This window comes from Phoca vitulina, unplaced genomic scaffold (assembly GCF_004348235.1).
Source record: "Phoca vitulina isolate PV1807 unplaced genomic scaffold, GSC_HSeal_1.0 scaffold28, whole genome shotgun sequence".
Lineage (NCBI taxonomy): Eukaryota > Metazoa > Chordata > Mammalia > Carnivora > Phocidae > Phoca > Phoca vitulina.
This window is the reverse complement of record NW_022589731.1, coordinates 16,225,583-16,297,671: the sequence shown is the minus strand read 5'-3', so window position 1 is coordinate 16,297,671 and position 72,089 is coordinate 16,225,583. Positions and strand designations below refer to the sequence as shown.

The 72,089-nt window shown below is 41.0% G+C and overlaps 1 protein-coding gene across 3 annotated transcripts; it reads right to left on the bottom strand.

The window, feature by feature from the left end:
* Positions 1–29,822: 29,822 nt before the first annotated feature.
* Positions 29,823–71,553, bottom strand: SEC23IP (SEC23 interacting protein). 3 transcript variants are annotated; one of them, XM_032423303.1, is made up of 19 exons: positions 71,320–71,553; positions 67,562–68,094; positions 65,000–65,222; positions 63,562–63,755; positions 58,831–58,920; positions 57,191–57,311; positions 56,193–56,282; positions 55,175–55,316; positions 53,860–54,068; positions 53,174–53,292; positions 52,484–52,636; positions 50,239–50,334; positions 45,613–45,810; positions 41,232–41,387; positions 40,553–40,655; positions 38,721–38,906; positions 37,883–38,042; positions 37,315–37,416; positions 29,823–30,951 (listed from the first exon to the last, which is right to left on the bottom strand). In XM_032423303.1, exons 1-18 carry the CDS (start codon positions 71,480–71,482, stop codon positions 37,335–37,337), a joined length of 3,018 nt encoding a protein of 1,005 aa, XP_032279194.1. In that variant the 5' UTR covers positions 71,483–71,553; the 3' UTR covers positions 29,823–30,951; positions 37,315–37,334. The 3 variants fall into 3 exon arrangements, with proteins under 3 accessions (XP_032279194.1, XP_032279192.1, XP_032279193.1); XM_032423301.1 differs by having other exon boundaries at positions 29,824–30,951; positions 37,883–38,045; XM_032423302.1 differs by lacking the exon at positions 29,823–30,951 and adding an exon at positions 35,090–35,462 and having other exon boundaries at positions 37,883–38,045.
* Between the last annotated feature and the right edge of the window lie 536 nt (positions 71,554–72,089).

The window sequence follows — 72,089 nt, the reverse complement described above, 5'->3', positions numbered from 1 at the left end:
AGGAAAACTCCCACTGTTCAATGGAAGGCAGGGTTTTAAAGTCTCCACTGGTCTGGGAACAAAGTTACTGACACTTGGAGCCTCCAGATTCCTGTGAAAAGCAATTCCCATCACAGAAATGGCTTTTACCGTACTGTGTCATCCCAGCGACAAGAACATGAAACACTGAAAGCAGCAACTATGGCCAAATTCCATTCACTCATTTTTCTTATCACCATTTTTTTTATTTAAAAGATTTTATTTATTTATTTGTCAGAGAAAGAGAGAGAGCACAAGCAGGGGAAGTGGCAGAGGGAGAAGCAGGCTCCCTGTAGAGCAAGGAGCCCGATGCAGGGCTCCATCCCAGGACCCTGGGATCATGACCTGAGCCAAAGGCAGACACTTAACCGACCGAGCCACCTAGGCGTCCCTTTAGCATCCTTATAGAATCAGACTTATTCATAGTTCCTAGAGTCCTGAGAGCTGGTTAATCCCTGGAAAGAAAAAGGTGGTGAGCCAGAAAATGGATGAATCACTAGTTAGGGCTGATAGCCATGAGGCCACATTTCCTGTTGACCTGGTAGGCAATTTTAGAATGTACTGAAGAAGCAGGAGAAAGCTATGTGTCGGGGAGGATAGGGCAAGCATCTGATATTTTTCACTATAATTGTCATCTTTATTTCACATTTTAAAAAGGAATTTTGGACTCTAATAATGGAAAAAGGAGCTGCACAACCTTTTAGTTTTATAATTTATGCTACCATTTTACTCTGTTTCAGAGATAAATGACATCATAACTTTCTTAAATCAATTTAGGCTTAAATTTATGTTAGGAAGGTAAACGTGATCACTGATTATTCCATAGTAAGTTTAATTTCCACTCAGCCTCTCTTTACAAGACCACAGAACTCATTCCTTAAATTGAAATCCCATTAGCATCCGTTAAAATTACATCCAGAAGAACAGTCACCTTTTGCTTTAAGTGTTTTAAGTCAGCCTGTCAGTACAGTTGGGGGGTAAGCTCAAGGGAGTTTAATATAACTACTCGGCAGATTGGCCCATAAATCACATGATGTAGGCAAAATAACGACTTTGGGATTTCAGAGATAAATTGTAAAAACCTAAGGAAAGGGGCGCCTGGGTGGCTCATTCGTTAAGCATCTGCCTTCAGCTCAGGTCATGATCCCAGGGTCCTGGGATCGAGCCCCACATCGGGCTCCCCGCTCTACGGGAAGCCTGCTTCTCCCTCTCCCTCTCCCCCTGCTTGTGTTCCCTCTCCCTCTCCCCCTGCTTGTGTTCCCTCGCTCACTGTGTCTCTGTCAAATAAATAAATAAAATCTTTAAAAAAAACAAAAAACCTAAGGAAAGACAATGTAACCTGATGGATAGACAGAATTTTGCCCCCACCTACAGTGCCAGAGATGCCAAATGTAGCCCACAGAGTGGTTTTTTCCCACCTGCATGGAGTTTGGGAAAATTGAGTTCATTGCTTGCATTTAAAAATTGGGAGAGTTCACAGAAAATGTGGGTTTCCACCTACACTTTGTTGTTGTTGTTGTTGTTGTTGTTTGGGCTTTTTTGTTTTTTAAATTTTTTTTTTTTTGAGAGAGAGAGAGGGAGAAGCAGACTCCCCACATAGCATGGAGCCCAACTTGGGCTCGATCCCAGGACCCCAAGATCATGACCCAAGCCAAAGGCAGACTCTTAACCGACTGAGCCACCCAGGTGCCCCTCCAGGTACCTACACTTTGAAAACACATTTCTGGGGGCACCTGGGTGGCTTAGTAGGTTAAGCATCTGCTTTCAGCTCAGGTCATGGTCCCGGAGTCCTAGGATGGAGCCTGAGGCCAGCTCCCTGCTAAGCAGGGAGCCTGCTTCTCCCTCTCCCTCTGCCCCTCCCCCCATTCATGCTCACTCGCTCTCTCTCTCAAATAAACAAACAAAATCTTTTAAAAAGAAACACACACACATTTCTGTCAACACTGAGCCCACCTCCCACAATGTCAAGGACAGAGGGAGCCAGAGAAAGACGGCAAGTCCAGCTGGTGACAGAATTAAGAGAGCCCCTGGGAAGTCACCAATTCTGTCAGTGGTCAGACCAGTGCTCATACTGGCCACCATCCTTCTTAGGAGATGGGTAATGTTTGCAAACAACATGTTGCCAGATTAGATTGTCCAACTCTCCCGCACTTGCAGACACCACCAAAACTTTTCAAACAAGTTAGAAGCCAACTCAGAAGCTATCTTCCAGAGTTCCTGAGAGGCTGTTCAAGGGCAAGTTGGGGACACGTACGAATGGGCAACTACAAATGCTGAGATTCGAGACACACCATATCTTTCACTTCTTTAAATCAACTCAAACGCATGTAGCACCTGCTAAGTAAGCACCATCACCACACGGAGTATCTCTGTGACAGAGTAGGAATTTTCAAGCATGATGACAGTGCACGGGGTGGCGGGGGGACCAACCTTGCCTAGAGGTCCTCTACAGATATCACCATGAGAAGTCCTCTCTCCCAGGAAAGAAAGTGGACTTTTGCTCCCATCTGATGTCCTGGAAGCCATCCCACCCACATTCAGGGGCCACCCAGGGGGACTGCCATCATGGACTGTGATTCAAAAGGGCATTAGGTGGGTATTGAGCCAGTGGCCTCGGCCTGTGTAGCATAGTGAACTCATCAACTAATCAGGCAGCAGCACAGGGAACAGGAAGGAGATATTGGAAATCTATGGCCAAGGGCTGTGGGAAGGAGAACCGAAGTGAAAAAAGCAACTTGCAGAGAGTACACGTGTGAAGAAAGTATCCGGAAGGAGGCACACCAAATGTGAACACTGACCCTCTGGGAGGGGTCAGGGAACACAGAGGCATGAAGACAGCAACTCTGGCTCACTATGTGAGCTTACCCAGTCTGTTCGGCTTCAGTTTCCTACAGCAAGCATGCATTGCTTTCATAATTATAAAAGCTTTGGGGCACCTGGGCAGCTCAGTAGGTTAAGTGGCTGACTCTTGATTTCAGCTCAGGTCATGATCTCATGGTCCTGGGATCGAGCCCCGCCTCAGGCTCTGCACTCAGCGGGGAGTCTGCTTGAAGATTCTCTCTCCTTCTCCCTCTGCCCCTCCCCCTCTCTCTAAAAAAAAAATACATCTTTTTTTAAAAAACATTATTTAAAAGCTTTTTGAATAAAATATTTATAAAATATCAAGTATAAGATATTCTTATATAATACATGCTGTAGGTAGGAATATAGGCATTTAAAAAAGCTTATCTCTGGGTGGTGGAATGATGAGTAATTGTTTTCTTCTTTATAATTATCTATATCCTCCAAATGCTCTACTTTTATTATCCATAAAAAATAATAAACATTAACAGTAAATTTGAAGATAAATTTTGTATCTTAAATCATCCCTCACCTTCATCCACTCACCCCTAAAAATTGTAAATAAAACAGAAAGCTCCCATTGGCCTCCCTACCCCACCCTGCTGATTTCCCATATGTTGTTCCCCCCCAACACAACATTTTGTCACTCATAGCTGTCCATCTCATGACAACATCTGTTGACATGGTCAGTAAGTGACATTTCAAACAATCTCAGCGTTAAGACTGGCTCAGAAGAAAACCTGTAGAGGGAGCAGGCTCCAGTGGGCCTCATGTCCCAATGTCTACGAGCAGGTCAAGTTCACTGTGCTCCCTCATTGCCCCAAATGTCCACATCCACTGTGTTGAGACGAGCTTCCACTCAAAGCACATGTCTTTGACTCAAAGCATCGACCATAAGCATATGAAGATGAATACAGACCATCCGGTAAATAGCAATTCCCACCCAAGAAAAGTTCTATTTTTCTATATTCCCAGACTGGGGCTGTTGGAGCTTCCAATAGCTTTATGTAGAATAAATTCTGGGTAAAGATTGTACAGCAAATCTGCACGAGACAATGAGGCCGAATAATGCACCACCCCAACTCATGAAACTTATTACTGGGACTTGTCCTAAATCCTATAAACCTCTGATGAATGTTCTTGATATGAGTGGCCTACAGGTGCTTGGGAAATTTTCTCAAAAACTCTTAAACTCAGAAAAAATCACATGTGCTAAGTCCAAATGGTTACCAAGTAACAGAAACATGGAGTCACAATACAGTTTCTGTACAAAGTTGTGCAACTTGGTGGAATCTGTCTCATCACTTTAAAGATACATGAGGCAAAGGAAGGATGCAAACACACACACACACACACAAGCTCGTGCAAACAGGTCCCCAGCAAAGAAATGCAGCAGAGTGACATTGTGAGATAGAAATCATTGGAGCCCCTGGGTGGCACGTGTCAGTTAAGCATCCAACTCTTGATTTCAGGTCATGATCTCAGGGTCATGCGATCAAACCCCTCACTGGGCTCCATGCTGGGCGTGGAGCCTGCTTAAGATTATCTCTCTCCCTCTCCCTCTGCCTCTCCACCACCAACAACTACCTCCCTCCCCACACACTCATCCTCTCTCTTAAAAAAAAACAAAGAAAAGAAAAAAATCGTGCACTCTGGCCCCATCCTCCCTCCACCGACAGTCCCTTTGGATCATGAAAAGTGGGTCTCATGTCCCAAGGTCTGTGACCAGGTCAAGTCCAGAGAAGAGAGTCAACAAATTATTTGTTTCTAAGCTCAAAAGGCACAGTTCAAGTAAAAGACAGAAAATATCTAAAAAGAGGTGCCATCTGGCAGAAGCAGCTCCCCATCCTGTGCCCTCCCCAGCCCGCACCCATTCCCTTACCCCAGAGCTAGAAGAGGAAGGAGGCAGAGAGCAGAAGGGGAAGGGAAGGGGCTGAAGCAGTCTGTCTTTGGGCCCTGCTCCCAGAAGAGAAGGTGTGAAGGCTGGTGGCAGAGACCCAGATGCATCGGAAATCCCAGAGTGGAAAGGATCAAGCATCATCTGCCCCACATGGAACCCTATGTTGTCTCTTGTGCCACAAAGACCAGGAAGTAACAGCACAGGGAGGACAGCAAGGATGGTTTGGAACGAAGAGGGTCCTCATGTCCCAACCATCCCAAAGCCCCAGAAAGTCAAGAGAAAGAGAACCATGCTTTCAAGGAACTCCTGAAATGTGGGGTCAACTCAGAGCCCTCTTCCCGACAACTTCAATGCCCGCCCCCCGGTATCACAAGACTGGGTGTACCCCACCCCGGCAGACACCGCAGTAAGAGTTCTACTCTAGCTGAGGAGGGAAAGGGAGTGTTTGTCCTTAAAGCATTGAGAAATGACCAGGACCTGGAAGATCCAGCGGGAAGAGCCCCCGAGGGACCACCACAGGGTCTAGGGTTTTCTGCTTGGGGAACATCCGGGATGATCAGAGGCTGTTGGAGGGGCACGGGGCTTGCCAACAACTACAGGTGGGAGGGATCTCTGGGGAGGATATGCCAAGCTCCCATCCACCCCTTGTTTGGCTCCTTGGCCTTCCTGCTGGCACATAAGCCAGAATGGGATTGCCAGGGAGTAGGTACGGTAAGTTCTGGATCTGCCACAGACCGGCTAGGGGATGCTGGACAGGTAAATTACCTTCTCTGAATCACACTTTCCTGATGGTCAGAAAGGACACAGTCACCTCCCAAGGCCTTGGTAAAGCACATAAAAGACCTCAGTAAGTGGTAGATACTCCTATTGCCCTCTCCCTGACACCAGCTAGAACTCTCCTTCTCTTCGCAGCAGCATCCTCACGAAGACAGCTAACACAGCGGGGCGGAAGGGCCTGACACTTACTATTTGACTCATGCCCACGGCTTCTTCCCTCCTCAAGTCTGCATTTAACAACACGGCACATAACTCTTTATTGGCCTTAAAAGTACATAGGCCATGTGTGGGGAAATACTTTTTAGGGACTTACATCAAAAAGCCCTTAATTATTTATTGACCCTACTGTTTACCAGGCATTTTTGCAAGTGCTTTATAAATATAACCTTATGGCCCTAAGGGGTCCTCATTTTATAAACAAGGACAAGGAGATAGGATTAGGTCTGTTTTATGCATAAGTAAATTCAAGCCATTAAGTTACAAGAAGTTAGGTCCTTACAAACAACAATAATGGGTAATATTTATTAAATATTTACTATACACCAGGCACTATTCTCTTTACAGACATTAAATAGACATATAAATATGTATGTGTACATGGCACATACTAAGCATGAAATGTGTGTTGATGGCTTCATGTATCAGGAGTTCTCACCTGATTTCGCCAACAATCCTAACAAGTGGGTAATATCCCCATGAGGGAAGCAGGTCACAGACAGGTGAAACCTGGTCACCTGGTTCCTTAGTGGTAGAATGAGGAGTTGAACCCAAAGAGCCAGATCTCAGCTACTACTTCTGCTGGGTCTCACAGCTGGCAAGAGGTAGAGGGAGAATTCAAACCCCACATCTGTCTGACTCAAAAGCTCTCTACCACCTGATCATTTGCAAGAGCCATGTATCATGTACAGAGAGAAAATTCAGTCTGGTGGGGGCTGAGCCCACATGACCCCCCCACACACACTCCCAGGCCCTCTGGAATATCCATCTGCTTATTCCCAAGTCTGAAGGTGGCAACTCTGTGTCAGACAGACAGACAAACAAGGTAAGCCAGGCAGTTAGGATATAATATCCATGACCATCAGGCTCTAGGCTAATGCTGCTCTCAAAATTCAGACCTCCTAGTTTCTAAAGCAAACCTAGTTCACTGTCCTAATGGATGTGAATGCTCCCTCCTCCAAACCCGCGGAGCATTTACTGCCGTCTCTCATGGAATTGCTCATATTGTGACTGGCATTATGGTTATTTGTAGAGTCTAGTGCCTCGAGAGCTGTATGGTTAAAGATGGACTGGCTGCTGTGTAGGAGCCATCTCCAAATAACAGTGGCTTAGAGGAGGTGGGAGTTAGTTTCTCGCTCACACGATGGGACAGGGGCAGAGTGCAAGGGTGGAGGGTGGCTCTCCTCCACTCCGCTGCTCAGGGATCCAGGCACCTTCCATCTGTGACTCTGCCATCCTCAGAGGGCTGCCTCTAACAGTCTACAATGTGCCAACACCTTGTCTACATTCCAACCCATAAGAAAAGGAAGGAAAGGGGTCAAGGAGAGAGCAAACCCCTGCCTACTAAAGGCAGAACCAAGTTAAAAGTTCTTTTACTATCGAAGAAAGGGGAAGCATACAGTGAAAGAAAATTAGCCATCTCAGGTGACCATTTCGTAGGAAATACATTCAAAACAATGCTGTATGCATGCAGACAATATTTCTGCATCCAACAAAAATGTAGAACATGCCACCATATGTCAAACACTGTCCTAATCGTTGGGAATCCAGTGTGAGGCCTCTTACGAGCATTGGGATGAATAAATGAATGAGCCCTTTTATGGAATAGCAATCGGGAGGTAAGGCCATGAAAATTTCATGAAGGTAAATAATTTAAAATATGGACAAAAGTAAATTCTTCCCATAGAAGGTATTAGATAAAAACAGACATATTTAAAGCTGAATTCTTTGTGGCTTGCTAAAAAAAATATGGAAAATCAATTACAGAGAAAATAAACAAACAGACCTGATTTATTAGGCTATACTGCCACCAGCGAAATATATGACACAGTCCCAATCCTGAATTTTTGCTTTAATGACTTTTTTTTGTATTTTACTCAAAGACACATTTTTACTTTTTCCCTATACAAAAGAAAACAAAAAAATTGTCATTTACAGGATAGATAAATATACAGGTCTAAAATTGAATTCTTTCCTTGTCTTCTATAAGATAAACATTCAAGGGATTTAATCTGGGAGAGGATCCAAAAGTCCAACTCCAATTTATTATTATTTCTAAATTATATATAAAGCACCACATAAAGCCTTTAATAATAATGTCAGTGGCACTGAGACTGGAATGCATTATTGTTTTCAGACATACACGTCACCAACTAGGCTTTTCTCATTTCCCAAATCCCATTAAGATGGAATTTCCCAAATGGTGCCATCACCCCCCTCCACCTCTCATCACCATAAAAAAGTCCAACGAATGACCCACACTTCGCATTTTAACTGAAGTGCCACTGTAATATGAATAGTAATATTAAAAAGTGAAACGTTTCAATTCAAATTAAGAGAGGCATGAAATTTTTGCACTGAATTAAAATGACCTTGTATTTAATTAGTATAAAGTTTTCTGAACCTCGGCTTTAGGTTTCAAAGAGGTAGAGGTATTTGCATTTTCTTCCCTCGTGTTGTTAACTTGTGATGTTTTTCTCTGCACGCACTGCTTCGGAGAACCTGACAGTTTTTCCTTCCTCTCCCTGGCACCTGGACACTGTCCTTACACAGCGTTCCGTTTCTGACAGCAACAGCTGGGTCCATTCTGATAGCTTTCTTCCCTCAAACTGCTTTAGACTTGACTCGAGTAATAATAATTCCTATGCACTAAATAAGAGTGTCTCATCAAGAGGAGGCAAAGCATTGTCTCTTAGAACTTTGTAATTCTCACTTTACGTAACTGAATTGTGTGCATATTTATTGAGCTAGTGTAGGGAAACTATTTGGCGGCGTATCTGGCACATAGTTACCGTCTGTTTAGGGCTTACTAAATTAAGGCACAGTTCTAAGTCCTGTGAGGAATACTGAGACTCATTCATTCATTAAAAATACTAATGGATCATTAACCATATATGTGTACTTACATATATGGACGAATATATTCATTCAACATATATTTATGGAGCAACTACTATGTGCCAGGCATCAGTCTAGGTTTGCAAAAATAAACATAGTCCCTACCTTTCATGGATTTTACAGGCTAGTGGGGAAGGCAGACAGCCAAGAACATGCACAATGTGCACAGATAAATGTAAAACTAATTATCGAATGGGATAAGTGTTGCAACCCTTCTATTATAAAGGGTGGGTTCCTGTGGTTCAATTTTGTGGTGGTGTCACAGTCAGACAAACACACCCCAACAGACAGAAGTCATTTCAATATAGCTAAGATCTCTGTCAAGGTAATGAAGACAAGGAAAGACGGAGAAATGATCCAACCAGGAGGCTGCAGAGGTATGATAATTAAATGCAATGTGGTGCCCTGGTTGGGATCCTGGAACAGAAAGAAGACATCAGTGGAAAAACTAGCAAATCCAAATAAAGTCTAGAGTTGGATTAATGGCAACGTACCAAGGTCAGTACTATGGTGATGGAAGGTGTTAACAACAACAGAAACTGGGTGAGGTACAGGGAAACTTTTTCTGCTGTCTTTGCAACATTTCTGTAAATCTAAAAGTATCCCAAAATAAAAAGCCTATTTTAAAAAATCGTTCACATCTTTACTTGAATTCTCAAGAACTTGAAATGATATCTAAATACAGTGATAGTTAACACTTCTAAAAATCTCCATTTGTGATTTACTTCTTATATTAGCTATCTGTTGCTGCATAACAAGTCAACCCAAAACTTAGGAACTTAAAACAGCAAATATTTATTAACTCACACAGGTTCTGAGGATCAGGGATCTGAGAGTGGCTTAGCCAAGGGAATCTTTCTCAGGGTCTCTGATGGGGCAGCAGTCCAGCTGCAGGCTGAGGCTACTGTCACCTCAAGGCTCAGCTGGGACTGGAGAATCAGATTTCAAGGTCACTCATGTGGTTGTTTGAATGCTTTAGTGTCTTGCTTGGCTATTGGCTGAAGGAGTAAGTTCTTCACCACACCAGCCTGTAAATCTAACTGTTCCAAAAAGAAAGTATATTTAAAAAGAAGAAGTAGCTAGATTCCCTAGATGCTCTCCTCAACTTCATAGTCAATCATGCAGGCCACCTAGGGGCGCGTTTTATCCCCTAAATAGGGAAACTCCCCTTCACACAGGAAAGTGATGCTATCTGATGGAGTCAGTGTCTTATTTTTACTTAAATTTGTGTTTTTCTGATTGAGGTTGAGTACCTCTTCATACACTTATCATTCATTCAGTTTTCTCTTTTGTAATTTGCCTATTCATATAATTTTCCTTTTTTTCCTAATTTGTTTTCTAATTTTTTTCCATACTGATTTTTAGATATTTGTCTCTGCATCCTAGAAAGTGCTTTTTGTTTTTCAGTCATAGATGTTGCAAATAGATAACCAGCAAATAGATTACCACTTTTAACAGTGGTCCCTAAAGTCCATTTTTAATGCATTCAAGTCTATCTCTTCCTTTATTGTATATAGTTTAAGGGTCCTGTTAAGAAATACTCCCCCACTCAAGATCACAAAGAATAATCTACATGTTTTTCTATAGTGGGGCAATTTTATCTTTAACTTTAGGTCTTTAATCCACCAGCATATGGTATGAGATGAGGATCCAATTTTGTTTTTCCTCCCGATAACAACCCAATTTTCCCAAGATTATTTACCAAATCCTCCATCTTTTCCCTATCTATATAAAATATCAGGTTGCCATATATATAAGGTCTATTTCTGGATGCTCTTCTGTTCCATCGGGCCTGGGGTTTTTTGCCTCATTCTGTAATACATGTTACTATCTGGTATTATAAGTCTCCCTTCTTTGCTCCTTTTTTTCCTAAAAATGTCTTAGCCATTTGTGAAGCTTTATTCATTTATCAAATCTGTAGACTCAGTTTACTAAGCCCCCTTAAAATACTCTTGGAATTTTAATTGGAGTTGATTGCATTTATAGACTACGTGAAAATCAACAGTTTTATAATGTTGTCATCTCCTCCCTAGCTCTTCATTTATTTACATCTTATTTTATAGCCCTTAATAGAGTTTCAGATTTTTCTTCATAAGGGTCTTGAGACTTTTTATTATGTTAATTCCTAGAAACTGTATAGGATTGTGGGGCTTGGGGTTTTTTTTCTATTTTAATTGGTATCATTTTTAATATTTTATAATGAGTTATTTATAGAATATGTGTTAAAATCTCCAACTATAATTCTTGATTTGTGCCTTTTATCAGCATGTAACACCTTGCTTTGTCTTTGAGATATATTTTTTCCCCTACATTTGTTTTGTCTGATACTAAAATTGCTACTTGAGCTTTATTTGCCTGGTGCATCTCTTTTCATCTCTTTATTTTCAATTTGCCTGTGTCCTTTTGTTTCAATTGTGACTTGGTAGATAACAGCAAATGAATATGTCTCTGGATCTCAGGATTCTCTCACTAGCCCATCCCAGAGTCCTTGACCTTTGGCAGCCACCCTTCACAGAGTTCCTGCCCCTCAGATGTCTCCTAACTGTTCTGAGTTCACCTTACTCCCTTAAGTCTGACTGTTCCTTGGCTGGTGATAGCTCTCCAGTAGAAAGAAGAGGCCCTACCTGTGCCGCTTCGGGTGAATTGGGGTATGGAGACAAAAGTCCCTACCTAGACTTTCCAGGTTCAAGCAATTCCTGCCCAGATACCCTCTGGGGTGGGCAGTGATAGCAGCTCTGGTCTCATGGAGGTGGGCACTCAGATCTATCAGTGTGTCTATTTGTCTGCTTATTGATGAGCTGCCCCAGATTGTAAGCTTTTGAGCAACCCAAGTTCTGGTCCAGCCATACAAGCTAAGCTTTGCTATTGCACCGGGGAATGCCTCCCAGCTACCCACCTGGTTCACCCAGGGCAGTGTGAGGAAGGGAGAAACCCCCCTATAAATCTCAGTCCTAGTCCATCCTGGCTTTGGTTTCTTGCCCTGCACAACTGCAAACCCCATGCCCTGCACCCAATGTTCCCCTTTCTCCAAAGAGTTTAGGGCCCGTTGCTGAGTGAGGCTCTGAGTACTACCCTCTGCCCATCTCCTCTTGGTCATCTCCAGGGGTAGGATCAGAAATTGTTGGTTTCCTTGACCAGAAGACAAACTGAAAAGCCTGTAAGAGATGTATTTTTTTCTTGCAAGAAATGGTGCAACTGTTTGTTGCCTATAAATCAACTTAATTTAGGTTTCAAGCCTATGGTCAGGCTAGTGGGAAAATACAAGCCCTTTCTCTCTTTATTTTCAATAGGTGATATATTTATATGGCTCAGAAACAAAATATATATAAAGTAATGCCGTGAAAATCTACTTCCTACCCTGATACATAACCACCGATACTGGTTTCTTACGCATCTTTCCAGGATTTCATTATATATATATATATACACACACACACAAGCGAGCATAAGAATGCACTCAAATGCGTCCGCGCATGTACACACACACACACACAAATTCTGATTTGCTCCCTTTTTCCACAAAATATGGCATACTGCACAATCTACTCATCATTTTACCTTTGTTATCTCCCTTAAAATATCTGTAGATATTTTATATTTGTAGATCTTTCTCTACAGAGAGGTTGGCCATTCTTTTCTGCTATCCAGTATCCCATGGCACGGAGGACTGGGGTTTAACTAAACCATCTCCCACTGACAACCACTGAGGCTGTTCACGAACTTTTGCCATGACAACAATGCTGTACTGAGTAATACACAGAGTTTAAACAATGAGGGGAAATGTAAAAACCAGCCTAGGCATTTCATTATGTGTTTCCCAGTGATTTCTTTCTCCCGCTGATGTTTCTTCCTGCTGCATTTTTCTCTTCCTGGAAGCCAAATGTTGATGCTTTATTGCAGTTTGCACATGGCTCAGGGTCATTTTAGCAGTTGGAATTACACAATAAAATAGAAAAATGTATATTTGTGGAAGTCCTAAAAGTAGCGACAACAGCAGCAAATGTCCCACTTGTCCAGCATCTTCTGCAGCCCTGAGTGCTGAGGGGGCAGGCCGGGGAGGACAGGGAGGCTCAGCACACAGGCACACAGTCAGATGCAGATCCCTCCATTCTGTCCCAGCAGCCTAAGAAGCCCAGGGTGTACCAGTCCGGCTGCTCTTCCCACAGCCGAGGACCACCCAGAAGGCACCCAGGAATTTTTTCCTCCACCCACTGATGCAGAGACTGAAAAGAATGAAAAGCAGGGACTCCAACTGATACCTGCGGCCAGTGTTCAACGCAGCATCATCCACAATATTCAAGGGGTGGAAGCAAGCCCCGTGTTCCCTGACCAGTGAATAAATAAGAAAATATAGCATATGCATACAAGGGCATGTCATCAGCCTTTTTAGGAAGGACATTCTGGCAAATACTACAATAGGGATGAACCTTGAGGGCATTACAGTACATGAAATAAGCCGGTACAGAAAGACAAATACTGTGTGAGTCCACTGATGGGAGGTACCCAGAGGAGTCACACTCATAGAAGGTCAGGTGGCATGGCGGGCAGCTGGTGGGAGGGAGCAGGGAGTTACTGTTTGATGGGTACAGAGTTTCAGTTTTACGTAAAAAGAGTTCTAGAGATGGATGATGGTGATGGTTGTAGAATAATGTGGATGTACTTCATGAGACTGAATTGTACACTTAAAAAATGGTTAGGATGGTGAGTTTTATGTGTATTTTACCACCATTTAAAAAAAATGTACTTACTTTAAGAAGTAAGGAAAAAAAAAAAAACATTGGCAACCCCTTGATTGAGGTCAGTCTTTGTGGAAGCAGCTGTAAAAGGGAGCCTTTTCCAATCAAATCCTGATTATTGAATATAATTGAAAGGAAATTCCTTTTTACTTTTTTTTAACTTGAGCCCTTCTAAAGCTATGTGGATCCTCTGGCCATATTTCTTGTCTCCACAATTCTCTGGAACCACTCAGGAGGCACCTTCTCCCCAGGTCCCCCCTCTGCTTCCAGCCCCTGGAGCCTCCTCCTTTATATAATACACCGACTTACCCCTTCTGATAACAGCTTCCCCTTCTCTCCAGTCTGGCCGTTCTCTGCCTAGACTCAGAGTTAGCCTTACACCTCTTCTCTCCCACCCAAACCCAATCTCACTGAAAATCCTCTGACCTCTACCTTCAAACTCGGTCCTCAGGCTAAAAGTCAAAATCCTAATCATGGCTGCAAGGCCCCAAACAATCTGCCGGTGACCTCTCTCTCCCTTTGCTCCCTCCCTACAGTCTCCCCAGCCTCCCTGCTGGGCTGGATATGCCCCACCTCGGAGCCCTTGGAGCCTTCCTTCATACTCATGTGCTATCTGCCCGCCCGGCTGTGGCCCAGCTCCCAGCGAGGCTCATGCCCTCACCTCCCTCTGGTCTCTGCTCAGCCATGGCCTGTGTGTGAAGCCAAGTCTGACCACCCTTTCAAGGTAGAACACTCCTCCCAGACTGTTCATCTCCCCTAGCCTGCGGTTTTTTCCACTGTAGTTACCATATTCTAGAATACTCTATATCTACCTATCACTTATTTATTATGTTTATTGTTTATTATCTACCACTCCTCCCACCAGAATGTAGTTCTCAAGAGAAACAATCTCTGTTTTGTTCCAGGCTGCATCTCGTGTGCCTAGAATAGAGCCTGGCTCAGACTAGGCTTGAAGCAAATCTTTGCAGAATGAACAAGTGAATGAATCCAAACCTGCATCACAGGAGCCTAGATTCTCCCCAAAAGGCAACAGCAGGGCTCTTATGTCAGTCTGGGAAAGAGGAGTAAATCTCTCCCAATGACTTTTATCCCAGCATATGAATGCACTCTGGGGCATCTACCTTATAACACAAGTCTACCTAATAAGTGAAGATTATACCTTGTAAGTGAAGGAGTATCACCAATTTCAGTACCCAATTGATATCTCTATTAAAATCATATTTTTGCCTAGTGAAGAAACAGAGAATAAAAGATGCACTTGGCCCAAGGGAATGGCTTCCCCAGGTTGTTGCAAGGATGAGGTGAGAGCTTGCATGGCGATGGCTTCTTCTGGTGCCTGAAAGATATTTAGTGCTCTCTGAAAGGCAGATTTAGTTAATTCTTTCAGTTCTCCTGAATGCTCCTCAGTGCTAATCCAGGGAGCACCAAAATATCAGACAGGTTGATGCTAATGGTAGATGGGTTTAGTCTTTGATATTAAACAAAATTTATTTTCCGATGTTCTGCGATGTAGCTAAAGTTACAATATAAATTGTATAAATATGCATTTACCTAAGGAGAAGGAGGAATACATTGTGAGTAAAATAAATTGGAGTAAGACACTAGTGTGTGCATGGGTAAATAATTACATGAATATATATTTTTTTCAATGCATTAACCAAGAAGTCAACAGTAGTCAGGTTAACAGACAGTTGAATCAGGAATACAAGATTCAACTAATGGAAATTGTTATTAAAGAATTTTCTGATAGAGAGAATGGTGCATTCAATGCATCAATTTTTCTTAAAAGGTAGAACTAGGAAGCAAATTTAAATGGGTGAGGGTAGTAAGAGCAGTAACCTTTACTATAAGAAGAAAAAAATCCTTCAGCCAATCCAGGTGGTTTATTTGATCCTATCCAGGTGGTTTATTTGATCCTATCAGGGTCTGATTTCTCTGGCTTTTTGGAAACTTTTCAAACTTTAATGTTCACTTCTTCCTTTGAAGGATGAAGTTCACCAACTCTTGTACATACTTAAAGAGATTAATTTTTAAGCTCTCTCCTCTGATCTAAAATGTACACCACCTCCTCTCCTTTCATGTACAGTTCCCACAGGGGCACAAAAGGTTTGAAGAAGCCTCAGCTATTATTAAGGAAGAAATATATGGCTGCTGATCAGGCTAAAGAAATAAATGGGTCAAGAAGATTTAAAAATAAGCCCATCCGTTAACTGTCTTCTATATGTCAGACACTTTACATCCACGAGCTCATTTAGATCTCTTAACAACCCTTAAAAGTGTAACTGTTATCATCCTTACTGTGCATTTTGGGACACGAAAGCTCCAAAAGGTAAGATTATATGATGACTAAGTGGTGGAAGGAAGGAGGTGAATGAGCATAGCAATCTGTTCCCAGAGCCTGTGCTCTCAGCCATGACCCTGCGTACCTTCCAACCCCTCAGGGAAAGGCCTGCCCGGGCAGATGAGGCACTGAGCATTTCTCCCCTGGGATCAGGGAGAGGAGGAGCACACCAGCCCTGGGTGCACAGGGACCTCACTCAGGGTAAATGCTGGTGCTTGGAAAATGTTCCCCCCAAAGAGAGATGTGTCTGGTAAGACTTCTAAAGGCAAAGGTGTGGAAGCAGTTGTGGAAATGCATAGCAGTGGGCTTGCCCATGTAGGCGAAGGTCTCTTCAGTAGAAGACATTCTTGCCAAGTAGTGACTTGAGTGATTTAAAGCCACTCAGCATTTTCCATGATGTGCCTTGTGTGTGGTTTTCTCTGGATTTCCCCAGCTAAGGGTTTATGATGCTTCTTGAAACCATTGTCAGTTTTGGCAAGTCCTCCTTATCTCTTCAAATACTGCTCCTGCCCTAGTCTCTGTCCTCCTTGCCTTCAAGGACTTCAAATACACGTGTTAGATCTTTCATGATATACCCTATGTGTCTCAGACTCTTTCCTGTGTTTTCTATCCTTTTCCTCCATGTGCTTCAGTCTATTTCTTTCTAACCTAACCTTCTAATTCACTATTCCTCTCTTCAGCTACATCTTATCTGTTATGAAACCAACTATTCAATTCTATATCTCCAATTCTCTACTCCAAATTGTCATCTAATTTCTTTCTTTTTTTTTTTTTTTAAGATTTTATTCATTTATTTGACAGAGAGAGACCCAGTGAAGAGAGGGAACACAAGCAGGGGGAGTAGAAGAGGGAGAAGCAGGCTTCCTGCTGACCAGAGAGCCCAATGTGGGGCTCGATCCCAGGACCCTGGGATCATGACCGGAGCCGAAGACAGACACTTAACGACTGAGCCACCCAGGCGCCCCTGTAGGTGTGTTTTTTAATTTTGGTTTTCAGTCATGCAAATTGGACATTGTAAATGAAAAATTACACAGAAAAACTGAAGCTCTGGGTGATAGCATCTTCCTTCCAAAAGGACTTGTTTTGCTTCTTGCAGGCCATTGACATGGGGGCAAATCACCTTAACACAATCAGGGATTAAGCAGATTTAAATCTTCAGGGGTGCCTGGGTGGCTCAGTCAGTGGGTGTCTGACTCTGGACTTCGGCTCAGGTCATGATCTCAGGGTCTTGAGAGTCGGGCTCCGCACTCAACGGGGAGTCTGCTTGAGATTCTTTACCTCTGCCCATCCAGGCCCCCGCCCCCACTCTCCCTGCCCCCCCCAAAAAAATAAATAAATAAATCTTTAAAAAAAATCTGGCTTCAGTCTTTGTCAGGGCTGCTCTACTTCTGGTTCATCCCTATCTAAAGGAAATCCTGCACTTTTTATCAGAATCCCTCCTCCTTGGTGTGCTGTAAACTCTAATTTTGCCCCCACGGTCTCTTAAAAATGCCGAGAGCTCTGCTGTCACCTTAGCAGTATCTCAGCCACCACCTGCTGCTTTGGCAATTACTTCAAGGGGAGAAGTGACACCAAGTGTCAGACTTACTTTGCTGCACTTCCTTCTCTCTGGAATCTTGGTCCCTCGAGTCCTTGCTTCTTTGGTAGGTCTCTGCTACTGCCAGACATTATTTTCTATCTATCGTATTTTCTAGTTGTTTTTAGTAGGGTGGCCGGTGTGCAATAAGCTAGTCCATCATTACTGAAAGTGGAAATCCCCCTCATGCCACTGTAACTGAAAAATGTGATGAGTTGGGCACTGAAAATGGGGGAAGGGAGAGCAACAAGGGAACAAGTGTATTCTGGAAGACAAGATTGTTCAGCAAGAGGAAACACTGGATGGGCTACTCTGCTCTCCCTCTTCCCCTCTGATGTGCATAATTTGGATTTAAAAGCCTCTGGAAGGTAGATTAGAGAACCTGGACAGGTTCATGAGGAAGCAGTACCTACAGCCAATAATTGTATTTTCTGAAATTAGAGCTGTACATTCAAGGGCAAATTTCATTTTTAAGTAAGAGTAAATAAATGAAATGCCACAGATACTACAAAAGGAGTTTAAAATGTTGTTAACACTGGCTACATGAATCAGACCAAGTACTAAATCTTGATTCACCTGAAGGAAAACAAATGAATGCAACATAAATCATATACACCACACACATGGGATAACTAAAAACATTCTGAAATATAAAGCCTTTCCAGAAGATTTGGAAAGGCTCAGAAACTGTATCATGAGGCTCCCATGACCATATGGGCAAGTCACATTTAAATGATATCCACCGGTCAAAACAGTTTGTGGATTTAAATACAAAATGGCACCTTTTGGTAAACATATCCCTTCTAGGTGAATCGGACTTGGAAGTCACTGTAGGTATGTTAAATGGCCACTGGGTTTAACAGAGGAATGCCTTCTAGAATTCACATTTCCCACAACTGTCTGTTTCACTTTTTTTTTTTTTTTTTTAATTTGGTTCTTCAGTAGAATTAATTTTTGGCTTGAAAATAGAAAACCACTTCACTACCCAGCTAAGTAGCTGAGGTTTAAATCTACAAGTAATGTACGGTTTTGGTGGATACCAACACTGCTGTTCACGGAACAGAATCTTGAGGATGATTTTAAACCTTCAAAGAGGGTGTACAAAGACAAAGTCAAGTGAGGAACGTCTTATTTCCTGAGCAACTTCCTGTTTCACCTGGCCTTAGAGAAATCTTACCTGTTCAGTGATTGAATTTAAAACTTCCCTCAAATGTTCACAAAACTTTCTTTGAAAGGAGGCTCATCAAAAGGTTGATCTGACATGTCTGTCTTTCTACACACACACACACACACACACACATACATATCTATTTGGAAATTTGGAAACAATTCAAAAATCATCTAATATGGGATTAGTTAAGTAAAAATTGATTTAATTTTATAGAATATTTTTAATAACACAGAAAAATTCAAGAAATAATAAATGAAAAAAGCAAGTTCTAAACGTTATCATGTGATTCCATTTTTATAAGGAAAAAATGGTGTGATTTTTATTTTCTCATTTATGCTTCTCTGCATTTTCCAAATTTTCTAATCCAACACGGTAACAAGAGCTACTTCATATTTATACATTTCAGGGCCAAGCAGAGTTGCCAATAATATATTGATATAAAATGTGTTTCCGGGGCACCTGGCTGGCTCATTGGTTAAGCATCCAGCTCTTGATTTCAGCTCAGGTCATGATCTCAGGGTTGTGAGATTGAGCCCCACATTGGGCTCTGTGCTCAGTGGGGAGATTCTCTCTTTCCCTCTCCCTATGCCCCTCCCCCCCCACTTGTATGCTCTCTCTAAAAAGAGAGAGAGAGAGAAAGAGAAGAGAGAAAAGGAAAAAAATCTTTCCAAGGAGAAGCAAATGGTGCCACAGAAAGAGGTGTGGTCTAGCATGGGAAGACGTGAGTTCCAGTCCCAGCTTCATCACCCACTCCTGAGTCACTGTGGACAGGTCACATGGCCTCTGGGAACCTCGATTCTCTCATCTATAAAGATGGAAATGATCACCCCGTCCTGCCTTCCTCCCTTAACTAGCACAAAGATCAAATGCAGTGAAGTTCATGAAAGCATTCTGCCACGGGGAAAGTGAAAGCCAAGAAAAGAAATAATTGCAACTTTATTAAAGATGTTCTTAACATTCTTCTGGGCCTGACTGAAGCTTATAAAGTTAAGGCTCTGTATTTTACATCAGATAAGACATCCATCCCTACAATGCACCTGTTCCCTCAGATATAGACATGGGACCCTGCACAGAGCACCAAAGCAGGGGACAGGTAGGTAGCACCAGCCAATAAAGAAAAAAAAAAGATATTTACAAAACCCACTAAAGTGAAGAAACAGCTGTCCCTGGCCCCAGTAGCACATTATCAACAGTTACATGAGGAAGGAAAAGGTAAGAATATTGTGGGAGATACATCCACATATGAAGGATAGGATAATTTTTTAGATGACTAACATACTCCTCTCCCTTCCAAATCCACTAAAAAAAAAAAGAATTTTTGATCAACACTTTGAGAGATTTGTCCAAACATGGGAGGAACATAAGAAAAGCCAGAAGTAAAATCTTGAACTTTCATCTCATTTTTCCATATTTGCTTTCTCTACTCCGACAGATCTACCACTCAATCACTGTGTGATCTTAGACAAGTCACTCCACTTTCCTAATCTCAGTTTCTTTATCTATAAAATGGGCCTGTGTCATTCCTATGCCACAAACACTGAAGTGATGTATGAGGCTGTCATTCAGTTTTTGGGTTCCAGATGGACACAAATGGACTTGGACTCAGGAGACAGGGCTCTAACGCTGGCTTTCTTGTTTTCTGCAACCATGACCAAGCCTACCCCCACCCCCCACAATGCTCAGATTAGTTAGGACTGGTTAGGAGGATCCTGAGTCCCCAACTCCAGCCATGGTTCAAGCTACACACATCCTTCGTCCACCCAGACTGGTTTATATATAAGTGACCACCCAGCCTAACACCAACAGGGATGCACATGGGTTGTTGTTGTTGTTGTTGTTTTTTCAAGGTTTTATTTATTTATTTGACAGAGACAGAGACCACATGAGAGCACAAGCAGGGGGAGCACCAGCAGAGGAAGGAGAAGCAGGCTCACTGCTAAGCAGAGAGCCTTGCGGCTCCAACCCTGGGATCATGACCTAAGCCGAAGGTAGACGCTTAACAACTGAGCCACCCAGGCACCCCAACATGGGTTGTTTTTATACTTACAAATATAAACACAGTGCATTAAAAGGATTATTCACCACAACCAAGTAGGATTTATTCCTGGGCTTCAAAGGTGGTTCAACATCCACAAATCAATCAATGTGATACACCACATTAATAAAAGAAAGGACAAGAACCATATGATTCTCTCAATAGATGCAGGAAAAGCATTCGACAAAATACAACATCCTTTCCTAACAAAAGGATAAGGATAAAGGGGACATACCTCAACATCATAAAAGCCATATACAAAAAACCCACAGCAAATATCATCCTCAATGGGGAAAAACTGAGAGCTCTTCCCCTAAGGTCAGGAACATGACAGAGATGCCCATTCTCACCACTGTTGTTCAACATAGTGCTAGAAGTCCTAGCCTCAGCAATCAGACAACAGAAAGAAATAAAAGGCATACAAATTGGCAAAGAAGTCAAACTTTTGCTCTTCACAGGTGACATGATACTCTATGTAGAAAACGCAAAAGACTCCACCCAAAACTTGCTAGAACTGATACAGGAATTCAATAAAGTGGCAGGATATAAAATCCACGCACAGAAGTCAGTTGCATTTCTATACACTAACAATGAGGCAGAAGAAAAAGAAATCAAGGAATCATTCCCATTTACAATTGTACCAAAAACCATAAGATATCTAGGAATAAACCTAACCAAAGAGGCAAAGGATCTGTACTCTGAAAACTACAGAGCACTTATGAAAGAAATTGAGGAAGACACAAAGAAATGGAAAAACATTCCATGCTCATGGATTGGAAGAACAAATATTGTTAAAATGTCTATGTTACCCAAAGCAATCTACACATTCAATACAATTCCTATCAAAATACCATCAACATTTTTCACAGAGCTGGTACAAACAATCCTAAAATTTGTATGGAACCAGAAAAGATCCCGAATCACCAGGGAAATGTTGAAAAAGAAAAGCAAAGCTGGCAGCATCACAATTCCGGACTTCCAGCTCTATTACAAAGCTGTCATCATCAAGACAGTATGGTTCTGGCACAAAAACAGACACATAGATCAATGGAACAGAACAGAGAGCCCAGAATTGGACCCTAAACTCTAGGTCATCTAATCTTTGACAAAGCAAGAAAGAGTATCCAGTGGAAAAAAGACAGTCTCTTCAACAAATGGTGCTGGGAAAATTGGACAGCCACATGCAGATGAATGAAACTGGACCACTTTCTTACACCATACACAAAAATAAACTCGAAATGGATGAAAGACCTAAATGTGAGACAGCAATCCATCAAAATCCTAGAGGAGAACACAGGCAACAACCTCCGTGACCTCGGCTGCAGCAGCTTCTTGCTAGACACTTCTCCTAAGGCAAGGAAAACAAAGGCAAAAATGAACTATTGAGACTTCATCAGATAAAAAGCTTTTGCACAGCAAAGGAAACAGTCAACAAAACTAAAAGGCAGCTCACAGAATGGGAGAAGATATTTGCAAATGACTTATCAGATAAAAGGCTAGTATCCAAAATCTATAAAGAACTTATCAAACTCAACACCCCCAAAACAAATAATCCAGTCAAGAAATGGGCAAAAGACACGAACAGACATTTCTGCAAAGAAGACATACAGATGGCCAACAGACACATGAAAAGATGCTCAACATCATTCAGCATCAGGGAAATACAAATCAAAACCACAATGAGATACCACCTCACACTGGCCAGAATGGCTGAAATGAACAACTCAGGAAACAGATGTTGGCAAGGATGCAGAGAAAGGGGAACCCTCCCACACTGTTGGTGGGAATGCAAGCTGGTGTAGCCACTCTGGAAAACAGTACGGAGGTTCCTCAAAAATAGAGCTACCCTGGGGCGCCTGGGTGGCTCAGTCGTTAGGCGTCTGCCTTCAGCTCAGGTCATGATCTCAGGGTCCTGGGATCGAGCCCCACATCGGGCTCCCTGCTTGGCGGGAAGCCTGCTTCTCCCTCTCCCACTCCCCCTGCTTGTGTTCCCTCTCTCACTGTGTCTCTCTCTGTCAAATAAATAAAATATTAAAAAAAAAAAATAGAGCTAGCCTATGACCCAGGAATTGCACTACTAGGTATTTATCCAAAGTATACAAACATAGTGATCCGAAGGGGCACATGCACCCCAATGTTTATAGCAGCAATGTCCACAATAGCCAAACTATGGAAAGAGGAAGTACAGATTGATACTCCTATTAGCAATGTAAGAAGTTATGTGCCCATCTTTTTTTTTTAATTTGCCATTATGAGCGGCTAAAAAAAGGTCCTACTTTTTACCTTCTAATTTGTATTTCTGAGATAAGTAACAAGGATGAACGTTTTATTTCAAGTGTACTAGTCTTTTTTAGTGAATTATCTGTTCATGTCCTTTTCATATTTAAGTTGCTAAAAGTTCACCATAAGAAAATCTGTGAAGCAATTTCTTCCATAGCTTAAAGGGGTGGGAGACTTAATTTGAGGCAGGAAACTAAAAAGTGACCACTTTCTTTTAAGTTGGTTGGGATTCACACTGTGCAAAACAAAACAACATCTATAAAATAAAAACGACTTTAAATATTCATTTCTCTTTGAGGCGTGGCCATAGGAATGTAATTCCAGTTTTCTGTGCATGATCATTCTTGCTATTCAAGAAAGCTTTCCTGGGGCGCCTGGGTGGCTCAGTTGGTTGAGCATCCAACTCTTGATTTCGGCTCAGGTCATGATCTCAGGGTCATGAGATCGAGCCCCATGTAGGGCTCCACACTTGGCATGGAGTCTCTCTCTCTCTCTCCCTCTGCCCCTACCCCCACTTGTATGCACTCTCTCTTTCTAAAATGAATGGATGAATCTTTAAAGGAAAAAGAAAGAAAGAAAGAAAGCTTCCCAGAACTTTAAGATATGCCAAGAAGACTGTTGATGTTCTCTCAGCACCAAAGAAAGCAGATGTTCTGAATGCCGACCAGCAGACTGGATTTCATTCTCTGCATAAGATGCAGCATATGTTTGACTAGAGATGCCCAAGGATCAGAAAACTTAATCTTCATGTTTTTTTCTGGGACTGAGACTTAAAATCACCAATTCAGAACTCATTATATTTGACAACAGTTGAGGTGAACTATCATTTTCAAGTAACAAGACATTGTCATCTTATAGAGAATGAAACTCCAGAGGGCGCAGGCGACAGAAAGTGGTGACAGAGGAAGATAATGATACACAGTCGTCATCGAGAGCCCACAGCTGTGCGAGATGCAGGTGTTGACAAAGCTGATTTGGGAAAAGGGAAAACAACATAGGGCCATCTAAGGTTTGATTCTGAAACTTGCTGGAAAATAAAAAGTGGCATCAGAAAATGAATTTTGAAGAAAGTTCGGAGAAAGGTGTTTGAGCTAAAAATAAATAAGGCAGGCATAGTCTCAAGGGGTAAGAAAGCAACTGTACATTACAGCCGTGTTTCAAATACAAGACTAAAGAGTTGCCTGCCCAAATGCTGAATGAAGTAACAAAATCCCTCCCACTCACACACGTGACCAAAACATGACCTAAAGGAAGCTCTCAAGAGAATGACAGAAGAGGAACACTTCAAAACAGGCAAATGAAGGAATTTCCAGATGGCATCCAGAAAAGTCTACCTAGCAAAAGGGATCATGGGTCCCACTTAAAGAAACTGGTTTTGACACCAGATGATACCTTGGGGGTAAATTTTGTATCTTTTCACAGGGAAAAGTTTCCTCTCTATTCAGAGGAACCCAACACATTAAATCCAGATCCTTGGAGTGAAGGTGAAGTCCCCTAACAGGGACACCTCATGGGGTAACTGAATTTAGAGGTTGCACCTGTGGCTCTGAGCGGCTCGCTGACCTCCCCTCGCCAGGTGATCAGCCACACATGAATGCTGGAGAGCAGAAGGTAAAGCCATTTACCCTCCCTTCTCTTAGCTGACGGATGTTCAGGTGAGAAGCCATACTTCTACCATTGCTATTGTGTCTGGGGCGGGGTGCCAGGTCGAGGACAATGTGGCAGAGGCTGCAGGTGCCAGCAAAGAGGAACAGAGAAGGGTCTGCATTTCTGTTTGCCTCCCTTGAACGTCAGTTGAGGGCAAAGGATGGAATCCCGTTAGTCACTTCCCCCTGTTGAACTGTGCTTTTTGAATAAACACCTGAGACCAAACTGAGGCACACAGGCTCAAGGAGGCAGGGCCCAAATGGGGCGGAGGCAGGTGGGAGCAGGTGGGATGGGGCTCTGGTTCCACACAGAGGCGGGAGGCACAGCTCAGGGCAGCACAGCCCACAAAGGAAAAGTCACTGAGGGGAATGAATAGCTGGCTTGGTGCATGGAGGGAGAGAAGGCAAAGCCGGAGAGAGGCTGGGGAAGATGACCAGGAGGACATGAGATTTAGAACGAAGGAAAGGCCCTCGGTGGGACGGGGGAGGCAGGGATGGCATTTGAGGACAAGCTGGGATGGCCAAGGTTTTGGGATGGACTGCGGAGCCAGGGCAGTGTCCAGGTGGCCCCAGGCAGAAGGAAAACTGGTAATGGAAGCAAGAATGGAGAGCCAGCCCAAGGAGGGTCAACCAGGCCATGGTCACTGAGAAGCTCAGGGTGGGCACACAGACTAGGCCACTTTCTCCACGCTAAGATCAGATAGACCATCTTGCATTTATTCCTCCCTTCTCAATTCAGAGGGGAGTTGTGCAAACATCTATGTCCTACTTAGACCAAGATTTGGGAATCTTCATTAACAAGAGGTTTTTAGCCCTAAATCAAAGAAAACAGCACTTCAGGAGAAAACAACAAAGCAAATTATAATCCACAGCCCCTAAAACTTATCTTTTTCTTCCATAGGTATCGTTTCAAGATGTTTTGGCTTTTGCAATAATAATGAAATAAGCCTCGTGACTGCCTGGGCATTTCCAAACAGAGGCAGGCAGCCAATCCGCAAGTATTTGAAAGGACTTCCCCTATTTTTATTTTTGAGGTTTAGATGCACTTTTTTCAGCCTTGCCACTAACTCTGTGGCCCTGGCAAGACGGCTCGCTTCTAGAAGCCTCAGTTCTCTCATCTGTAAAATGGGGTGGATAACACCCACCTCCAACAGGCTCCTGTAAAGACTACAGGAAAGAGCTAGAGCGTGGACAGCACGTGAACCGCAAGGCGTCCACACCCCGCAAGTGCCCACCCCAGCTCTAGGCCGGGGAGGATCGTTCAGAGATCCACAGCAGCCTCGTTCACCTGACGCTTCTCCAGCAGTCAGAAGTACCCCGCAAAACCTCACCAATAAAGACACCCTGGGAAGAGAAGCAAGCGGGTCTCAGAGAAGCAGCCGGCTCGGATCTGAGAGGCGGGGGAAAGGAATACAGTTGAGCTGGGAGCGAGCATTCGCCAATAATCCAGACTGTGCTGCTTTCAACAGGAGTGAATGCTATTAAATCACTACAGGAAGAAAAGGCGCCCCGAGAATGTTGTCTCTAAAACCACTGTAATGAAAATCATACTCAACACACTCATGTAGCTCTTTTTGCGCCTTTCACGCCTAACAACCTAATTTCTTGCAGCGCCCCGCGCGTGCGATGCCCTTGCCCACCTGACATCCTCCCACATGTCCTGAATGCACTCCCCGCCCCTTGTCACCTGGCTGCCACCACTTACCTGTCCATTGGGCCATCTCCTCGGGAGTCCGTCCCTGACAGCCCCCTGAAGCGAGGGGCAGCGAACGCGGGGACGCATTACACCATTCTCCATACTTCTGAGTATGTGAAAACTTCCAGGACGCCTGGGTACCTCAGTCAGTGAAGCATCTGTCTTCAGCTCAGGTCATGATCTCAGGGTCCTGGGACGGAGCCCCACGTCGGGGTCCCTGCTCGGGCGGGGGGAGCCTGCTTCTCTCTCTGCCTCCGCCCCTCCCCCTCCCCCTGCTCATGCGCGCGCTTGCGCACTCGCATGAGCTCGCTCACGCTCGCTTTCTCAAATAAATAAAACCTTAAACAAAAAAAAGAAAGTTTCCATAATACAGTCTCTTAAAAGTCACTTTTAACATAAGAAATGACAGAAAAACACGGTGGGCCATCCCAAGTATACCATTTCCACCTGTCCATGAACCCGAACTGCAGCTCACCCTCTAACCAATCTACTAGCTCATGGCTGGGCCCTCGAAAATCCCTGCTGTTTTACGTGTCATCATACAGCTTCAGACATGCTGAACATATTTTATGGTAATTTCCTAGAATACTAAGCATGTATACTGTCCAAATTCGCTTCCCTTGACCTGAGACTAAAAGAAGGAAGTATATTATCTCATGAGCTCCCACTGGTGTTAATGTGAAGTCATTTTCTAAGTGTTCTGTGGGGCTGATGGGTTTGGGGAAAATCTAAAAGGGTTGGTGTTTTAAAGCAGGAAAACAAAATGTCAGGGAGAAAAAGAATTAAGAAGGAAAGACATGTTTTCTGGATCCTTATCCCAAAACGAGCTTAGAGAATCAGGGCATGCAGAGGTTACACACAGGCACCAAGCGAGCTGAGCTGCGTGAAGCAGGCAAATCAGCACCAGCACCCCCGCCCTGCCATCCCACCCCATCCCACCCCGCCTGGCTCCACCGCCCCTCATCCTCCTTCCTAATGACCGCCACCTCTTCCAGGCTGCCACACTTCACACACCCGCGGAAGCCGCTAGCAGCCCTCAGCTTGGAGCAACCTGGCCCAGGGACAGGAAGTGGCAGCGAGCCGGCCACCAAGGCCTAGGTCTACCTGAGTGCTCCCGGTGACACGACAGTAACAGCGATCAAACAAGCGGCATTCTGGGTGTGGCTACGTGCCTGGCGCTGTCACACGCACGTTACTCATATTGCCGTTTGGTCTCACAACTCTGAGGTCAGGGAATTTCATGGCAGTGAAAATGGACAAAAACCAAAAAACACTTTGCCTGCCGAGGCATTAGGGGGAAAATGTCTTGCACAAGGAGCCACAGCTAAGAGCCCGGACATAAAGAAAGGCAGGTGGGCACCAGAGGTCTTTATGATGCTATCAACGTTTTATCAATTTAGAGGTAAAATGCCAGGACAGGGGCTCCTGGGTGGCTCAGTCGGTTAAGCAGCTGCCTTCGGCTCAGGTCATGATCCCAGGGTCCTGGGATCGAGCCCCGCATCAGGCTCCCCACTCAGCAGGAAGCCTGCTTCTCCCTCTCCCTCTGCTCTGCCTACTTGTCCTCTCTCTCTCTCTGTCAAATAAATAAATAAATAATCTATCTTTAAAAAAGAAAAAGAAATGCCAGAACAAGGCTGATAACCTGCCGGAAGGAGGACAGACATCTCGGGGAGATACTCTGCAGGGAGATGGACAACAGCAGGAACACCGTGTTGGCACCTCAGCTCCTCAAGGAGCTAAATTCTATCAACTCCTCTTAGAGGACCCACCTGCGAACTGACTACTACAAAGCCAGAAGGCCAACCTACCAAGTGATAAGAACTATAACTTCAAAGAAAACCAAACACTCAGGGTCTGCAGTTCAGTTCACCCTCCTCCCAGATGGCAAAATCTACACGGGAAACCAAGTCTCCACCCAAGTATTGTTTGGTGAACACTGAGGTAGTGGGATGCCTCACGACACAGAAACCTAAAGCAATGGCAAGACAAATACCAAGGCCAATCATCCTGGGTTTCTGGACAGTCCTGATCACCAGCACCCTGTTTATGGTCAGACCGTATGTCATGAGTGACTAACTCAGCACATGTGATCTTCCTGCCAGGATGGTGGTTATCTACCCTCTGCCTCATTGCCAAGGCTCTGTGTGGATCACATCTTTCCAATAACATACTTACCTAAAAAATCAATATAACCTGTGTAGTTTGTTATAATTATACTCTGGTTTTGAGAAAACACCCTTACTTGGTAGACTCAAGAAACACACAGGTCTGTCAGAGCTGCAAAGTACTTTCCCCTTGTTACACGTCAAGTTAACCAGCCACGTTACCATCATCAGTGTTGTGAGGACTCCAACCACCAACTTCAGACCCGGATGCTTTTTTTGTCCCATACTTCGCATATGAAACCCTTTCAGAAGGAGAGATTTGACCTTCCGCACCTAGGGAAAGTGAGGGTGTTATCCCAGATTACGGCCTGGAGTGGAGGTTCCAGGAGGGGATAAGCTCTTCCTGGGGAAAGAGGGAGGTCAAACTTGACTCAGATGCTCACATCTAGATTATGTTCTGGAATTTGGTGAAAGTTCTCACTTGAAAAAGGGTTCTGCTGCTTTTTAAAAGTGAAAAAGTTTTTTTAAAGTTTAAAAGTTTAAAACCACTGATCTGGATGGTCTTCCAAGGTCTCTTCCAGGTGTTAGATCATGTTTGATTCTTAAAATTCTCTTACTCAGAAAATATTTGGAAAGTGCCTTCCTGTGTAACAAGACTGTGCTAAGCATGGTGGTATCAGTAGTGAACAATATGCTAACAAGTGCAGATTCTGCCCTCATGGGACCTACTAACATTTTGCTTTTTTGTTTTGTTTGAAGAAATGGAAGAGTAGGGCGCCTGGGTGGCTCAGTGGGTTAAGTGTCCAACTCTTGATTTCGGCTCAGGGTCATGATCTCGGGGTCGTGGGATCGAGCCCCGAGTCAAGCTCCGTGCCCACTTGAGATTCTCTCCATCTCCCTCTGACACCCCCCGCCCGTGCACGTGCTCTCTCTAAATAAATAAATAAAATCTTTAAAAAAAAAAAAAAACTGAAGAGGAATATAAATTCATGTCCACAGGCAGAGTCACCAAAAAACTAATTTATGTTTCAAGTGTTAAAATAAAATTTCACGATTCCTGAAACTCAGCTGGTATACATCTCTTCTTTGGACATTGGCTCAAGTATTTCTTCTCCTCTGCCCACAATACTCAGAAGACATAGGCTGAATGATGCTGCTGAAACCAGCTGTAAGTTGAAAAATCAAACTAGACTGGATTTTATTAAGTATATATAGATAACGTTCATTTTTCTTTATTTCATCACTTTGGGTTAAGTGGAAATGAAGTGAAAAGCAGTAGTACTAGGTGTAGAGACATGAAGGCCAAAAGGGAGTCAGTGAAACTGTATTCCAGCCCAATCTGCCACTAGATCTGCAGCCAGAGAAAGGCAAGCACTGTTGCGTCCTCAGCGATCGAATGAGGTGGCTGGCATGAATTATGTTGCCTGAGATCACGTGCAGCTCTAAAATTGTTCTGTCCTAATTCAATTATTAGGAGCAAATGCTATGAATTAACTATATACAGCAGGGACTCACAGTGAAAAGTAAATGAACGCTGAACTCACAGGCATATTTTTAAGGAAGACGAGAAACGTTTGCTGCTTTTTAAAAATGCAATTACTATTTTATTCACACTAATTAGAATATATACACAAAAAATGTGTATCATATGTTGCTTTCAAAAAATTCTATGTTCCATGAGAACTATGTAATAAACAGTGTAAAATGTTTCTACCGCATAACAAAAGAAGAAAAATCAGCATTCCCATGTATTAGGAAAATATTTAAGATAATTTGAAGTTATAATAAAACAAAGTGAAATATTACAGAACAGTCTTTTCAGGAAGTAGATTTATAGTCTAGAAGCAATACATTTCATACTTTGAAACACTTTGGTATAAGTGAAATTAATACAAAGCAAAAAAAAAAAAGAAAAAAAGAAAAAGAACAACAACAAAAAAAAACCAAGAAACTCTACTTTGGTTCTCACATTAATTGAAAGTTTAGCCACGAGGCAACTGCACAGCTAACTCAGATGACAAAATGGAAAGCCTCCCGTTTGCCCCCCAACGACCCCACGAGCGGACATGGATGTGCCAGGAGGGCACCTCCCAGGACTTCTGTGCTGCAGGAGCATCTCACCTCCACAACTACAGGCTCAGCGAGCGCGTGAAAGGCTTCATAAGGCCTCAGATTCAACCTGGAATATAAGCAATCTCGGCTCCTTCCTTAGACACAAATGACCCCTCAGTAAAGCAGCTGGGAACTACAACTCACATTTAAAGTAGAACATAAATTTTTGGAAAATCATATAACTATGGTTTCTCAAGAAGTCCATACTTGAATAAAAGAACATACTACATTAATAAAAAAAATGCAAGTTTAATAGCCCATTGACAATAGGTCTTTAAGAAACAGAAATAACCGTCTGCATGCCACAAGTATTTCTTCATTGATATCACGCATTACTTTGACAGCTGTACAACTAACCTGATCTGAGGAATTTTTAACTGCATCATTTTTAAAATTACATTTTCTTATCTATACTGTCCAAACGTGGTACTGATTTTCTTCATTGTCTTTTTGTTCTGTAGGTTTTCTTTTAAATGACTTCCTACTTGTGAGAATTCTTTCTGAGCCAATGTTGATGAACCACTTTTCTGTCATCCATCACAGGAGCAAAGTGGGAATGTCCTCTGAGAGTTTTCTCAGCAATGTAATTTCTACTCCAACTTTCTGGAAAGACAAGAAAGTCTTTAAGAGAAAAAAAGAATCCTTGGTGAACTTTGCAAACTTATAGTAATAATACACGATGCACTGTTGTTCCTTCCTGAAGTAAAAGAATATTCTGTCAGGTGCTCAGCTTTACCACACCTGCACCATTAACTGCCTCCGAAGAACCAGGCCTGTGAGCACAAGGCCTCGGGGCTTCTGAAGGGACAGAAGTGCGGCTGGGAGTGTTCAGTGAGATTAACTAGTGTGGTAGATCTTCAGAACAAAACGAGTACAGAAAGTGAAAGAAAAAATTTCTGTCAAGTTCACGTGAGGCTTTTGAAAGAACAATTCTAAAAAGGACTAAGGGAGATAAACATAAAGAATTATTCAACAGAAGTGCTCTCCATTTACACGAACCATGCATAGAACTGTCGATATTCTAAATTAATTATTTTATAGTATTAAAACAGTATCAGGAACTTAAGTTCTTGCCCAAATTTTATAACCAAGTATAAGAAGAAAGAAAACAATGAACAGTGAACAATTATGTGTGAAATTAAAGGTTCTTAGTTTTCTTATTAGGTGATATTAAAATCCTAGAACTACACTGTTTGGGTTTTGTTTTGCTTCTGTTTTGTGGAGAGAGACTGTCAGGGGTACTTGAGTCATTTCAAAATTCATTTGGAACAAGAGCCAAGACTTATGGTATACTGACAACTTGCACTGAGACAGTAAAATCTATCAAGTTACAATCACTAAAACACCGTATTTCACTACGTGTAAGACACCATCAAATGTAAGATGCACCATTATTTTATGTACCCATGCGAAGAAAAGGAAAGATGCTCAGGATACAGAGTCTAAAAGGAGACAGAGACCACCTCAAAAAGTGGGGACACTGGATGGCTACAGCCTCAATGAGGGGTAGAAAAAAATAACCCTTCCTCTACAAGGGACAGCAAAGAAGTCTGCACACGTCTTCCCTGACAATGGGAAGAGGGGGAAAAATATTCCTTGGTATTTGAACTGGTCCCCCAGCCCTGCCAGCCCACAAATTTTGTGGTCTGAATTCACACTAGCAGCATAGTCCAAAATATGTCAAGCAGAGAAATTAGTTTAAGAAGACCCAGGTTGGTAATGACCCCTCCCTCCCGCACCCCCCAACCCACCCCCCCACCCCAGTAAATGGCAGAAAAAAAATGCAAATCATCTCGGGAAGAACTCAACTGCCATTCAGGCAACAGCTGATTAGAGGACGGAGTCCAAATTTAAATATAAAATGTGGAATTTATATGACTTGAAATCAGTGAAATATGGTAGGCAGATAAATAAGTCTATAGAAGAGATGTCCCAAAGCCCAGAAAACAAATACTGGGTACACTTATCGTGATGAGCACCAAGTTATGTTTGGAAGTGTTGAATCACTACATTGTACACCTGAAATGAACTTAACACTGTATGTTAACTACACTGGAATTAAAAATTTTTTAAAAATCAATTTTCCCATCAAAAAAAAAAAAGAAAGAAAACAAATACTAGGCATATAAAAAAATGTCAAACCAGAGCATTTCATAAAAACATCAATGACAAAAGGATACATTTCAATATATGGCACAGGCAAAAAAAAAAAAAAAAAAACTAAGAAAAAAGTTAAATCCCTCTCTATTCTTCTAAACTATATTCTTTTAAACTTTAAAGTTAAGTGAAAAACAAAACCATTTAAGAACAAAAAAATTTAACCGTAATTATTGAAATAATAAAAAAAAATTTTTTTTAAGATTTTATTTATTTAGTTTTACAGAGAGAGAGAGAGAGAGAGTGCGCACAAGCAGGGGGAGTGGCAGGCAGAGGCAGAGGGAGAAGCAGGCTCCCCACTGAGCAGGGAGCCCGATGCGGGGCTCGATCCCAGGACCCTGGGATCATGACCTGAGCCGAAGGCAGTTGCTTAACCAACTGAGCCACCCAGGCGCCCCAGGCCTACCTATTTTTAAAACATGCTCTCTACCCACCCAACCCCCAAAAGCCAAAGCATAAGCAAAAATAAAAGGCAAATGTCAAACTGGAAAACAACTCTGCAGTGACGAAGCGTTAATACCCTTAAAATATCATAACTATAAATCAGAAACAAAAATACCCTACACCACACCTCCACACCTTTTGCTCAAAGGCCAAGACTAGACAACTGACAAGAAAGACAAATGGCCACCAAAATATACCAAAAATGCTCCATGTCACTAGTGACGGAAATATAAACTAAAACAATGATAAAAATTCATGGCTATCAAATCAGCAAAATTTTAAAAAATGGTAATACCCAATGTTGGCAAGGATACAGGAAAACCAGCACTTATATAGACATGAAAATTGAGCAACCTTTCTGAAACACAATTTAACAACAGGTGTAGATCAAAATCCTTTGCAAATGTGCAATATTCTTAGATTCAGCAATGCGACATGTAGGAATTTATCCCAAACAGATATGTGCAAAAGGTACATGCAACTATATGTCAGATTTATAATAAAGTTGGAAAAACACTAAACACCCAACAATGGTAGAAAACTTAAGTACTTTAATAAATAATAGAACTATAAAATGGAATACAATGCAACTATTAAACATCATGTATCACCAAAGCATTGTTTGTATTAGTAAAAGATTAGAATAACCTAAATGCCCATCAACAAAGAACTGCCTAAAAAAACTATAGTGCAGCAGTCAATGGGATACTACACAATCATTACAAAGAATGAGACAGCTCTTATGTTCTGATAGATCTACTTCTCTCGGTCTGAAATGATCTTCTTTACCCAGATACCCACCTGGCTTACTTGCTTCAATGACACGTTACCAGTGAGAGTATCCCTCACCATCTTATATAGAACAGCAACTTGTCCCATCCCAAGTGCGCTCCCTCTCTCCCTTACCCTGCTGCTCTACTTGTACCATCTGGCACACTGCAATGGTTTATTTACGGTCCATCCTCCCCCAGGGGAAAGAGGATCCTATCTGTATCAGTGCCCATACTCCCCTCCTTCATCCGCCACCGGGAAAGACGCATCCCTGCTCCTTTCTTAAGGCTAAACGCTTCACTTGGCCTTGGCCCCTTCCCACACTACCTTTTCAAGTATTTCCCTCCACAACTAGCCCCTTTTACTCTTTCCTTATCAATTTCACCCCTAATACTGGATCATTCTCAGTAGCAAACAAACACACCTTAAAATCATAAAATGTCCCCATCTTATTTCTATTATCCTTCACAGCAAAACTCTTTCCTCTCTGACCCTTACCTCTCCTCCACCCACTTTACCTCTGCCATGACATGAAAACACCTTTGCTCTCAAGGTCACCAATGATATCCTATGTTTGCCTCAAGCCAATGGCCAAGTCTTGGTCCTCTTCTTCCTTAGCCTCTCTCTCAGCAGCACTTGGGACACTGCTGACTACTCTCTCTTGAAGCAATCTTCTCTCAGCTTCCCTGAGATCACAAGCCCCCAAATCTTCTTTCACTTAAATGGCTCCTCCTTGTCCACCAGACCTCTTCTCTTCTCCACTACACACTCCAAGGTGATCTCATCCTGTTTCTGGTTTCAAATGGCCACATATATGCTGATAACTGATTTTAAGGTCATTACCTTTAGCTCTGAGCTTCAGACCATCAGCTCCAGGACATCAACTACTGACTAAACAGAACAGAACTACAGATCCCCATCCCCACACCTCACAAAAAAACTATGCTCTGTCCACAAGCCTTCTCAGGAAAAGGTACCATAATCCACCCAGCTGCTCACATCAAAATCCTAGGAGTCATCCTCAACTGCTTTCCTTCCTCCTTCATGATGAGCTTATCTGGAAGTCCCGGACTTCCCTCCCTCCAAAACATACCTATGCTCAATCATCTCTCACCACCCCTACCACTAGAGCACCAGTCAATGTCACCACCAGCCTCTTAACTATTCTTCCTTCCTCCCACTTGCCCAGCAGTCTGCCCTCCACCCAGCACCCAGAGCATTCCTTCTGAAGTCTAAGCCAAGTCATATCACTCTTCCCGTTAAAACCCTCCATGTTTCCATTATACTTTTGAGTAGAATGCAAAGGCCTTGCCAGCTTCCTCATAATCAGACCCACCCAACCCTCACTCCTCTACTCCTGTGTTCCTCTTCATTTATTACCCCCAGCCATACTGGCCTGCTTTCTGTCCCTCAAACGTGACATGTCTCTTCCCATCTCATGACCCTTGCAGGTGCCCTTCCTTCTGCTTGGATCGTTCTCCCCAAATCCTCAGATGTGCACCTCCTTCTCATCTTTCTAATTTCAACTCCAGTGTCATCATCTCAGCAAGGTCTTCCCCAGAAGCAACCCATCACTCACAATTACCTTCCTATTTTATCTCCACAAGACCTATCAATATCTGAAATTTACTTACGGATTAGAGCACAGGTGCACTATTGATCTCCTCCCGGCAGAAGGTAAATTCTTTAAAGGTGAGAATACTATCTTATTTTCCACTTATCCACGGCATGAAAACTGGTGCCTGGCACATAGTAAGTACCAATAAATATTTGTGGACCAAATGAGAGACTATTTTGTAATTGAAAATCTGAACTGGGGCAGCTTTTGACATTACCTTTAGTTTATTTTAGTACTGTAATACCAGAAATGGTGAGAACAGATAAAACTGTATCAAGAGTCTGATTATAAAATGGCTTTTCAGACCTCTTACCTATCTGTTGACTAAAACTCCCTAATATACATTAGGAAATGATCTAAGTGTACATTAATGGAAAATCGGCTAAAAAAGATGGAATATAGCCACATTACATTACTATGTAGCCATGAAAGAGAATGAAAAAGATACAAGCCAATATGGAAAGCTGTGCAAGTTATAAGGCTGATCAAGAACATCAAGTTGCAAAATAATACGTTCAATGAGATCCCTTTGTTTTTATGCGCACGTACATTTAATTGGATGTACATGGGGCAATCCAAGGAAATCCTACTGAAAGTGGTTATCTCTCCAAAATAAGAAGGTGGAGGCTGAACTTAACATTTATTATTTGAAAATTAAAAAGTGGGGCGCTTGGGTGGCTCAGTCGTTAAGTGTCTGCCTTGGGCTCAGGTCATGATCCCAGGGTCCTGGGATCGAGCCCCGCATCAGGCTCCCTGCTCAGCAGGAGGCCTGCTTCTCCCTCTCCCACTCCCCCTGCTTGTGTTCCCTCTCTCTCCGTCTCTCTGTCAAATAAATAAAAATAAATTCTTAAAAAAAAAGAAAAGAAAAGAAAATTAAAAAATGCCAGGAACGGGGCACCTGGGTGGTTCAGTCAGTTAAGCGTCTGCCTTCGGCACAGGTCATGATCCCAGGGTCCTGAGATCAAGCCCCACGTCAGGCTCCCTGCTCGGCGGGGAGCCTGCTTCTCCTTCTGCCTGCCGCTCTCCCTGCTTGTGCTCGCTCTCTCTCTGACAAATAAAGAAAAAAAGATTTTATTTATTTATTTGACAGAGAGAGACACAGCGAGAGAAGGAACACAAGCAGAGGGAGTGGAAGAGGGAGAAGCAGGCTTCCCGCCGAGCAGGGAGCCCGATGCGGGGCTCAATCCCAGGACCCTGAGATCATGACCTGAGCCGAAGGCAGACGCTTAACGACTGAGCCACCCAGGTTCCCCAAGAAATAAACTCTTTAAAAAATAAAATAAAATAAATAAAATAAAATAAAGTAAAATAAAATAAAAAATAAAAGGATTAGATATAACTGCCAGTGTCCTTTCCCCCTTATTCGTGTCTTAAATGTATACACAGTGCCTGGAACCACAGGAGCCATCTTATAATTATGGATTAAGAGCCGACATGCAGATAAAAAGATGCCAACAATGTGTGAATGTCCAATGACATCATTCAACAGATGAACCCTTCCCGTTACACAAGAAAAATAAACCTCTATTCATTTAAGGTACTGTGAGTTGGATTCTGTTACCTACAACCAAAGGAATTCCTAACTGATATTCCTGGGAACATCTTTTAGAAAAAACCGAAAATAAAAGAACTCAAAATTTTATGCAGAATTAGGAAGAAAACTGTAACATGTCAGAAATATAGCTTGCAAACCAATTTCCCTCTTTAATGTCTCTATTCTGAATTTTTTTTAAAAAGAAAAAATAAACACTAGGAAGAAACAGAAAGAAGAGAAAATTCTAGTCAACATCAACTCCATAAAAAAGACTTCAGAGGGGCACCCAGCTGACTCAGTCGGTGGAGCGTGTGACTCTTGATCTCAGGATCATGAGTTCCAGCCCCACGTTGGACACAGAGATTACTTAAAAAAGAAAAAAAAAAAAAAGATTTCAGAATGAAACATTCAGATTCTATGCACACAATAAAGATAAACTTACACAGTGACACTGAAGTCCAATCAATGCTGGGGCTGTTCTGGACTAATGTTCATTGTTCGATAAATTTCTTTAAGTAACAACAGGGCAGTATCTTCAGATTCCCTATCACAAAGAAAAGAACATTTTTACTTAAGAGACCTCTATGCATAAAGGTGGAAAATGCAGACTTTGTTCTATTCAACCCTCACTAAGAAAGGCAAATGACAATACAGTTAAGTGTAGTTTTCAAGCTGTCCTTATAAACTGGATGGATACCGATCAGCTACAAAACAGCTATGTTGCAATCCTCCATTGGTGACAGGATGGCTTTTCAAAGTCCCTACCACTCCCATTCTGTGAAAGGTATCCCTACAAAATCAGTGTGCGAGCACCAAAGGCCTTTGGTCAAAGAGAGATGATACACTGCCATCTTGTGGATAATAAAGGGGGAAAATAGATTTTGAATATATGGCAGTTGTAATTAATATTCCATCATAAATGATAAATCAGTTAAAGAGTCTCCCTAAAACTGCTCTATGTGCTAGCACCTAAAGGCTACATGAATGTTATCAAAGAAGAAACCACTTACCAATAGCATAAATGACTCTGAAGAGCGAAAAGATATTCATTAAAACTCTCTATTGGCTTTTCTTGAAGAACGTAGTCAATTCGGCGGCCTCCGTTTAGCATTCCAACCTTTCCTAAGTAGTCCTCATCCTTGGAAAAATCTGGACTTTCAACAATCTTTTCTGCTAGAATTTAAACCATTTCAATATCAAAGTCAATCACTTAATCATTATCCTTTGACTTTAGCTGACTTTCTGGGCTCAAGAGAATATCGCTTGACACACGTAGCAACCTGGGGAACTACCAGGCTCACTTCCCATTCCTCCAAAGAGCCAGGGGAAGGAAGAGGGGCTGGTTACCCGAGAGAGAGGAGAAAGAGCCAACGAGCTGAGAGAAGTTTTGAAGAAAAGGGGTGAGAGAGCATTGTAGAAAGAAAGGAAACAGAATTAGAATCTGAAAGAGTCAAAAACATCATGGCACAATGACCTAACAACGCAGATAAAGTCTATAATACAACAACACAGGGAAACAACAACATCAGGAAGATAACTTCTTACAGTGGGTCTTTAAAATGCTTCAATACAAGCTTAGCTCTCAACACTGATATTCCACTTTGGCCTTGGAAATCTCAACAAAAACTTAAGATTGCAGAGTAAAAAGTCCAGCAACTAACAGGCAAAAACCCAGAAAAAGACTGACATGCATTTTGAAGTAGTTTATCCTAACAGATTTTCCTTTATAAAAGAACCTCTACATTTTAACAAAAAAGACCAGAAAGGAAAAGCATCATTAAATAATTCATAAGTATTATGTTTACAAATAACATTTGTACTAGAAAATGCATCAAATGTCAAATTTACCTTCAACTACTTGTTTTTCTTCTTCTTCTTTGATTTGATTGGCCACTTTTTCCAGTTCTTCTTGTAGCTGAGTTGAAGAGGTGTGAGCGCGGGCAAACTCGTTTAATGTCTGCCAAGCACTTTTCAGGGAGCTAATAAAACCCTGCTTCAAATCAGATCCCATACGAGAGAGACTGTCTTTCAACTCTAAAGAGATTAAGATGACACATCAAGTCAGTTAGTCACTGGATAAAATTCTGTACCACAAAAATTAAAACAAAAGTTAACACTCTTCTCAGACAGGATAAGTCCTCTCTTAAAAGCCAAACACACAGAGTTTCTCAGCCAAGAACTCTCAGCATATTAAAATGTTTTGTAGAGGGACGCCTGGGTGGCTTAGTCAGTTAAGTGTCTGCCTTGGGCTCAGGTCATGATCCCAGGGTCCTGGGATCGAGCTCCACATCAGGCTCCCTGCTCAGCTGGGAACCTGCTTCTCCCTCTGTCTGCCTCTCCCCCTGCTTGTGCTCACTTTCCCTCTCTGACAAATAAATAAAATCTTTAAAAAAAAATGTTTTGTAGAGTCTTATTCTGTCATTTTTTTTAACAACTAAAGCCAAACCACCCAAAATGTATAAATTTCCTCTCCACAAAAGGGGAAAAAAAAAAAAAAAGGGTGGGAAGGAGGAGTTCAAATACCATAAAAATGTAGGCATATTCATGTACTTTTTTCCTGTAAGTTAAAAAATATGTGCCCACAGGATTAAAAAGATGACAACTCTTCTAATCTGTAATGGTAAAATGGTTTTGACAATTTGAGATTCTAATACAACCACGATATAAACTTCTGATTTAAAAATGAAGAAACCCCTGCCTTTTCTACTTTTGTCTAATAAATCCTATTCGAATTCAAGGTACTTGAGCATCAAATTTCCCATTTTAACTCCAAAAGAGTTAAATATTTTTTAAAAGCACGATGTAAGAAAAAAAAGAAAGGAAGGAAGAAAGAAAGAAAATCCAATTTTCAATAAAAGGGTATGATCAGGGGCGCCTGGGTGGCTCAGTTGGTTAAGCGACTGCCTTCGGCTCAGGTCATGATCTTGGAGTCCCGGGACCGAGTCCCGCATCGGGCTCCCTGCTCAGTGGGGAGTCTGCTTCTCCCTCTGACCCTCCCCCCTCTCATGTACACACTCTCTCTCTTTCTCGCTCTCTCAAATAAATAAATAAATCTTTTAAAAAAAAAAAAAAGGAGGGGTATGATCACTTTCCTCCTTCTTCTCCACTACACTCCCATCCTTTCTACCCACACCTTTAAACCTATGGAAGATACATACCATTAACAGGCAAAAGAAAAACATAAATCCCACTTGGAATTATTACTGATCCATTATGTTTAATGAACATTTTTAATTGGGAAAGTTTATCTAGTTAACAAGGAAGTAACAGCTCATTTGACTTAGCATCAAGTTTATTTCTTGTTGGTCCTTAGTTCATATGTTACTCTGCTTCCCAACTCCAAACATTATGACGAAATTCTATCAAAATCCAAGCATCTCATCACTTTAGTACTGACTTCCCCCATTCCTAAGTATCTCAACCATTAGAACGCCTTATCAAGGAGAAAGTCATCAAGGAGAAGCAACTCATTCAAAACTTTCTTTATAGCTCTTCTGAACATTTAATAAACAGGTTCTAAACACATCAGGCACTTAAATAACATTAATTTTGTCAGAAAGGATCTAGTGTTAAAATTTTCATAATTCAATTACAAATGACAGGAAGGACATAATTCATTAGGACTAACAGATTACAAAATGAGAGGAAGGAAACAAGTTATTATAGTATTTGCTTCTTACCTAAATGAAGTCTTTTTCTGCCTTTGTGATGTGGAATGAGAACCGCTTTCAGGTCCAAATCTGGAACAATCATAGGCTCTAATCTATACGCCACTGGATCAAGCTGTAAAAAAAAGAATTGTAAATTTAGCAAAAGCTCTTTTATCTTGAGTTATGTATCTTGATTGGGCAACAAAACAGATAACTACCAAACCAGAGATTTTTATTTTTTTCACAAGTTATTCAGCTACTGGTAATTATAAGACGACTTCTAAATTTGTGAGTAAAATTACTTTGCAAGCAAAGCAATAGAATTATTTCTTTGAACAAAGGCTTTCTGGTAGAAAAGTTTATCGGACAGTATCAGACTACTCTCTGTTAGGACAAAGAGTTGAGTTGTACATCAAAATCAGAGTTAGTTCCTAAGAAATAAGAATCTGAGAATCTGGGGCTCCTGGGTGACTCAGACGGTTAAGCGTCTGCCTTGGGCTCAGGTCATGATCCCAGCGTCCTGGCATCGAGGCCCACATCGGCTTCTCCCTCTCCCTCTGCCTGCTGTTTCCCCTGCTTGTATACTCTGTCAAAAATAAATGAAATCTTTAAAAAAAAAAAAAAAAAAGAATCTGAGAATCTTAGGATTTACATAGGTTTCTATGTAGGTATTTAATCTTCAAAATAAAAAGTAGTTCAAGTCACTCACTGGATGATAAATATTGAAGAATCCTTTACACGTAGGAAGCCTGTAGTTCTCATCTATCCTATCCACTCCTCGAATAGTGAGAAACATACCAATTGGAGATCCCAAGGCAAAGAAAATCTCTGGTTCAAAGTCTAATGAGTTGTAAACAACAGAAACCTAGAAAGAATCAAAAAACAATATAAGATCATCATTCCAATGTCATATAACAAAAATTCAAAGTTCAAGCTGGAACTGCACTTAATTAAAAGCATCTCAACACAGAGGAAGCCACTCCAGGTGTGTCCTATAATGCTTATAATCACTGTCAGCTATTTCAATGGGAGAAAAAATTTCTCTTTAAAATCTTCATAGACTATTACATCCCCTGTCTATACTTTTACTTGTTGTCCAGCATAATATACATAGTATACAGTAAGCATTATATTTATTATAATCATAAATACCATTAAAACTGCAGACTCTAGATTCAAACTGCCTGGGTTTGAATCCTGGCTCCACGCCTTACTGTGTGACCTTGGGCAAGTTTCTTAACCTCTCTTGCCTCAGCCTGATTCCTCATCTATAAAATGGGGATCATAACAATGCCAAACTCATAATGGGGTTGAAAAATAAATAACCTAATCCACATATAGTGCTTAGCACAGAGCCTGGCGTATTTTAAGCATTCAACAACTGTTACTTCTCTTATAACTACCATCTTTGTTTGTTCAAGCAAGTTTCTTTCCAGTAGAAAAATGCTTTGTCCCAAGAAAGCCTCTGTTTTGGCAGCTTGCATGTAGCCCCTCAGCTCACTGACAATTGCCTAGAGTAAGAGAAAGCACCTACATTCGTGGCACTCTAAAGTTTACAAAACTCTTGTTTCTTGCTCAGTGGCAGGATAGAGGTCTTTGTCACTTGAGTATCCTGAGAATGAAGAACAATGAACGGCATAATCCAAGAGCATGACAGAAGTCCCCTGAAAGGGGAGGTACAGCAAGATTATCGTGTCCACTTCTCATATGATGACACTGAGGCTCAGATAGATGACGTCACTCACCAAAGAGCACTCAGCCAGTGAATGGCAGAATGAGGACTCCCAAATTCCAAATCCAATGCCTTCTACTACACTAGGCTGCCCCTTCTAACAAAGTCTAGACTGTACATCCCTTGGCTTGCCCTCAGATTTGCAAATTCAATGGTTTCTGCTACTGATGAGGGCCACACAGGACACGCTCTCAAGATTATGCATTTCCCCCAGCTCCAGATTAAAAAAAGAAGAAGAAGAAGAAGAAAACACAAAGAGAAAAATTACCAACTGGAAAAGGTATTTACAACATAGATGACAAAGAGCTAATATCCTTAACATACAGAAATTCTTAAATATCCGAAAAGAAAAAAAGAAACTCAGTAGAAAAGTAGGTAAAATCAACACTTCACAAAAGAAAAATGCCTAGAAGATATATGAGAAAGCATCTAACTTCTCTAATGCTCAGGAAGACAGTGAGACACCATTTTCCCTACAAGGTTATCAGAGAGATAAATGAAGTATTAAAAAGAAAGTAAAAATCTTCTGTTTCCATGAAAAAGTCATTTCTTCAGAAGAAAGTGATGAAAGTGAGAACACTACCTATCTGTAAAGGAGAATGATAGCACCAGTGTTAGTGAGGAAAGAGAGGGGTCAGTCTTATAAACTGCCTACGAGAGTACAAACCGGCACAACTTTTTCGGGGGCAAGTAGAAGTAACTACCAGAATTTTCGTGTATACATTCTTGGGCCCACCTATCCCACTTCTACTTATTTAACTGAAGGAAATGACAAAGAATGTGCACAGAAAATTGGTTTAAAAGTGTTCAGGACTGGATTGCTTAAAAGAGTGAAAAACTAGAAACTGCCTACATGTCCAACGTTATGGGTGAAACTGTGTCCCCACAAAAAAGACACACGTACCAGGACCTCAGACCTTATTCAGAACTAGGGTCTTGACAGCAGTAATCAAGCTAAAATAAGGTATTTAGGTGGGCCCTGATCCAACATGATTGGTGTTCTACAAACAGGGGAAATCTGGCCACAGAGACAGACACACAGAGGGACGATGATGCAGACACAGGGAGGAGCACGTGAAAACGGAGGTCTGGAGAGCTGCATCTACAAGCCAAGGAGTGCCTGGCAAACCGCCGGAAGTGGGAAGGGACCAAGAAGGGTTCTCCACTGTAGGTTTCAAAGGGAGCGTGGCCCTGCTGACACCTCGCTCTTGGACGTCTAGCTTCTAGAACTGAGACAATAAATTTCTGTTGTTTAAAGCCACCCAGTGTGGGATACTTTGTCACAGCAGCCTGAGCAAACTAATACATCCAGTAACAAGTAAATGACAAATCATTATCTGTCCAAACAGTAAAACAAAGCAGTCATTACAAATGACAGAAATATTTACTGACATGGGAATATATGCATAACACGGTGTTTGAAAACAGCAGTATAATGTTTTGGTAAAACATTTTATGTAGGATTTCCCCATTTTTGTTAAAACATATAAATACATGCTTAAATAAAAGTCTAGAAGATCTTGTTCAAACAGTTCACAGGGGTTAGTTCTGGCGAAGGAGAGTATGATCTTTTCTTTTCTCTTGCTTAGGCAGCTTCTTGGCTTTCTGGCAATGAATGATGCACACAGGCTATTATTTACACTGCCCCACAACCCTCTGGGTAACAGACCCTACTTGCCCACACTGGCCTACCCACCGTGGAGGTGGCATGTGACTTGGGCTGGCTCAAACAACCCTGTGCCCCATTCCCCAGGCAGTACAAATTGGCCAAAATGGACCTGTAACTCAAACCAGGTCAAGCATATTTTCCTAACTAGACCTACCAGGGGAGATTTCTGTTCCTTTGTGGTCATAAAGCTATAAGGAGATGAGCATACAGACAATGACAACCATGATTCCAGGTTCATGGAGAAAGCCAGCTCCCGGACAGGGACACACAGTGACAGTGTCCTGGTGACACGGAGCCCCTGGCTCCACAAATCCCATAAATCTCCTTCTATACTCTGATCCTTCACAGTTAAGCGAGGAAATATCTGCCCTTTATTTGCTAAAGTATGTTCAAGTTGGGACACCTGGGTTAAGCATCTGCCTTCAGCTCAGGTCATGATCCCAGGGTCCTGGGATCGAGCCTCACTTCAGGCTCCCTGCTCCATGGGGAGCCTGCTTCTCCCTCTCCCTCTGCCTGCTGTTCCCCCAGCTTGTGTGCACGCACATGTGCTCTCTGTCACATAAATAAATAAATCTAAAAAAAAAAAATGTTCAGGTTTGCTCGTATTTAAAAAGAAAGACATTTTAAAAATGCAATCTTTATCAATGAATTGGGTTTAAAAGCTTGAACAGACTATTACAAACATCCTGTTCCATTTTCTGCCTTCTTTAAATCAGTCATGAATTCACTTAGGATAATGGAACCTTACAGACACAACTATAAATATACTGAAAGTAACAATGTCTAAAAAGATTTTAATACTTCTAAGCCATTGAGATATAAGTATATTAAAGTATATTATTAAATGTAGCACTGTCGACTCCTTGGTCGATTTTTATAGAAATCTTTCTGAAAAAGAAAACAAATTTTTTCTTCAAGGGGAAGAATTGTGAATACTAAAAAATGCAGCAAGTTTCTCTCACAGAAATTTAAGTATATAATAGTCCCCCCTTATCCAAGGGGATACATTCCAAGATCCCCCGTGGATGCCTGAAACCTCAGATAAGACTGTATTCTATGTACTTTATCTCTGCTGATACGTACCTACCTATGATAAAGTTTAATTTATAAATTAGGCAGGGTAAGAGATTAACAACAACAATAAAAAAAATAAAACAATTACAATAATATACTATAATAAAAGTTATGTGAATGTAATGTGTCTCTCTTGAAATGTCTTCTTGTACTGTACTCAGCCTTCTTCTCGTGATGATGTGAGATAGAAGGCCTACGTGATGAGATGAAGCAGGATGAATGACATAGGCTTTGGGATGTAACGTTAGGCTACTACTGACCTTCTGACCATATGTCAGAAGGAGGATCATCTGCTTCCTGACCACAGACGACCATGGGTAACAGAAACCACAGAAAGCTAAACAGCAGGTAACTCGGGACAACTGTGTTCACATGATTTTCCAACTATTGCCACTCTGTTGCTAGCTATGAGAGACTAATGTTATAAAATAATGAGTGGTGGAAAAAATAAATTTCAAAATAAATATTTTTTTATTGAGAGAAGTATACAATCTTACTGAGAGAAAATGTTTTCTCCACCCCCCCATAAATGTTGACTATTTAGAGCCAACTCCAATAATAAAGATATGTGATTCCAACATAAAATATGCAACCCTAATCAACATGTAAACTTACCTGTCCAGTGCCAACTTCAAAAGACTCATAATCAACATGCACAGAAGACACATAAGCACCAACTGGAAGTTTCCTCTTGGACTCATGAGATTCTGAGGGGAGGGAAGCCATTTCTTTAGCTTTCTGAGCACTTTCCTCTTGTCCCTTTGTCGAAGCGGCCATCACTGCCTTCTTTTCTAATGCTGCTTTTTTCTGTTCCTGTGAAACACCAAAATTTCGTAACACAACCCTGAGGAAAAGTTAATCAGCTATCTCTATGGAACATGCTATCTCAATGCTAAGGAATGATCAGTAATTTCTTAGGCAGTGTGGTGATCAGAGAAATAGCCTTCTAAATATTTAGGGAAGAAATGCCATGATTTCTACTATTTACTTGAAAATTCTTAAGAAAAAAAAATGATTAAGAGACTAAGGAAAAACAGCAAAACAGCTACAGTTAAATCTAAATACTGGCTATCATTACACTATTCACTCTACTTTTCTATATAACTTAAAATTTTAATACAAAATGCCAACTATCTTCCTTTATGAACTCAACTTTAGACAGATTAAAGTACCATATAATTGTGAAATACATACTTCCTAGAAAGATGTGAATTTGGGGAGAAATTTCATCATTCAACATGTTTACACCCGTTATGCCTGCTGGAGCCACTGACAAGTCTTCCTCAGAACCACTTTGGGAAGAACAGACGAGCACACTGTGGTCAGAGTCCCACAACGGGATAACGACTCAGAAACAGAAAGGAATGGACTGTAAATGACACAGTAATTGGATGAACCCCAAAAACATTATTTTGAGTAAAAGAAGCCAGATACAAAAGAGTACAGGACGCTGAGCCCATTTATATGAACTTGCAGAACAGGCAAAACTCCACGGTGACGGAAACCAGAGTAGGAGTCGTACGGTGGGAGGAGCGGACTAGAAAGAAGCAGGAGAGAACCATCTGGTGACAGAAATGGTCTAACTCTTGTTTTAGGTGGTGATTACGCAGGTGCAAAAACTTTCAAAACTTACTACGCTGAACACTTAAGATCCATGTATTTCCATAAATAAGGAAATAAACCAAAGCTCTAGGAGCCTCAGTGGAACAGGTGTATCCCTGCAATAACGAGATCAAACCCACCCCCACAGACCACAGCCTGACACGGCAGCCACTACGTGAGGGGAATGTGACCAGCTGCCACGGGTGGACTTCCCCGTTCGCCACAAGCCCTCACTTCAGGGTCCTCACTCCCCACACTGCGGGGGACTGCGTCATCTCGGTTTGAACAGTCACCCGTGGCCCCTGAACAGAACAGTTGGCCAAACCGGGCTGTCTACTAACGACTTCCAAACACTAGGCAATCAGGGAAACAAGTCTAATTGTTTAATTCAGTAGACAATAATACAGAAGAAACAAAATTGTCTGCCAGCCTTCTTTTCCACTTCCTTTTATACCCCCATCACCTCTCACTGAGTCACTGAGTAATCACAATGAGTGCTCTGAGACTGCTAACAGCCTCTCAGTGCCCCATTGCCCTGCGGCAGTGGTTCTCAAACAATGTCCCCTCGGAAACTGAAGCAAGAGGTTTACTGCGCTAAAACGAAACTATGGTCCAATTCACACACAAAAAAATTTTTAATTAATTCAATTAAAAAATGCACAGAGGATTTGAATAGACATTTTCTCAAAGACATACATACACATGGCAAACAGGTACATGAAAATATGTTCTACATCATTAATCATCAGGGAAATGCAAATCCAACCCACAATAAGGTATCTATTACCCAACACCTGTTAGAATGGCTATCACCAATAAAGGCAATAGATAACTAGTGTTGGAAATAATGTGGAGAAAAGGGAATGCTTGTGCACTGTTTATGGGAATGTAAATTGGTGTAGCCACTACAGAAAACAGTATGGAGGTTCCCCCCAAAATTAAAAGTTAAATATACCATATGATCCAACAATTCCACACTTCTAGGGGTAAAACCAAATCAAACAAAATCATTGTCTTGAAAAGACATCTGTACCCCTAATTTCATTAGCATTATTTACACAATAGCCAATATATGGAAATAACCTAAATGTCCATTGATGGATAAATGAATGAAGTTTTGGTGTGTGTGGATGAATATGTTTGTGTGTGTATGTGTGTATACGTACATACACACACAGAGGAATATTATTTATCAATAAAAAAAGAACTCTTGCCATTTGCAACATGGATGGACCCTGCGGACATCATGCTTTGGGAAATAAGTCAGAATGCTCTATGATCTCACTTAAATGTGGAATCTAAAAATCAACAAACATAAAATGGAGAACAGATTGGTGGTTGTCAGAGGTGGGGTTGGAGGGTATAGGAAATGGGTAAAGGGGGTCAAAAGGTACAATCTTCCAGTTACAGGATTTTAAAAAACTTTTTGTTTTTTTTTAAGTAGGCTCCATGCCCAGAGTGGAGCCCAACGTGGGGCTTGAACTCACAACCCTGATATCAAGACCTGAGCTGAGATCAAGAGTAAGATGCTTGACCACACCCAGGCACCCCTAAAAAAAAACCTTTTTAATCAAGTTAATAAAATTGTCTCAATTTTAAGCTTAGCACCTTTTTTTTTTCCTTTTTGCCTCTAGCACTCCATATCAGCCAGTAGGCCCTAACCAATAGCAAAAGAAAGCAAATGTTAATGGGAAAACCAGGAAGGAACCAATATGTTCAAAAATTCATTTATTATAGACACATTTGCTCATGGCTGAAATTTTATAATGTAGTTTATTGCACGTATTTTTAAATTTTAAAATTTCTAAAGTTAAAATTGAGACTAAACAGATGATTTGGTACTAAATCGTAATTTGTGATAGAATAATAAGCAGGTGAGCATTTCACAAGGTTTGTTTAAAAGCACCATGACTCTGATGGCCATAAAAACATTCTTGAGAACCACTCCCTTACAAGAGAAAATACAAGCTCCTACACCTGCCATTCCAGCCTCCGGGACCCCTTGTCCTACCCTATTCCCAGCTCACCTGCTGTTTCAGCCATAGGTAAACCCAGCCCACTCCTGGAAGGCCATTTCCCCTGATCCTACTTCTTTTTTTTTTTTTTTTTTTTTTAAGATTTTATTTATTTGACAGAGAGAGAGAGAGAGAGAGATCACAAGTAGACAGGCAGGCAGAGGGAGAAGCAGGCTCCCTGCTGAGCACAGAGCCCGATATGGGGCTCGATCCCAGAACCCTGGGATCATGACCTGAGCCAAAGGCAGATGCTTAACCATCTGAGCCACCCAGGCGTCCCCCTGATCCTACTTCTTCAAGCTCAAACATCAACACTTGGGGGAGTCTTCTCTGATCTTCTCCAGCCCCTTCTCCCCAGGCCAGAACTGCCACCCCTCCCCTGGCTCTGACAGCATGGACAGCACTCTGTTACAGGACCGATGGAGTCACCTGTAGTCCAATCTCTGCCCCTAACTAGACTACATACCCTCAGTTCATCTCCAAATCCCAAATACTGACATGGTGCCTGAGCCAAAAGATACTAATAAAATCTTAAATAATTCAACTGCTTAAGCTAATCAAAACAAATCAGTCCCAACTTTATAGTCCTTTACATATAAAGTGACATATGCTAAGTTGTAAATACATAACACAAATAAAAGAACCACAGAAGTTCAAAAGATGGATCAACAAAGACCATGTTAACAACAAAAAATAAAGTAGTCACCCTAAGTACTCATATTTCTAAGTACTTAGAAAATCTCTGTAAAATTAATTCGATTAAAAAAATAAAAATTAGGGGCACCTGGGTGGCTCAGTCGGGTAAGCATCTGCCTTCGGCTCAGGTCATGATCTCAGGGTCCTGGGATCAAGCTGCAGAGCCTGCATTGGACCCCTGCTCAGCGGGGAGTCTGCTTCTTCCTCTCCCTCAGCTCCTCCCCTCCCCCTGCTCATACTCGCTCTCTCTCTCTCTCAAATAAATAAAATCTTTAAATAAATAAATAAATGAAAATTAAATGAAACAAGTGAGTTTTTCCCAACTGCTCTATTTCTTTCTACATGCTTTTTAGTTGTTGCTTTGTTTTGTATTATTAAGAATTTTTGCTTTTTGGTTATTATTTAATGAGATTTTAGTGGCTCTATTCTTATCTCTTTAGATGGTGAGGACTAAGAAGGGAGCAAATGAGCTAACATTTACCGGGGGCTAAGCTTACATGCATTAATCCAACCCTATTAGGAAGGTAGCATAATTCACATTTTGGAAATTAGGGAAATCAAGGATCCAAAAAGTTGAGCAAATTGCTCATGAATAGGGAGTTAATAAGCAGTTGAACTGGGATGACCAATTCATCTACCTATCCAGGGCTTACCCAGTTTTTACACCAGGAAATCCCCAAATACCAATTTTAAAACTGGAAGTCCTTCATCCTGGGAATTCTCTTCAGTCCCAGGAAAACCAGGATGGTCAGCTACCCTACCTGGGATTGGAATCCAGTTCTGGCTGACTCCAGAGTCTGCACTTCCGTCAGCTCCACCACTGCGCCCTTGCCTGACCATACTGGTATTAACAAAAACTTCCAAAATATAAACAAGCTAGTAAAAGATGAGTTTTGGTTTCTGTTTTTAGGGCACAAATGAACTTTACCAGTTTAACTGCTTTCTGTTTTACAAAGTTAGCGATCTTCTTTCTGGGTCCAAGGGGTATGCCCATTTCCTTCAGGTCATCAACTGTACACATAAGCTTTAAAAGAAAACAAACAAACAAGCACATTAGTTAATCGGTCTAATGATCGATAAGTGAAACTGAAACCAGGAAATGATAAAAAGAAACCATACCATCAAAAGCAATCTAAGATCTAGTCAATTTTTTAAAAGTTAATTTGCTTTTAAATCCTGGATTAATTTAGGCTGTAAAATCTGAGCCCTCCACATCTAAACCATTCTAGTCATGTTTGGCAGAAAATATATGCATGTTGTACAAAATACAAAAGCTACACAATCAAGCAATGAAGTCTCTCCCCTCCACTCCCGTTCCAACCACCCAATTCTCTCAGCAGCCACTGCAGTGTGTTCTCATTCCAGAGACACCTTCGGGATACACAGCACCGACATGGTTTCCCTGTGTGTGCAGCCTGCTCTGCAAATGGGACTGAACTGTGCTCTTCTCACGTAACGTATCTTAGAAATCATTGCCTACCATTATCTCTGACACTGCCTCATTTATTCAACAGCCGCATTCCATTACATGCATGCACCATAAACTATTTCACTGGTACCCTACCAGTGGACACAGAAGGTGTTTCTAAGGTTTTGCTATCATAAACAGTGCTGTAGAGAGTATCCTTTTAGATACTCTTGTGTGAGTATTTCTATATTTGGAATTACTCCTGGCAAATTGCTGTGGCAAAAGATTCTTGGTATTTTTTGTATTTTAAAAGGTATTACCATCTTAACTATAGGGAACAAACTGAGGGTTGCTGGAGGAGAGGCAGATGGGAGGTATGGGGTAACTGGATGATGGGCATTAAGGAGAGAACTTAATGTTATGAACACTGGGTGTTATATGCAACTGATGAATCACTGAATTCTACCTCTGACACTAATAATGTAGTATATGTTAAACTGAATTTAAATAAAAAATTTTAAAAATAAAATTTCCAACCCTACTATCATTTTAAATAGACTAAAATCTTCATCAAAAAGAAAGTTAATCCTCATTAAAAAGAAAAAAATAAATAAAAATTTTAAAAATAATAATAAAAGGGATTACCAAATTGCTTTCCATAGAGGCTGTACCAATTTACAGTCTTACTAACAATACGTAAACCATGCCCACTTACCCTCATCCTGGCCCCATAGTATATTAACAAGCGCCTTACTTTTGCCAAACCGAAAAGTTATAAAAAACTCATTGCACTTTCAATCTGCCTTTTTCTCAAGAGTTTTCATGTGACAAGAAGCCATTTGTTATTTCCTTTTCTGTATATCATCTGTTCATAGTCTTCACCTATTCTACTGTGTTGATGGTCTTTGTGTAACTAATTCATAGGAGCTTTGAATAATAAGGAAATAAGCCCCTTTGTCTCTAATGTGTGTTCCAAATATTCTTCTTAATCTATCACTGGCCTTTAGATGTTGTTTAAGGCATCTCCTGCTATGTAATTTTTCTTTTATGGCTTCTGGGTTTTGTGCCATACTTAGAAGCCCTTCCAGATGATACTAAAAAACAAACAGGGCGCCTGGGTGGCTCAGTCGGTGAAACGTCTGCCTTCGGCTCAGGTCATGATCCCGGGGTCCTGGGATCGAGTCCCACATCGGGCTCCTTGCTCAGCAGGGAGCCTGCTTCTCCCTCTGCCCGCCACTCCCCCTGCTTGTGCTCTATCTCTCTGACAAATAAATAAAATCTTTAAAAAAACAAACAAAACTCCTGTGTTTTTCAATTTTTAAACATTTAAGTCTCTGCCTTATCTGAAATGTATTATGATAGAAGAGTATTCAAATGATTCTTAATTTTTGATCTTATACACAGGAAAAACAATTTTAAACGAAAATGAATCAAACTGGGGCACCCAGGTGGCTCAGTCAGTTAAGCATCTGCCTTCGGCTCAGGTCATGATCCCGGGGTCCTGGGAGCCCCGCATTGGGCTCCTTGCTCTGCAGGGAGCCTGCTTCGCCCTCTCCCTCTGCCTACTGTTCCCCGTGCTTGTGCGCGCGCTCTGTCACATAAATAAATAAAATCTTTAAAAAAAAAAAAAAAGAAAATGAATCAGGGCAACCCTCTCAGATCCCCTTCCTCTTCGGGAGCTTTGTACTATCACTTTACCATCACTCAATAAACTTTGATTTGCTGCCCACCAAAAAAAAAAAAAGAATCAAACTATCCTTAGTACCAGAGATTCCATATCAATCTTTTCCTTTTCAAAAGTGCTAACATATTCAGAGAGGCTAAGTGCTTCCAGAGTTTCCTGCAAACTTAGGACTTCTTCATTTTCAATGTCAAGGTCACAAGACTCATCCAAAGTCAACTTTGGCTCGTCAGGCATCTTAAGGAAAAAGAAAAGAAAGTCAGGGGAACACTGCAAACCTCAGAAAAACTACCATAAAATGTCTCCTGATCTACAGCAAATCTTAAACAATTTTGTTCCACACAGAAAGTATAACTTTAGGTAGCTTATCATCCAAAATCTGAATATTCTAAAAAAGTATATCAGTTGAAAAATAAATCACTCTTGCTCCCATTTCCTACAATAATTTACTTAGCATTTTTTTAAATAATAAACTTTCTCTCACATTTAAATTTATAATCCATAAGGAAGACAAGTGAGAAACTCAAAGAAGTTAAATGATTCTATCACACATATAAACCTCAGGGTACTTTGATTTATAAAAACATTTCAGGGGCACCTGGCAGGCTCAGTCAGAAGGGCATAGGACTCTTGATCTCAGGGTTACAAGTTCGAGCCCCACATTGGGTGTAGAGATTACTTACATAAACTTAAAAAAAAACATTCAGGAAACAGTTCAGACTTTAGAAAACCGTTTGACTTCATCTCTAATCTAAATATGTAACCAGGCCATACCTGCTTTTCCTGAAAACGTGGCTGCTTCACAACTCCATTAGCAACAGCAAAAGCCCCAGGAGACTTTGACAAATTCAAATCCTTTTGATTAGACAGGATGTCAAACAATATTAAAGAACCTAAAAAAAAATTATATTTTGTTTTATAATGACTAATACTTTTATAACACCAAGTAAATTCTCCTACTTTTTTCCCCAAAGTCCCTAGGCAGAAGTCATACAAAAGTTAAATGTCAATCAAGATCTGATCATCAATATTCTTGTTTTACCAAAACAGCAGAATAAATTAAAATATAAAGCATTCCTAGGTAATTGAAAAGCAAAGGCAGAACCTAAACGCATTCATGTCTACCCTTTATAAAACTTAAAATCCATAATTCTAAATCTTGTACTAACAATGTCACCCTCACTAAAAGCAGCGATTACTCAACAAAAATTATGTTTAAAATGTGGATATTTGGGCGCCTGGGTGGCTCAGTCGTTAAGCGTCCGCCTTCCACTCAGGTCATAATCTCCAGGGTCCTGGGATCGAGCCCCACGTCGGGCTCCCTGCTCCGCGGGAAGCCTGCTTCTCCCTCTCCCACTCCCCCTGCTTGTGTTCCCTCTCTCACTGTGTCTCTCTTTGTCAAATAAATAAAATCTTTAAAAAATAAAATAAAATAAAATGTGGATATTTGACAGTTTTACCTAAACTGTGACCAGCAACAGAGACTCCTCCTTTGAAGTCTGGATTCCGACTCATAAAAAGTGCATGCAGACGGTTTATCTCCATTCCCACTTTTTCCACGATTGTCTGACAGTAGGTGGGGCTATTGTAAAATAAAATATCTAGCAAGGTCTCATTGGTAAAATGACGAAACCGACCAATACTTGGTAAAGTGATTTTCTTAATATTCCTGTTTTGGAAAAAAAAAAAGTATATTCAGACCTAGCCCCCTTACATCTACAGACTTTTTAAAAGTTTAGATAGTGACTTCTAAATATACAATGAGTATAGGAATCCCACAGACTAATTATGAGTTGATTCTATAGACAAAGTTCTTATAAATGAATCAAGCAAAACAGTCTGTGTGCTTACAACTGTACTGTGAGTCTGGGGATTCTCCGAAGAGTTATCACATAAAATAAGGCCTATGTAAAAATTTTTATTTTTATTTTTAAAGATGAAAGGCTGCTTGTCCATTTTTCTTCTACTTAATTGGAAAGCAGGATACCTGACCCAATTCTTGGACAACAGGGAATATAGCAAGGAATGAGAAAGGAGTTTCATGCACTGAAAATCTTCCTTGATTTGAGAATGGATATAGTCAAGTTCACGAACATCCACAGAGAAAGATCACCCTCTCATCCTAACAGGACCTACCATGGAATAATATACGGAATAACACAGAATGCTATTTGTAGAATTAGTTTTATTAAACCACGTGCCCTGAAATATTATGATCTTCACTAAAATCCAGATATGTTATTAGCCCTGTGTCCTAGAATAAGTATTATCTAAATCTGTGTTTCTCAATTGGGAGCATTCAAAATTGAGTGGAGCACTTTTGGTTGTCATGGTGCCTACAGATGTCGCTGGCCTTTAACAAGGACTGGCGATCTTTTTGGCTGTTGGGGGTTTGGGGTGTTGTCCAGTGGGTAGAGGCCAGGATGCTCCTAAACATCCTACAATGTACAGGACAGCCCCCTGTCTAAACTACTATAGATTAAAACAGTATTCTAAAACTGGCTTACACTTCTCAGATGCCCTTAGATATTTATAACAGGACTGCAGACACAGGCATGCACACATGTGCGCACACACACATGCACGCACAGAAAAGCAGCATATGAACGTTAACAGCCAGTGTTTAAATCATACGTCAGAGCAACTGTATCGTTTAAATAAAGGAATATATTTGTTGAACACATTTGTTGAAGTTACAACAAACTATTTCATATTATGGCTTAAATTTTGAATCTAAGTCTGACTAATCTGAACGAGCTGTCAAAGTCCACACACCTGTCAACACCTGTCGCGTCCCCACCCAGGGAACTATGCCAGGGAACCGGAAGGAATTCCACTCTGCTTACTTTCCGGTCGTCTAAAGATTTCTTGAAATGTGTCTGCAGCAATTTCAGGGAAACCACCCTAAAATCATCCACTTAAAAAAGAAAAATCAGAGAAGACAAATTAAATTGATTAAATTTCCTGGTTTGATGGGTAGTTAGTAATTCCCTCAAATACGCTAGTACTTTTTATATAACAAACTTTCTAAGAAAAAAAATAAGAATGACAAAATCAGTCCAAAAAGGAAAAAACCCAACCTTTAGGAAGCTCTTTTTTTTCAATGTTTTAGAGGAATGTATAAATGACTGAAAAACATTTAACTACCATTCCTGGAAGGCAGCTATGGGTACAGACTCTGGAATCAAACTGTCTGCCACAGGACCCCTGCTCGAGAACCCACAGACCATGATACAGGAGAGATTAACTTATGCCTATGGACTTCGGTACCTCACCTAGTAATGGGGGGAACAGCGACAGCACCTATACCCCCAAGGTTTATCGCCAAGAGGTGAGTAATATGCCAAGCAAAATGCCTAGCACAAATCAGGTATTCAACAAATATGAACTATTATTATACAGATATAAAAATAAATTAAAAATAAAACTTCAAAAATTTAAGTAAACCAGGCACATTCATTGTTCCATTAAACAACTTCTTTCAACTAATTCACTTTAAATCAGTTCAATGCACAGGTATACCTAGTTGCCGCAAGTGCCTAGGCAGAGGTTGTCTGTCAGAAAAGCTAAATTATTTCCAAGATTCCTTCTAATCCTTCAGTCTAGGATTTTATGAGTTACATACATCATAAGAGCAAAACAAGTATAAATTATTTCCCGGTGACCATTTAAATCTCCTCTTACAATTCCTCAGCCAGTAGTAAACATCTGGAAACTATCTTAAAAATGAACATTTAGAAGTTCTTCTATTACTTCTCAATTCATTCCATGAAATAAAATGACTAATACTTACCACATTCAATAATGCTTCTAAAGCGCAAGTCACACACTGGTCCAATACCATGTACCATGAACACCAAATGATCAACCCGAGGCATTTCCCCTACAAAAGAAATACATACATGCCTACATGCATACATACAAGCTGGAAAATTGTTTGGGTTTTCATATTTAAATAGCAATATTCTAAATATCCCTTTTGTCATCACAAACTAGGTAAAGAAATTTAAGACCCTTCCAAGCTAATAAGCTTCATTATTCTCTATGAAATGAGAAGAACAAAGCTCAAGGTCCATCTTGCCAAATAACAGTGAACTAGACCAAGAGGTGGAGGAAGCACAACACCTCTGGGATCCCAGAGGCTATGAGCGTATGATAACCAGCAGTTTTGTACCTACTGAGGCTCCATAACCTTTGTGATTTCTTCAGAATTCCCCAGGAGACTAAGCCCCACATGGAGAAGCAATATGCCAACATAAAACATTAAAATATTTCCCCCAATAGGGCGCCTGGTAGGCTCAGTTGGAAGAGCATGCAACTCTTGATCTTGGGGTTGTGAGTTCAAGCTCCACATTGGATGTAGAGATTACTTAAATAAATAAATAATGAATGAATAAAATATTTTCCCCAAATCCTTCCCTTTCCCTATATAATATATATTCTACATACTGGAACATCTTCAAGTTATATATAGGAAAACCAAGTTAAATCTATTATTTTACTCTGGCATACAGAAACAACTACAAGTTAAATCTGCTATTTTATCTGGTTATTTTGTTCACATTCATAATATGAGAACATTAATTTATATTTGTAGTTTCATAAGACAATGAAACAAAAATGAAGTATGTAATCGTCAAAACAAAATCTGTATTTTCAATGGTGTAACAGGAGAACCAAAGCATATACACTGGAGCAGGGGTTGGCCAAATAGGCCAAATCCTGCTCACTGCCTGGCTTTTATAAAGCTTTACTGGAACACAGCTTTACTGGAACACAAACTATACACACCGTCAGGTATCTCATCAAGGTTATCATCAATTCCACGCTTTACAACCCTGGGCCTTGTCTGTCCATCTTGTGTGGTTCCCCATTCATCTGGCACTGACGAAGGCTGGAACTGAACAATAACCTTCAAGACACGACAGAAGGATTATGACAGACCTCATGACCAAGTTCATTTCCACTACAGGCTAAATAATTTATTTCAATACATAATAAACTACTTCACAGTATCAATAGTTCACAAATCAAGTACTAGTATTGTTCTCCCAAAACAATTTTATAACAGTCCTGCTAGTGTTCACATTAACCATTAAAATTAGGCAAATCAATACCATTATTTCCAATGTTTATACTGGAAAATACTACAACTAAATCAGAAGTAGTACACCTTGATTTTAAAAATGTAACATAAAAATCCAGATTTACATATAAGAAATTAAGAAAAATTACCTAGAACGGAGGAATCTTCATCTTAGAAAAATATTTTAGGCATAATTCTTTAAATAGCAAGATTCCCAATTAATTTACAAATTCAATTTCAATTCCAAAAACTGATTTACCCACCATTTTTTAGGAAAACATATATTCTGTTAAATCAACTAAATTTAGTCTTATGTTACCCAGAAATTTTTCTTTAAAAAAAAAAAGGAGGCATGCAAGATGGTATGCAAAATTTCTGTGTTTGCATCAAAAACAAATGAAAAACAAAAGTTAAGAATAGTTACCATCAGGAGAAATGGAAAATGCAGAGGTAAGAGGCTTTTATTTTTGATTTGACACCTTTTTATACTGTTCAAATTTTGTTGGCATATAAATGTTTTTATTTTATTTCAATATCAATAAGGACTACAGAAGTGATGAAAGTAAAATTATTTTTGTTTTCTTGTACACTTCTCTTAAAATAAATACCCTATGTTCTGAAAAATTACCATATGCCAAGCACTATGCTGGATGTTTTTGTATAAATTACTTCATTTTATCTAAAATATGACCCTGGGAGGTACTTACTACAGGTGAGGAACCTGGAACTCAGAGGGATTAACTATGGTAAATGAAAGAACACCTCTAATATCTTAAAAAAAACAAGTTCATGGAGACAATACAAATAAGAAAAGGAAAGACATATTTTTAAAAGTTGAAACAAACCACCATCAAGGGCAGGGTGGACAAACTATGGCCTGTGAGCCAAATCTGAGCTACCACCTTTATAAATAAAGTTTTACCACAACAGACACACCTACTGGTTCATATAGTACCTGCAGCTGCTTTCAGGCTACACAGGCAGAGCTGAGAGCTGCAACAGAGATCACACAGCCTACGAACAATTAAATATCTACTCTCAAGCCCCTGACAGAAAAAGCCTGCCAACCTCTGATCGAGTGCAAACGTTTATCAAATAACTTCAATGGTGCATACTAGGCTTCAGCTAACATGCTGCCCTAAGCAGAAACTTCATGAGAAAAATTACATTTTATTTTTGTTTCTATGATCAATGTGAACAAACTACAGTAAGCTTTTAAAAACAATGCACCTCTTATAAATACATCCCTACAGCAGTTAATTAAAATGAACATTTATCAACCACACTCAGCAAAATAATTATTAAAATGAACCTAACATTTTAGTATCTTAAACTATAACATTACCTTTGGATTGTGCATAACGATTGTCTCTCCACTCGGGAACTCTAACCTACGGTGCCACTGATTCGTGGTTACTGCTTTTTTATATTCAGCCTAAAATAATGGAAACATACAATCCAGTAAGATAAATTTATACCACATTGAGAAAGTGTGGAACAAAAGTATAACTACGATGATAATAAAAATAATGTAATAGAGGCTCTCATTTACTAATTAATTACCACACTTGTCAGTCCCTTTATATACATTACCTCATTTAATTAGTTACTCTCAATCACTCCTAAATAAGATTATCCCCATTACATAGAGGAGAAAACAAACGTTTACACAGCCTATTAGTTTCCTAGGGCTGTGGTAACAAAGTACCACGAACTGAATGGCTTTACAAACAAATGTATTGTCTCACAGTTCTGGAGGCTAGAAGTCTGAAGTCAAATGTCAGCAGGCCATGTCCCTCAGAAACCTACAGGGAACTCCTTCCTTGCCTCTTCCTAGCTTCTGGTGGTTTACCAGCAATCTTTAGTGTCCTTTGGCTTACAGATGCAATGCTCCCATTCTCTATTTTTACATGGTCTGACATCAAGTCATACTGGATTAAGGGCCCACCCTTCTCCAGAATGATCGCATCTTAATCGTATCTGCAAGCATCCTATTTCCAGGTAAGATCACATTCGGAGGCACCAGAGGTTCAACATATTTTTTGGAGGCTAGAAAGGACACAATTCAACCCTCAGTAGACATTTTAAGTTCACAGCTGCATGAGATTACACTGTCAAGCTGCAACGGAAGAACTGCAGTTCACTCCCACCCTCAACTTTCTGACTCCAAAGACATGACTGCTGAGGGGCGCCTGGGTGGCTCGATCAGTTAAGCATCTGCCTTTGGCTAGGGTCATGGTCCCAGGGTCCTGGGATCGAGCCTTGCTCAGCAGGAAGCCTGCTTCTCCCTCTCTCACTTCCCCTGCTTGTGTTCCCTCTCTCGATGTCTCTCTCTCTGTCAAATAAATAAATAAATAAAATCTTTAAGAAAAATAAAAATAAATTAAAAAGTAAAAATTAATAACAATGATTATTTGACAATCGTGTCAAAATAGACGAGTTTCTTTTTGTCTCCCGGACAGTGATTGATTAATGATTCCTCTCCGTCAGTCTCTATCCCTTTGACTCTTCCTCACTTGTCTTTTTATAATTTTTACCATATTTATTTATAACTTTTAAAAGCAAGATTACAGGGGCGCCTGGGTGGCTCAGTCATTAAGCGTCTGCCTTTAGCTCAGATCATGGTCCCAGGGTCCTGGGATCAAGCCCCGCATCGGGCTCCCTGCTCAGCGGGAAGCCTGCTTCTCCCTCTCCCACTCCCTCTGCTTGTGATCCCTCTCTTGCTATGTCTCTCTCTGTCAAATAAAGAAATAAAATCTTTAAAAAAATAAAAATAAAAAATAAAAAAATAAAAGCAAGATTACAAATAAAAATGTTTAAAGAAAGAAAAGTTTCACCATCTTAAGAATTATTTGCACTTTTTCATATTCCCTTTCAACCCATAGCTTTAGAATAAATGTTGTCTGGTACAGCAAGTTTCCACATGCCATTCTTCTAAAGGATCTTGGTTATTCTTGACACTTTGACCCTCCATATAAAATTCAGGAGCAGTTTGCACATTGTACCTTAAAAACCCAATGTAATTTTGATTGGGATTACATAAAATTTATAAAATAATTTGGGAAGAACAGAAAACTGTGCATCGTGAACATATTTAGCTCCATTTCTTGAGATCATCTTTTATTTCCTTCAATTCTGTTTTATAGTTTTCCTCCACAAGTTCATATAGGTATCTGTCAGACTTTTTGCTACTTAGCCTATAGTTTTGTTAGTGTTACAAATAGCATCTCTTTTTTATTATGGGTGCTAGTTATTTCTCTATTTTTTTTTTTTTTTAATGTAGGCTCCATGCCCAACGGGGGGCTCAAACTCATGACCCTGAGATCAAGAGTCACATACTCTACCAACTGGGCCAGCCAGGCACCCCCCCGCTAGTTAGTTATTTCTATTATACAGGAATGCCATTAATTGGTATATGTTGATTTTATATCCACAGACTTGCAGTGCTAATGGTATTTCTGAAAGTTCTCCTGACTTCCTATGTACATAATCATGTCATCATCAAATAGAAGGTGTTTTCTGTTTCCAACTCTCCTGTTTTGTCTCAGTGCTCTGATAGTACGGGATCACCTACACAATATTGAGAAATATGTCTGCTTCTCTTCTTCTCGTTCGCTTTCTCATTTCCTAGCCTCTTCTGCATCTTCCCTGATCTGGTCTAAGCATCATGAAAGATGCTGAAGAGGAGCTAAGATCTCCCTAGATTAAGAACAGTCGTGTGCTGTTGAGATGGTCAGTACGTGGACAGCTATCCCACCCACAAAGCCTGTGTCATCCATTTATAACCAAATACAGTTGAGATAAAGTGAATACTTTCAGATACTGCTTAGACTTTATACTTAGACTATGTGCCTTAGCTTCAAAATAATAGGACTAAACTTGGGATGTTATACCTTCAGTAGGGTCCTACCAAAGATACCAAAAATTATGGTATACATTTGCTTAATAATTTCAGTCTAAAATTAAGCAATCCTTAATTTTAGATACCAGCATTCCTTTACACATTTTTTTTCCTCATTCAAGTAACTAAAATTATATTTTAGGAGACTCGTGCCTCCTGTACATGATATTTCCAAGAACAAAATTAATTTTATGCCTTCTTTTCAGTCTTTGCTCTTCTTAACTGTGTTCTGACTCTGTTCTAAATCAGTATTTTTCAAACTGTGGGTGATGACTAGTAATAAACTATAAAATCAATGTTTCAAATGAAATAAAAAATATCAGAGTGGCACCTGGTAAGTGTAAGTAGTGTTCCACGGGCCTTTGTTTTCAGTGGTGTGTGAGAGCAGGCCCACGCCAGCTCACGAGCGCACATCACAACTCTTCCCAACTGTGTCTAGTAACATCCTGTTGATAGCTTAAAATTGGCCATGGAGGGAGTACTTATATCATGGAAATCAGCAAATGCTATAAATCAGGGGCTTTTATTCCCCAGAGAGTCAGTTACCACACACCACTATTTCTAATAATTAAATATATGTTTGTGTGTATATGTATAAAATGTGTGTACTAAATTTCAATGTCAAATGTATTCCTTAATAGGTTGAAATGAAAAAAATTTGAAGCCTGTGCTCTCAACAAGCTTCTTTTCCAAATTACCTTCCCCACTGTCCTACTTTAGGCCAACACTTACCTTTCAGTGTCGATTTGGTTATAAAATTATATTTCATAGTCACTACTATAGAGATTAGTTGTTTCCAGAACAAGTACAATTGGTAATACCTAAGAAATGCATTTACAGGGGCGCCTGGGTGGCTCAGTAGGTAAAGCATCTGCCTTCGGCTCAGGTCATGATCTTGGGGTCCTGGGAACAAGTCCCACGTCAGGCTCCCTGATCAGCAGGGAGTCTGCTTCTCCCTCTGTCCCTCCCCCTGCTCATGCTTTCTCTCTCTCTCTCTCTCTCAAATAAATAAAATCTTTCTTAAAAATGCATTTATATTTTTTTAAAAAAAGCAAAGTATACTACAAAAACTCTGTACTATTATAAATGTTAGAAAAATACATATACAGATAGATAATTGTCTAAGAAAATATTTTTTAAATGTAGAGGTTCAATTTGAAAGGATGACATGATTTGACTTAATTTTTTTCTCTATTAAATATTATGTTCTCCGAGCACAAAAGAAATTTAGTAATTAATAGTTAGCTGTTAAACTTGACTGTCAGCTCCTAAACAAAACATAAGGTCCAGTCCTTACTTGAAGCTATTCAAAATATGAACTAGGGAAAGTTAACATTTTAAAGGCCCCTTTCACCGGTAACATAGTATTGTTTTAATGTTTTCTGTTAGCACTGGTTATCCAAGTTTTAATAACTGCAACATTAAACAACAGTAACTACAGTGTTCTGTATCTCATTTCCATGTATGCAAATTGAATTCATTTAACTTATTTCAAACATTTAATTCAACCAAAAGTAGAGTAATCATAAGAAATTAACACAAGTATATAAAACTTTACCCAGCAGTTTTAGAATGGCTAATAAGTCTTGAGACATTTGTTCCTATTCTGTTTTCTATTTATTTTTCAAAAATCAGAGGTTAATCTCAAGCCTTTTACTGAACAGTAATTTGAAAAGCATCCATAGGCTTGGAATGTGCTGTTAACAACAGATCCCAGCAGACTAAGATGATTTGAAGGTTTGCTAAAGTACCTTTTTAGATTTGTGATATGTCCCCAAAAAACAGTCTACCTTCAGACACGGAGGCCACGATTATCATCTCATGAACAATGGCACCACTTAGAAAGCAATCCTCTTTGTGAAAGGATCAAAACAGGCTCTTATAAAGCTGGCTCTCAGGGCGCCTGGGTGGCTCAGTTGGTTAAGCAACTATTTCATGACTTCAGTTCAGGTCATGATCTCAGGGTTCTGGGATCAAGCCCCAAGTCGGGCCCCGCGCTCAGCTTGAGATTCTTTCCCACACGCATGCGTGCACGCGCTCTCTCTTTCCCTCTAAAATAAATAATTCTTTAGAAAAATAAAGTCGGCTCCATTGTGAGTGGTGTTATACGGGGCTCCGATATACACAGGGCCTATGTTTTTTAAAGAAACAGGTAAAGGAATAAAGCCCACATACCTCTAGTTTTTCACTGAACTCCTCGGTATAGGGAATAAATCTGCTGTCTGTGTCACCTTTATAAAACCAAGTACAGCGTCTCACTTCAGCGGGCTCCTCCTCCCAGTACACAGCCTTCCTCACTCGGTCATAGAGATACACGTCATAGCGCCCTCCATCCGTGCCTAGAACCACGCTCTCAGGGTCTGGCTGGACTGGAGCACAAAGTCCACATTTTAACCCAATAGTAACAAGGCATGTTTAAAAGTAATAAATAATGAATATGGTGACTGGATGATCCTAAAAGACAAAGAACTAAATTCATTTTTGTTTAAAAATAGAATTTTAAGATTAATTTGTGCTGCTCAAAATTAGGACTCTTCTTAAGTGAAGAAAAAACAGCCAGAACAAAGTTTTAAAACATAATCATTTAAGGGGCTCCTGGGTGGCTCAGTCAGTTAAGCGTCTGCCTTCAGCTCAGGTCATGATCCCAGGGTCCCAGGACTGAGCACTGCATCAGGCTCCTTGCTCAGTGGGGAGTCTGCTTATCCCTCTCCCTCTGCCCCTTCCCCCTGCTCATGTGTGCACACGCTCTCTCTCTCTCAAATAAAATCTTAAAAAAAAATGACCATTTAAAAAAATCATAATTCAAATAACTGATGTTTACTTTTTTTAATCAAAGCAGCAATGCTCCATAAAGTATATTTCTAGGCAGTACGAACAAGTGATTTTTAAGTGCCATGATGAAATATCATCAGGGTAGGGATGCCTGGGTGGCGCAGTCAGTTAAGCATCTGCCTTCAGCTCAAGTCAGGATCCCAGGGTCCTGGGATGAGTCCCGCATCAGGCTCCTTGCTCAGTGGGGAGCCTACTTCTCCCTCTCCCTCCCACTCCCCCTGGTTATATGTGCAAGCGCGCTCTCCCTCTCTCCGACAAATAAATAAAATCTTAAAAAAAAGAAAAGGAAAAGAAATACCATCAGGATAAATACAAACACATATTTCTATACTCTAATTCTCAGAGGCTTAAGACACTACAGTGCACTGTCTATCTCAAAAGGTGAATGGGATTAAATCACTTCCAAAACTCACCTGACCACAGAACACTTTTCAGAGCATCTTCGGGAACAAGAGTTCCAAAGAAGATATTTTATAAGTGCCCATTAGCTACAAATGAATAAGGGAAATAGAAAAATTGACACCCACATTATATGAACTACTCTATTTCGCTAACTTAAAACACCATTAAGCAAAGAAGAAAATTATTAAAACATTTCTTTAAACACCTTGCTCAAATAACTCAGGACTTACGTTAGTATCACTGTCTTAAGGTGCAGAGTCTTGGTGAAGTCTACAAGGCCTAAGGAATTTGACATTCACAAAAAGTAAGCCATGGATAAATACTCTTTATTTCTTCTCTTCCTAAAATCAGATACAAACGATGCATGATTAGTACTTACCTGAATTATAGATTTCTTCAAGATTCAAAGAGTCAAACATACTGAAAGGCATCCATAGTTGTTTGTATTCTACCTCCTTGCAGTAAAACCAGTGGGGCTGAACAGGTTCGTATTGGTTTTGAAGTAGAAAAGGAGGTGGCACTTGCACAGAGGGACCTGCAGGTCTAGCAAGGGCCTGCTGTTGCGTTGGAGGGGTCAACCCTGATGGCACTGAAGGAGGAATCTGGAGGACACAAAAAAGTTAGAGGACTATGATGTCTGTCCAAAAAAACAATTCCACATATGCCTCAGATGCAAAGTGACATTAATAATGATTATCCTACATGTATTTCTAGACAACTGTTTAGTTTAATAACTAGGCCTTAAAGCAACTAAAATTTTTTAAAAATCTAACAAAATTCAACATCCGTCTTAAAAGTAAACTGGGCTTTCTCAAACTGATGGCAAAGTAAACTAGCACCTTCACAGAAATCAATCTAGCAGTATGTCTTCTATGATTTAGTTAATCTTTAAAACTTGCACATCCCTTGACCTGGCCATTCCATTTCTAAGAACTCATCCTAAAGATGTAATTAAGAAACAAAAATTTACCTACAAAGATGTGTACAAAAGGTCATTTATAATAGAAAATCACTGGACACAATCTAAATGTCTAACTGAGACCTGATTAAATAAATTATGTTACCTAAATGCTAGAATTCTCTAGAGCCATTAAAATGTTTTAGAAAAAATCTTACCATCTAAAAAAGGTTCACAGAAATGTCTGTCTAGAAAAAATTTAACAAAGACATATAACAAAATGAAAAGAGCGGTTACCGAGGGACAATTTTTAATCATTTGACTATTCTGCATATTTTAAATTTTCTGTACTAGAAATACTTTTAAAATCAAAATACAATTATTTTAAAATTTTTTAATTGAAAATCATTTTGGAATGTATCAATGTTAAAGTTACCAAGGTGTTAACTGTACTGTGGTTATGTGAAAGAACTTTCTTATTCTTAGGAAATATGCACAAGGGGCGCCTGAGTGGCTCAGTCAGTTGAGCGGCTGCCTTCGGCTCAGGTCATGATCTCAGGGTCCTCGGATCAAGCCCCACATTGGGCTCCCTGCTCAGCAGGGAGTCTGCTTCTCCCTCTGCCTCTCCCCCCGACCTGGCTTGGGCTCTCTCTCTTGCTCTCTGTCAAATATATAAATAAAATCTTAAAAATAAAATAAAATAAAATAAAGGAAATATGCAGGAAAATATTTAGGAGTAAAGAGTCATCAGGTATTCAACTGACCAAGTGTTTCCCAAAACAACTGCACACATACGTGGTGAGGAGAGAGAGGGTGCCCAAATGCATGTGAGTGCACACATGCACAAGTGACAGAACAGGGTAAGATGTTAATGACGGATAAATATGGGATAAGGGTACTGGGGTGCTGTTTGTGCTATTTTTATTTTTGCAACTTTCTCTTTTTTAAGCAGGCTCCATGCCCAGTGCAGAGCCCAATGAAGGGCTCGAACTCCTGACACAGAGATAAAGACCTTAGCTGAGATCAAGAGTTAGACGCTTAACTGCCTGAGCCACCCAGGCACCCCTGCAACTTTAAGTCTGAAATTACCACTTTTAAAATTCTTAATTAGATACCTTTTCAAAAATTTAATCAGCAAACTAGTATGTTAACTATACTGCACACTGTGATTCCGTTTACATTCCAATATGCTGAAACCTAACATTATCAAGAGTTTGTATGTTGATAGGATTTAAATTAAACAATAAAACAGAGCCCATTCTCTATCCCTAAGAGAGAAGTGAGGTTATACCCTGACTATAATACCACTATCCCTGCCACACTGGGTGGGGTTCTTAATTCTTCCTTTTAATCATTTCCCTTTTTTTGATTCAGTTGATTTCCCTGTGGAAGTCAGTTGAACAATTAGCTGGGAAAAGAGCATAGGGAATTTCATAAACTTTACCCAATGCAAATGTTGTTCCATCACCCTCCTGAGATAGAGTTTGACTGTCTAGACCCAAACTTCATAATGTAAATAAAAGAAATTATTGGAGTAATCAATTTTAGTCCCTGTAATTGAGTATTTTGATTGAGTAGGATAATTAAAAAATGAGAAGCTGGCAGTCTGTTAATAAATGCTTCAACTCTCACATATCTCCAGATGACATTTATTATTGATATCTTACACTAAAATCTGGAAATATTGACATGTAGTTAACTCATTAAAATCAAGTACTACTAAAAAAAAAAAAATCAAGTACTACTCCCATAAACTGATAATATAAACTAATATATGAACCATTTGATGAGCTACCTTTGAAAGAATGTTTACTTCAAAGCATGTAGCTTACAAAGAAGGGCCTCTGAAAATAATTTGTCATCACAGTGATTATATTTTTTTAGTTATTTTTTTATTATGTTATGTTAATCTTTTTTTTTTTTTTAGTTTTTTTTTCATCACATTGATTATTAAAAGTGCAGTGTTTTTAAAAACATAGGCTAAGATGACAGAGAGATAAAAAATCAGAGTGAATAGCTAGGATATAAAAACATGTCTCATACCGGTGGCAAAGATCCTCCAGGCATCTGGTACATCTGAACAGGGGGCCCAGGGTGGGGAGGATGGGCGGGATGGCCTGGTGTTTGGCACTGTTGCAGCTGTGGTGGTGCAATATAAGGATTGGCCCTGCTGCTCACAGGAGTATGACGATATGGATTGTGTCCTTGTTGTGGTGTTCCCTGTGGTGGGCTCCCAAAATTGGAAGGAGGGAGACTACTCGGCTGAGAAGGCAGGTAAGTATTCATTCCCATCTGTGAAGAAGGTGGAGCACCATACTGAGTCTTCGAAATGGGTGGTGAACATGCATTCAACACATCTTGGGATCCAGTTGTAAAAGGGAGGTCAGCTGGGGACTTGGAGAATGCTGAGTGTCCAGCTGACGCTGCCACTGTTGTTAATGGTGACTGTCCAATATTCCCAAAAGGATCACTACTGCTTGATACCTGAGAGAAGTAACTAAATGTCTGTGGGGTAGACGTGTGAGCAGAAGTCTGACCGAGAAAGCTGTCCTCCTCACCAACATCTGTGGAATCCTCTGAAAGGGAAGGGGAGAGCAAACGGTTTAAAGGATAGTCTATTGCTCTGCAGATAGGATCCTATATGGCAGATCTAGCAACTGCACCTCTTGTTTTCTTGTCCTATTTCTGCATTACAGAAAAAAAGGTGAAAACCTTTTTTTTTCTTTGAAATGAAAAACCAGAAAATATGGATAAGAAACAACAAAAGGAGGGAAAAATGAGAATTCATTCGTAAGCCCACCTCCCAGAGACAATCACTGTTAACATTTTGGCACACGACCTTTTATGTTTTTTGAATAAATACAAATAGTTAAGTATTTATTTTGTAAATATACATAGATTACACCTATTTCTACAAGAATGTTTTCAAAAATAGAAACAAAATTTGTATCTACCATTTTTACATTTCATTTTGAACTTTTTCCTGGTAAAAAATAATTCAAATATTATTCCACTACCAAATTACACATAATTCTATTTCTACAGTAATAAGAAACTTAAGTACAGATATGACTCTGTTGACAAGAAGGGTGTGTGTCAGGGCTCTTACCTACAAGGCATTCATTGTACAAATGAACATGTGGTATTTGTATTCCCAAGGCAAAGTAGGTCAACCATTAATTGCCATCCCTAAAATCACATAGTATCACATCCAGATAACTAGTCATTAGAGAATGCCAAATCATGAGAAAAGTCATTTTCTAACCAAAGGAAGTTCTCTTTACTTCCCTTGCCAAAAATGATCTTCACTGCAGGTATTATCAACCTCAAATTATCCTCTCTTCTGCAACCAAGCTGTAAAATAAAAGCATGTTCCCTGGGATGCCTGGGTTGGCCTTCAGCTCAGGTCAGATCCCAGGGTCCTGGCAGGGAGCCCCACATCGGGCTCCCTGCTCAGCAGGGAGTCTGCTTTTCCCTCCCTCTCTGCCTGCCGCTCCCCCCTGCTTATGCACGCTCTCTGACAAATAAATAAAATCTTAAAAAAAAAAAAAGAAAGAAAAAAGCATGTTCCCTCTACACAGCCTCAAAAGTCCAGCCTACTTCTCCTTATTAAGTTTTTTATAGCCCTTAGTTTGGAGAAACTTTCCTCTTCCTAATCTTTTCCTTCTCCAGTCTCATTCCCTCTTACCTCCTGCTGCGGGAGGCACGGAGCCCAACAGAGGACCCACACCCAGCACAAAGCACGCTGTGATCCTTGCCCCAAAGTGGACTTTCAAGCTCCAGGATCCTTTTTGACCTCTGCTGAAGGAGGCCACCGGGCTCACAGAGATTCTGGCTTGAGCTTCTAGGTTGTTCCCACTATATTTCTCACACATCAATTTAACTAAAATACTCCAATATTCAAAATACTCCCCTCAGTTGTTTCTTTGTAACTAAAAATAAAGTATCACCTCCTGCACAAAGCCCTCTGTGTGCTGGTTCTAATCTCCTTCTTGGATATATTTCCAGTTCTCACTCTCTCTTTTCAGCTGCCTGGACCTAACCTGTCTGTATTTCTCAGTTCATCTCTCAACAACTAAAAACATGGAATGGAGAAAGCCTCCGTGGTATCCTTCGTCTTTTAAGACAACTTGGGATCAACGTGATCCAAGAAATTCTCTGATTAGCATCAATTGTAAATGAAATGCTGATCCCAACGTGCTGCCAGCTCACGTCAGGGGCACTTTCTAATTACATGTGGACACATTTGGTAAAGACACCTACAACTTTAATGAGCACTTGTACACTTATGACACTCCCAACTCTGTCTCAAACCGAGACTGTTCTCAGGTGTTCCAGAACCTATTACCCAAATGCTTCCTCAACACTTTTGGCAGACTCAGCCACATACACCTCAAACTTAGTAAGCCTGAAAATGAATTTATCATCTTAACCATGTCCCTTCATGTGCTCCTTTTACTACACTACACTATCTCAACAGATGTTTGCCAACATCCATCCAGACACTCAAATCAAAACATTGTCTCTTAGACGCCTCCTTCCTCCCCCCACCCCTTAATTTCTCAATCCCTTCATTTAATCATTCAGACACTCATTCAAGAAATATGTACACAGTATCCATTATATGCCAGTTAGGGAGCTAGGTCTTTGGGCTAAAACTGAATGAAGAGAAGTGTGTTGACAGAGCTGACAGTATGGCCTCCAGTGAGTCACTAAGTCACAACAATTTATAGACTAAAAAAACCTCTCACCTCTCACCCCTGCTCTTCATACCCAATACGGCTGGGGAGGGCTAGGGGGCCATCCACTCGTACCTGACTCCCAGTGGCCTCCAGACTGACCCCTCTTGCTACAGTCAATTTCCTCTGGGGCAATTTCAGAAAACTCCAGTCTTTCTGAAACACACCTCTAATTTCACTGCCTTGTTAACTTAAAATCTACCGACTACGTGAGCCACTCTTCTAGCACATACTCTAGCAATAGCCACAAACTTCAAGAAGCCCACAGTCCAAACAGAGAGGCAGATATGATTTCACAAACATTTATATTACACCAGGTGCCAGACACTACACTCAGTGCCTTACAAAAATCAATTCACTTCTCCTTAACAGCCTTATGAGGTTGTACAAATATGGAAACTGAAGCACAGAAAGGTAAGGTAACGTGCCTGAGGTCACACAGCAAGTTAATGGCAGAGCCAGGGCTGGAACACTGTCTGTGCTCCTAAATACCATGCTCTGGGTTATACCACACAATCATTAAAAAGCAATACCCCTAGACAATAATAAATAAGTGAAAGAGCTAGGGTGAGCATAGGAGTGGGGGGCAAGAAGAACAAGAAAAAGCTTCTTAGACAAAGTGAAGCACTGTCTTGAAAGATGAGCACTGCATTCTGTACCTCTACTTTCCAAATATTACATGTCTATCCCAGGAAAGGGAAGCTGTCTATCCTAGGAGCTATCCCACCGTATCCTAGTTGAGAAGCACTAATTTCTTTGCATTCCCTAGCACACCAATAGGTGTTCGACAAAAACCTGGGTAATGTCAGTGCCAGTGTGGAGCGTCCAGCCCTCGGAACAGAGGGTTCCTTGGACGAAGACCAAGCCTCCTGATCTGGACCCCGCTTCCGATATCTCAAAGCCCCCGGGCCACTCAAACCTGGCCACTGATGGCCCTGGCAAGCTACCCAGAGAGTCGGATCGAGACAGAAGGAAAACCTCCCATCCGACCCTCGTCGCCCCACGTCCCCCGCCCGCCTCCCCACACACACTCGTCCCACCAGATCCCCCTCTCCCTACTACCTCCGGGCAGGAGCAAGGAGGCCGAGGCAGCGGCGGCTTGGGTGACTGGGATGAAGGGCACGTTGAAGCTGAATTCCGTGGCCGAGGAGGAAAAGAGTAAGTTAGTGCCCGATGAGGAGGTGTTGGCGGCACCGCCGCCCCCGTTAGGTTTCCTCTCGGCCATGGCTGCGGCCCACCGTCCGTTACACGTCTCCTGGCAGCCCGGGCAGCACCACCGGCCGGAAACCGGTCACACTCGGGGCCAACACACTTCCGCACTTGCGCACAAAGCCCGGAACGCCGGAAGGCTGGTCTGCGGCCTTCCCCTTCCCCTGGAAAGCGCCGCCAGAAACCAACATGGCGGCGCTGGCTTCAAGCCCGAGTCCTAGCACGTGACACTCCCAGGTGCTGCCGGGGCCGAGGCTTGGGCTGGAGTGTGGGAGTGGCAGTGCCGCTGGCTCTGAATCTAGGCGCGAGCTGACGCTGAGGGTCACGGATTGCGTGGGGCGTACTGGGCTTCCTAAAAGTACGCACAGGAGAGTGTAACTGGCAAAAATTTTGAAGGAACAGCGGAAGCCTGCAGGAGCAGACAGCAGAGTGCTACCCGCGTTGGGAGGGAAGAAGTGGTGTGTGAGCCATTTGTAGCCAAAGCTGAGCCCGGTTCACCCACGCTCGCACTCACATCCAGCCCGCCCACGCGTCTTTCTGGACTGAACTGAACTCTTTTTGTTGGCCCAGAAATAGAAATGGCAAAAATTTTTGAAGTTTTTAAGCCGTGTTTAAAAGAGGAT

Coding starts and splice junctions, on each gene's coding strand:
- SEC23IP (XM_032423301.1), bottom strand. CDS start 71,482: ATGGCCGAGAGGAAACCTAACGGGGGCGGCGGTGCCGCCAACACCTCC. Junction 65,223..67,561: donor CTGGAGGATCTTTGCCACCG/GTATGAGACATG, acceptor TGTGTCCTCCAG/ATTCCTCCTTCAGTGCCATC. Junction 37,417..37,882: donor CAGAGTCATTTATGCTATTG/GTAAGTGGTTTC, acceptor TCTTTGTGATAG/GGAATCTGAAGATACTGCCC.